The sequence below is a fragment of the Monodelphis domestica genome, chromosome 4 (genome assembly GCF_027887165.1).
Source record: "Monodelphis domestica isolate mMonDom1 chromosome 4, mMonDom1.pri, whole genome shotgun sequence".
Taxonomy (NCBI): Eukaryota; Metazoa; Chordata; class Mammalia; order Didelphimorphia; family Didelphidae; genus Monodelphis; species Monodelphis domestica.
In genome coordinates this window covers 13,657,770-13,729,858 of record NC_077230.1, presented here as the reverse complement: position 1 = coordinate 13,729,858, position 72,089 = coordinate 13,657,770, and the positions used below count along the sequence as shown (strand labels likewise).

General features: G+C 38.7%; 1 long non-coding RNA gene across 1 annotated transcript; it reads right to left on the bottom strand.

The window, feature by feature from the left end:
• Positions 1-35,621: 35,621 nt before the first annotated feature.
• On the bottom strand, positions 35,622-47,653 carry LOC103092971 (uncharacterized). The gene is made up of 3 exons (XR_008918291.1): positions 47,440-47,653; positions 47,309-47,333; positions 35,622-35,993 (listed from the first exon to the last, which is right to left on the bottom strand). It is a non-coding gene; the product is annotated as an uncharacterized LOC103092971 (long non-coding RNA).
• Between the last annotated feature and the right edge of the window lie 24,436 nt (positions 47,654-72,089).

Here is a 72,089-nt window from a genome sequence, read left to right as displayed (position 1 = left end):
GCAATGGGGAGCTAAGACCCCAGAGACACACAGCTAGGAAGTGTCTGAGAGTAGATCTAAAACTATGACCTCCCATCTCTAGACCTGTCTGAGGTCAGGTTTGAATTCAGGTCTTCCTGACTACAGGCTCAGAATCTCTTTGTTGTACTCCCTCCCTACCTCAATAGGTAGCTGGAAAATGTGGAGTAGCATCTGATGTATACACATCCTCCGTCTATGAATGTGGTGTGCAAATTTAAGCAAGACAATGAATGACAAATGAAAAACATTGGCAAAGTTGTACAGGCAGTTCCCTGAAGGAGAGCCCTGTGATACTGCCTATGGTGAGAGTGCAATGTCAGTGAGGTACAGACATGGGGAATATTACATAAACTTCACAAGTCTTAGTATCAGGGTCTAGCAGTCCTCTCTTTGTAGAATGCTCACTGAGAATCTCTTCAGGGCAGCATCCCCCCTGAGAAGGCTGCTAAGTCAGTTTCTCTCCACAACTTGATTCTCACTTGTTGATTTGGTCCTATCTTGAGTCTATGGCTAGCACTTTTTTCTAATGGATCCCCATTCTTAAAGCTAGTTGAGTTTCAGTATTCATGTGTCTGTCTGGAGTATGAGCCTTTGCTCCCACAATCATACCTCCAACCCTTCAAACTAACAAACCCTCAAATTAAAGGATAACTGCACAGACAAGTCACACTATGGCTAGTTGGAGGTATAGAGGAGACCGAAAAGAGGGAGGGAAAAACCAAGTGTAGTCTTAAGGGAAACTTGAATTTTAGGGAAGTCACCTTTAAAGGGTTCAAGAAAAGAGTGGGAAGGATTCAGCAGCCTAATCTTCTACAGGAGAAACAATTCAAGACAGGTGAGAAGCTATCAAGGATGACTATTACACAATTACACCAGCAGATATTGTTAGAATGAAAAGCAAAAGTGGAAGCTGCCTAAAAAAGTCAATACACCTGCACAGAGAACTTATGGACCAACTCAGATTTTTAAAAGATGTGTAAAGGATGGAAATAATAAAATATAAACTCCATAAAAATGCAAATTCATCAACAGCAGGGATTATTTCTCTTTTTTCTTCATAAGTGCTTTGCCCAAAGTAAAAGCTTAATAAATGCTTATTGATTTAAACTGAAATGAACAAAGTCAGAGCACTGAAGAAGAAATCGAGAGTATCATGGTCCAATAAGAACAGTCAGAAGTGTTAAAGCTCAAACTTCACTGAAGCTACTAATAAATACTAAAATATTTTTTTAAAGAAAGCTATTTTAGCTATGTTGGGACAAGGAAAGCATCAAAGTTAGACTGGGACCCCTGTGGATGGAATGATGATAATGCCAAATGGTAAGAAGGCTAAATTACTCAACTTTTACTTTATTTCTCTCTGTGTGTTTCTGTCTCTCTGTCTCTGTCTCTCTGTCCCTCTGTCTCTATCTCTCTGTCTTTTTCTGTCCTTCTGTCTCTCTCTGTCTATCTGTCTGTCTCTGTCTCTTTTACCAAAGAAAAATGGGACAGAACAAATATGTTTATTCAGAATTTGAAGTCAACTATATCCAGAAGGGAGTGATCTCAATGGTAAAAGACATGGGAGACTATGTTCTATAAAGGAACTGGGGGCTTGGGGGGAAGGGGAGTATTTGCTTAGACAAAGAAAGTCTTAGTGGAAGAATGATAGGTATTTCAAGCTTTCAAAAGACTTTCATATGGAAGAGGGATTAGACTTGATCTGTTTCTGCCCTAGACAGAACTGGGAGCAAGGGATAGAAGTCATTAGGGAGGCAGATTTTAGTTTAATGTAAGGGAAAACTTCCTAACAATTAAAGTGCCCCCCAATGGAATAGGCTACCTTAGGCGGTAGATCCTTCTCCTTGCTAGAGGTCTTTGAGGAAAGGGTAAATGACCCTGTCTCAGGGGTTGGTCTCTCATTCTTCTCACTCTTAGAATCAGTGATTTGGTGTGAGAGAAATTAATTTCTAAGATGAGCAATACTTTGTAGTTAATATTGATTAGTAATAGTAATAGTATTCTTCTCTTGATTATCAGCAGCTTCTTTTCTATTTACCAACTGCCCCCCACCCACCTTCCTCACCCTGTAATTTACTCTTCTAACCTGGAGGCAGAGGGGAACTCCCATTTGCTTTCAATTAAAATACCAGTCTATTGCATCCCTTCCCCAAAATGGCTGGGCCCAGGGAACAAAAGAGCTTGTCTGGATTGCCATACTTGTAAAGAGATGAAGAAATTTTTATTTCTAGTCCCACAGTTGAGGCAAAGAAGACACAGAAATAGAACCGTTCCTCCCGGTTGAGTATCTGTTGCCTTTGAGAAGCATCACCTGTCAAAACAAGGCACCAAAGCTGCGAGGCTGGGGGATGGGGCTCAGTTGAAGTCTTCGGCTCATCATCCATGTGATGTGAGATGTTACAAACATAACTGTGCACACCCAAGCACACGGGCCACAAAAGGGGTGGGGCTAGTGGTAGTAAGTCAGAAAGGGGGAAAACAGCCCATCGCCTATCACAACCTGAAACCATCTTCACCTCTCGCTACTGCTCCTCAGGGAGAATCGTCTTTCTTCGCTTACTCCATCACTCTTAGCAAAGTACAAGGAGAGCTGACAGTTCTAATGTCTCTGTCCAAGTCCTCTCACATAAAGAAGAGGAAGACCAATTGTGCCACACAAAAGCCTGAAGTGCTGGTGTGAAAAGGTCACTAAGTACCATCATCCAGGGCTTGGGGCGGGGGCACTGAAAGAGGCTCCTCCGAAGAAAGAATTACAGAATGCGGGGCAAGATCTTAACCTCCGCCTGTGGCCCCGGCTGCTGGGGGGAGAATGGAAAGAATCTCAAGTACGACGAGGAGGAGGAATTGGGGAAGTGGAGAAGCCAAGGAAACCAGAGAGAGCTTCACTGCATTCCTCGGGCAACCAAGAAATGAGTGGGAGACCGAAGCAAAGCCCCGAAGTGGGGAACCGTCAGGTCTTGCTTCCACGATAAAACAGGTGGAGGCGGAAGGAGACCGAGAAGAAAAGTTAGAACATCCCGGGAGAGCACGGAGAAAATAGTTCCCTACTTGTGGCAGGCTACCTCATTGTGAAGTGGCAAGACCAGTGAGGTAGGGGACGGAATCATCGATTGCTCTGTCACTGCGCAGTCCCCTTTCCTGGAAGACTGCTTTCTTTTCCGTAGAAGCTGAGTACCCATATACCCACGCTGTCCTTAGGAGTTGGATAAGACAACCAACTGAAAGTAGAGGCAGAAATTACATGGAATTGTTCTATACGAATGAGCTTCAAAGCCTCTCAGAGCTTATCGACTGATTGTATCTGGTTAGGAGAAGGCCAGAAATAGAGGTGGAAGAGTCGTCTGTGTTCATTCTCGTCTCTGTGTCTCTTCCTTACATGGGAAAATGAAAGAGGCTTAGAGTTGGAAAACTCAGGAATCAAGAGTCTTGGAGCTACTTGGCAGTAATTGGAATAATCGTTATTACATGGTTTCTAGTCTAGCTTTCACAGCTAAAATTGGGAGGTCCATGGAAAGCTCACTGACTGGCAGTGGAGCTGCCCATGGAAACCCTGAGCTCAGGCACCAGTCATTGTAGTCCAGTGAAAAGATTAAGCCTGTTAAGATTAGCTAGTTGGGAGAACCCTCCCCTTTGTTCGAAGAGCTTGGATCCTCAGAATATCCTGCCGGGGTCAAGAAAGGTTTCTAGCTAAAACTAAGGATGAGACAGAATTTAAGATGTTGCTTGCTTGTCCCAAGCAAGAGTTTCTACGTCTTTATTTAAAAAAAAAAAGCTGGGCTGGGGTGGAGGGAAGAATATGCTCTTCAAAAACAGCATGACAGTACCCACTCTTCCCTGTAGAAAAAGATTGCAGAGGATTTTAACTGAGGCAGAAGCTAGAAGCCACATCAAATGAAACAGCATCATTCTGGGCAGAATCCACCACATCAGTCAGCCAATCAGCTCACAAGCATTTGTAGTAGCTGGTACTGTGCTAAAGATTAGAGCCATAAAGAAGGGTAAAAAAATACCACCACCTTGCCTTCAAGGTACTTATAATCTAATGGAGGAGACCTATAAATAACTATGAACAGAGTAAATGGAAAATAATCTCTGAAAAAAGACATTTGAGGACTACTAAGGGGAGGGGAGAATGGGGAAATGCCTCTAAACCTCAGTTTATACTGTGTTTATCTGGTTTGTTCATAGTTGCTTGCATGTCCTCTCACCTATTAGACCATGGTCTCCTTGAAAGCAGGAACTGATTGGTTTTTGCCTCTCTTTGCATCCTGAGGATTTAACACAGTGCCTAGTACATAACAGGTAGTTAAATGGTAGTTGAATGATGGACTGAGGAAGGTAGGATTGAGCTGGGTCTTGAAGCAAGTTAAGGAAGCTAAAAGTCAGAGAGGTAAGATGGTAGACCATTTCAGGGGAATTGCCATGTCAAAGGCACAAAATGGGGGAAATGTGTGAAGAACAGCAAAAAAAAAAAAAGGCCATGTTACAGGTTTTTAGAGTATGTGGAGGGGACTAAAGGATAAGAAAACTGGAAAGAAAAGTAGAAACCAGATTATAAAGGGAATTACATGCTCCCCTTCTATGTGTGACTTGGTATGTGGTCTGTAATATATCTTATATTTTCTGTGGTTATTGTGGTTGGAATATTTTAAAATCACTTCTTTCTTAATATACAGAAAGACTGAGGATTTCTATCTTTTAAATCTTATTACTTTATTGAAGTTATTGTTTCACTAAATTTTAGTGGGGTCTAAGTTTATCTAAGTAAGCAATCATTATCTTCAAAAAGTTATCAGGTTGTTTGCTTTTCACCTATGTTTACCTCTTCAATTTCTTTTTTTCGCCTTGTTCCTAGTGCTAGCATTTCTATAATTGTACCAAATAATCATGGACATAATGAACATTCTTGCTTTATTACTCATTTTATTGAAAAGATCTTTAGCATTTCTCCATTACAGGTAATGGTATTTTGGGGTTTTAGATAGGTATTATTTGTTTTACTAAGACAAATACAACCTGGTCACATATATAATAATTTTAATATGTTGCTATTGATATTGCTGGTATTTTATTCAATATGTTTATATTTGCTAAAAATATTGGTTTATAATTTTATTTTTCTAATTTATCTCTCCCATGTTTTAGGGAAGTATCATAAAAAGAGTTTGGTAGGATGCTTTTTCCATATTTTTGCAAATTAATTTACATTATGCCAGACTTAATTAATTGTTCTTTGAATATTTCATAAAACTTATTTGTAAATATAGCTAATCCTTTTCTTCCTTTTGTAGCTTCTTTATGATTTGTTCAAATTCTTTTTTCAGAGACTAAATATAATATTCAATTTCTTTTTCTGATAATGAGTGTTTTATATTTTTGAAAATATCTATTTCATTTGAATTATCAGTTTTATTGATATATAATTGGGCACAGTGATAGCGAACCTTTTAGAGACAGAGTGCCAGGCCCCCACCAGAGATTAAGTGCCTCCTCTAGCACCCCCAGAAACCAAGTGCTGCATTCCACTCCCCCCCTTACTTCAGACAGGGGAGAGTGGAAGCACTCCCATTGGGCTGCTGGGCAGGGGTTGGGGGATGTGAAAAAAGGTACAGTGGAGAGGGGGAAGGAAAAGTCTCTGCCCGAGTCCCTCAGTCTTTCTAGTAATGAACTGGGGGGGGGGGGGGTAGAGGGGAGGATGGTCTGTGTTCACAGATAGGGCTCTGCATGCCACCTTTGTCACCCATGCCATAGGTCCACCACCACTGCCTTAGCACATGGTTAGTTTCTATAAAGCTGAGAAATATTTCAACTTTTTCAATTCTTACTTAGTAAATGCCAAAGATCTACAGTATCTCACTTTTCTAAAATTCTATTCAGGTCCCTAATTTCTATTGTTTGTCTTATCATTTTTTAACCCTTATCTTCTTCTTAGAATCAATTCTTATTGTCAGTTCCAAGGCAAAATAGTAATAAGGTTTAGGAAACTGGGTTTAAGTGACTGCCCAAGTAATATAGCTAGGACGCATTTAAGACAGATTTGAATCCAAGACCTCCCATCTCTAGGCCTGGCTCTCTATTCATTGAGGCACCTAACTGTCCCTCTTGCTTAACTTTTTATCAGATTTTTCTAGGTCCTAAATAGGCACATTGAGGTCTCTAACTATTATTATTTTGCTGTTAAAGCAGTCCAGGGGTAGGGAATTTGATATCTGAGCCTTTCTGCTCCATGTCTTTGTACATTGACCTCAGTTATTCACTTCTAGAGTCACTTGTTAGGCTCTGTTATATTATGTATCCTATATTATATGTCCCAATAGTGAAGACATTTAACAGAAGTTTGCTAGTAAATGTTTAACAACCAGCTCTATGAAGGGAAAAATATGCATGTCATATTTTAAAATTCAGTCTGCACCATGAATATCTCCATCACTTTAAATCCCAAAACAATAAATTGGTCATTGATTTGTAGTATTTGCCGGTTTTTAAAGTGTAAATGCTCACACTGAAATTTTAAATTAGTTCTCCTCATCTGATTGGATGTCCCTGAATAAAAATAATGCCCAAATACCATATGCACATCACAAAGTTCAGAATTCCAAAGTATACATTAGTAGTTGAAGGAAATCTGTGGCAAATTGACTGTTAAGCCAATCTATATTGCTTGGGGTTAGAGGTTAGGAGTATTATTATCTCCGTTTTATAGTAGAGATACTGAGATTCAAAGAAGTCATTAAGTATTGTATTTAATGACTAACAGTCAGTTCTTTTAACTCTAAGTCTGGTCCTCTTCTTACTTCTTACTGTTATTTAAAATGTACTCAGTTATTCATATGGACCTGTGATCTTATGGATATTTCCTCTTTACATAAATTGCAGTTCTTCCATATTTACCCATCTTGTGTGATTCTTGTTGGTGTCCTACCATAAGTTTGCAACTTAGAGTCCATTCAACTTGCTAAGGTCTTCCTCAATTTTTCTTGACATTAAGATGATAGCAATGGGCACACTGTTCATCACACCCTACTACCTCTCACATGCCTTACCTCTCTTCTTTGCTCATATATTTCTTGGATAACCATTGATTTGTTCAATAAGCATTTAGTGAGGTAGGTAGCAGAAACACAATAGGACTGTTTTACTCAAACACAACACATGAGAATTCAATTATTTAGGTTGGCCAATTTAAAAAAGGAAATAAAAATATGTAAAGTAATTTTCTAAAATTATGCACTAAGTCCAAGCCATTTTCCCAGACCAACTAAAGTCTCACAGAGTTTACCCAATCACACTCATTCTTATTATGAAAAAGCATTAGTATGAGTCATTACATTGTTTTTCTTTCTTTTTTCTAGATTATGTGTCTATATAATTTTTAATGTCCATTTTCTGACATTTTTTCCACCCATGTTCTCTCCCTCCCTTCCAGCCCTCCCCAAGAAGACCGATTGGGCTGCCCCCAACAACCTGTAGTAGATGAATCAGAATAGGCTTTCGATTGGAGATGATCCTTGAGCTCAGCTTTGAAGGAATATAATGATTTTATGAGAGGGAAATAAAGAGAGAATGCATTCTGGATAGAGAGAAGAGCTCCAACACATGGATATATATATATATATATATATATATATATATATATATATATATATATATATATATAGTATATAGAATTCATGTTCAGGGAACACAAAATGGGCCAATTTAGATCAAACAAAAAGTACATGTGGTTTTATGTGGTCTAATGGATAGAGCATAAGGCGTGGAATTAAGAAGACCTGAATTCAAATCTGGCCTCAGACACTTCCTAGATAGATTACCCTGGGAAAGTCACTTAACCTTATTTGCCTCAGTTTCCTCATCTATAAAATTAGCCAGAAAAGGAAATGGCAAACCACTCCAGTGACACTGACAAGAAAACCCAAAATGGGGTTATGAAGAATTAGACAGCAAAAAAATAGTGCCTAGGGGATATATTCTGCCATAAGGCAGCAAAGTAGGTGGGACTAAGACTGGGAAGGAGTTTAAATGCCAAATACAAGAAATTTTATTGTATCGAATAGGCAAGAAGGACCATGGTCAGATGTGTGCTTGAAGAATTTCAATATGACAGTTGATGAGAACAGGAGAGACCTGAAGCAAAGAGACCACCTGGGAGGTTATACCAATAATGCAGGTGAATTCTCCTTGCTTGTAAAGTTGGAGTGGGCTCCTACCCATTAATCCCCTCTCCATTACCCTCTGGGTCCTTTTCACCTCTTTGGAGACTTCAGTGGTAAGCAGTCATGCAGAATACTGGTAGAACACTGCAATCACTAATATGCCACTTTGTTTTAAAGTAAATTCTATTTCTCCATTTTTTGAGCAGTGCCTCAAAACTTAAATTTACACAATTGCCCCCAATAAAGCCTCTAAAAGAACCTCGCTCCAAATTAAGCCAGGATCAAAGCTCCTGTTTGCAGGGGCCGTACAGTGAAAGGATTTCAACGTCCTAGTTTGAGAAGTTAATGAGAAAAACAAGGAATGTATGAATGAGGAAAGTAAATTAGCAGATAAGAACAGGAAGTCAATAGGGAAATTGATTTGTTTGTGACCACCATTCTGTTCTCAGATGGCCTCAGAAGATGGGACACTGACTTTCTGAAATCCTGGGGACTTTCAAAATCACCAGTGGTGATATCTTAAGAACAATCACTTTTTAAATTCCCTGTTGCAACTATTAGTCATTCAGTCAATCAACTAACATTTATTAAGTACTTGCTTAATATCTTCCAGGCACTATGTTAAGCATGGGGAATACGAAGAAAGGCAAAAAAGGCCCTGCTCACATCCTTTTAGGGGAGACAACTTCCTTTGAGTGTGCCAGGTAATCTTATCCTTTCCTTTCCATCTTGAATAGATTCTTCCCTTAAATTCCTAGCCTTTGTTTTTACAAAGACCCCAATAATTTTAAAACTTCTCAACTTGAGGTTTCCTTCCAACATGGTGCCCTTGCATCATCCTTTATCTTTTACTTGCATTCAATTTCATATTGCCTTGCTTTTTATTGCATTGTGGTAAATAAAGAATACGAATACGTTTACTATTGCTGTTTGTTCATTTTGCATGTCCAAGGTCCTGACCAGCTCTCATTTTTTAAGTTTCTCATGAGGAAATATTTTAATTAATTTAAATTAAATTAATTGACTAATTAAATGTACTTAAATAAAAATTATTTAAATTTCTGACCTCATTGAAGCACAATTTCCCCCCATAATAGAATATGTTCAGTTTTTCAGGCTATATTTTCTCAGAAGTCTGAATTCCCCTGCTTTTCAAAGTATTTTACATTCTAGCCTCTTTTTAATTCTTATTATCAATAAACAGCTTTTTACGATCTGAATCAGTGCTTGTTGATGACATGCAGATTGCTTCTTGTAGATCCTTACAAAATTCTTTCCTTGCTTCTGAAACTTCAGAGCTCAGAAATTATGTTCCATCTTGTCATCCTGTGAATTTTATCAATTGGTATTCTTTCCTTTGTACTTTGGGCAGTTTTTTCAGATGATTCCCTATAATGTGATATTCAAAATCCATTTCCTTGCATTTTTATTTATTTTATTATTTTTAAAATCTTTACCTTCTGTCTTAGAATTGATATTAAGAAAGGCAGAACAGTGGAAAGGACTAGGTAATTGGGACCAAGTGACTTGCCTAGGGTCACACAGTTAAGAAGTTCCTGAGGTCAGATATGAACCCAGGACCTCCCATCACCCAGCTGTCCCCATTTGTGTGTGTGTGTGTGTTTTTAAACCCTTACCTTCCGGCTTGTAATCAATACTGAGTTTTGGTTCCAAGGCAGAAGGATGGTAAGGGCTAGGCAATGGGGGTCAAGTGACTTGCCCAGGGTCACACAGCTGGGAAGTGTCTGAGGCCAGATTTGAATGTAGGACCTTCCATCTCTAGGCCTGGCTCTCAATCCACTGAGCCACCCAGCTGCCTCTCCCATTTTTGTGTTTTTAAAAGATATCAGTATTTCTTAGATTGTCTCATCCAGTTATATCCTCAAATTGTCTTCCTTTGGTTTGTAGAAATTAGCAGCCTTCTTCTAGATTTGCAGTTTTTAAAATATTGTTTTGTTGTTTGTTCATACATCATTGCATTTTTTCATGCACATCCACTCTTTTTCCATTGCTTATTTCATTGACATTTTCCATCATCTTTCTACCTTGTTAATTCTTACTTTCTTTTCAAATTCTTTCTTCAGTGATCTTATTTCCAATAAAAGAAACGTCAGGCTTTCCAATTCATTTTAAGTACTTTGGAGATTCTGGCCAATTATCCTTTCTTTCTTCTAGACTCAGGTTTAGTTGTCATTACAAATTTTATTCTTTTCTCCTAAAACTTTCTCTTCATTTCTTTTTATCACATAGTATTTCTTTATTTTATTGGGGAAAGAGACTTTATTAGTAATTTCTTGGGTCTTTCTGTTAGTTTTCCTGCAAGATTTTTTCCTAAGTTGATTTTATTTTCTACTTGTTTACACATTTATTTACTTGGACATCTATAATTTTTTTGAGATGTTGAAAAGGAATTGGGTTTAGTCATTATTACTTACTCTGCCATCTTACTGGAAGTCTATCTGAAATTTCACTTATTATTCTTAATTATGTCCTCTATGGACATGGAGAACAAATCCGATCCCTCTTCTATATATCTCTTCAAATACTTGAAGACATTTATCACGGTCCACTTAAGTCTTTTCTTCCCCAAACTAAATAGCCTAGTCCTTTAACCAGTCCTCATATAGAATGATCTTGGAGCCCTCCGTTATTCGGGACCCCTTCTTCTGGATGCTTCCCAGCATTTGAATGTCTTTCCTACAATATGGTACCCAGAAGTAAATTCAGTATTCCAGATTATAGTCTGATTAGAGAAAATATGTTGATATGATTACCCTCCACTTCATGTATATGCTGTCTTAACACAGACTAAGATTACATTTGGGAAACTTCTATTAAGTTTATAGAAACCACTGTTTAGCAACTTCTCCCTCGTCTTACTTTTGTAAAATTCAGATCTGGAACTCAAGTGTATGACTTTACAATTACCTTGTAACAAATTTATTTTATTAGATTCAGCATAATATCCTAGCCTACTGAAAATACTTTGGATCTTGACTGTTGTCTAGTGTGTTTAGTATCCTTGATTGCTTTGTGTTTTCTATAAGTTGGATAAACATAAAATCTTTCCCATTATCTAAGTCTTTGGTATCAATATGAAACAACATAAGGCAAGGACAAATGACAAGGCAATCAACTAGAGACTCTATTCTAAGATGGCAATCAATCATTAATGACTATTTTTTGATCAACTATTTCAAATCCATCTAACCCATCTATCCTCTAGTCTATATCTAGCCATCTTGTCTACAAGAATAACATTTTTCCAATGCTTTACAGATAAAATGTATCTACAATTTTCCCTTTCCCTTTCCTTCCAGTGTACCTTCAATGCCTCCTTCTAAATCACTTATGAAAACGTTGACTAGAAATCTACCTCCCAAAGGAGTTATATTAATTGGAAAGGACCTAGATGGATTGGTGATGAAGAAAACCCACCCAGGGACCTTTCCAGGGCCAGCAAAGCACAAAAACCCTTAAAACGACTGAAAACAAATTTATTTAGCTTATGAAGGTTAGGGAAAACAGAAAGATGAACTCCACAGGGGCCCTGTCTCTAAAAAGCTCCATCTCCACCCACTTTTCTACACTCCCCTCACAGGGACACTCTTCTGGTCTTCTCAAGCCCTCCTTAATAGCTCCCTGATTTATCTAGACCCAAAAACCACCTGACTACTTTGCTAAACTAAATATCCCAGATTGTCTCTAAAAGGCTGAGGAGACAGGACTCACAGGTGGACTGAGTCCTTCCCTAAGCCTGGGGTTGGTTTCATAGGTAAAACCCAAAGTCTCAGATGTAAAACCCTTTACTTTACCTTAGACAAATTGCCACAGCCACACTTATTTAGAATATATGTTCATTTGCAAAATCTTACAGAGAATGATAGTCAAAGATGCTGAGGAGTATAACTACATAAAACAATAAAGAGCATTGGAGAGGAAGGGAGGGAAATAGTTTAAAAAAGCTTAGTAAACCTTAGTAAATCTTTCCCTTATCTTTTTAATTTTAGTACCTTCTTGCAGATGATAATCTCCTATTTATGCTTATAGGTACATATTTTCTTATTTATTGTCTCCCCTATTTGATTATGAGCTCCTCAAGTGCAAAGATTGTCTTTTGTCTCTTTTTGTATCCCCAGTGCTTATCGTAGTGCCTGGCACATGATAGATGCTTAATAAGTGCTTATGGACTGACCAAATAACATAATCCATCTAAGCAAAAACATCCTGGAGATATCTGTAAATGCTATTTTATGAGAACAAAAATCCATAAAAGATAGAAAAAATATGCAAATATATATAAAATGAGTTGTTTTTTAAGCTTTTATCCAGAAATATTTATTTCAGAAGGTAAAACATGTAGGAGGTATTATCCCTTTCCCACTTATACCCTGAATTGAAGAATGGAGGGGTATTAGATTCATACTCCGCTGAATTTCTATAAGGATTTATATATACCCCACATGCACACCTACAAATATAGATATATATGTGTATAAGTTATCTGCATATCTTAGACTTTGCAAATTTCTCATAGTCCTTTGCCAATCAGCTTGGATCGAACCCCGTTCTGCCATGTAAAATTATTATTTGTATCCTTTTCTTAAATGCTGTACATACTCCAATTAGATTTTAAAGATTAAAATATCTGATTGTATCTTGTCTATCTTTATAAATACTGAACCTACCATAGTATGAGAGTTCTTTCTTTTTTTTTTTAAACCTTTACCTTCTGACTTAGAATCAATACATTAACAGAAAAGTTTTAAGGCAGAAAAACTAGGAATTGGAGGTTAAATGACTTGCTCAGGGTCACACAGCTAGGAAATGGGTCCATAGGGAACCAGGCTACCAAATGGATCTATGACACAAAAAAAGGTTAAAATCCCTGATACAGCAGATCCTAACCAATATTGTTGACTTGAATTGAAAGCCTTTAATCCTGGTTCATGCTGCAACATTGGGCAAGTCCTTGCACCTCTCTCTGGGCCTCAGTTTCTTCATATAAAATGAAGGGATTGGGTTTGATTATAGCTATAATCATATTCTCTAAGTTCATTTCCATCTCCAGTGTTCCCTGATTCTATTGGTTTTCTAGAATATAGACGAGGTGGTCATCATCGTCTCAATGAAAAGTGGACACAAGTAGCAACTTTCTTTAACCAACCCAGAGAATGGGAAGATAGGCAAAGCCAATACAGATAATTATTCTACAAACTTGTTCAAAATGACAACAAAATTCATCCCTTGTAGCAGCAGAATTTTGAGTTCAAAAAAAATCCTCTTTTCTGAAGCAGTTGATTGTCAGCCTGAGTCTTCTCTAAACACAGAAGCCAATCACCATCAAAGTCCCGTGTCTGAGGGTATTTCTGATGTTTTGCCAAATAGCACTCAACTGGAACAATCTGGGTTCGGACAGGTTCTAAACTTCCCCAGGCTTGGATCAATATGTGTGGCACCACAGGCGTCCCTGCCCTCTCCAAGCCTGCTGTGAATCAGACTGATTGTTATTCAGGTGGGATGGCCCGGTCATGAACTGTACTAATCAAAAAACAAACTGCACCAAAAACACTGAGGCTCCCACACTGGGCTCAGGCCTCCCCCTGACCTCTGTTAATCAGACCCTTCCAATGGGATAGAGGATTGCAGGTTGTTCTTCTGGATTTTTGCACCTTCCACAGTTACCAGACATCTGGGTTTCGGCCCCCCCCCCCCTTCTCTCTCTCTCTCTCTCTCTCTCTCTCTCTCTCTCTCTCTCTCTCTCTCTCTCTCTCTCTCTCTCTCTCTCTCTCTCTCTCCCTCTCCCTCTCTCTCTCTCCCTCTCCCTCTCTCTCTCTCTCTCTCTCTCTCTCTCTCTCTCTCTCTCTCTCTCTCTCTCTCTCTCTCTCTCTCTCTCTCTCTCCCTCTCTCTCTCTCCCTCTCCCCCCCCACTTCTTCTCTCCCCTCCCCTTCTTCCCTCCCTTCCCCCACTCCTCCCCTTGTGTTGGGCATTAAGGTCAGAAATGTTCAACAATTCAACGTGGGAAGTCTCTCTGAGGAAGTACCAGGTCATAAATTTCATACAACAAGAGCCACCTATCAAGCTTAGTCTTGTTAAGAAGCACATACCCTCCCTCCAATCCTCCAAAAGGCTGATATCTCCCCCATTAGATAAAAGGACAAAACTTGAGACAGCACAAAAAGTTGTTCCGTATTACATTCTTTTCTAAAAATGTTTTTAAGTCCCTCTTTTCCTTCTTGTATGGTCTCGGTTGTCTACACTTTCAGATTCTAAAGGTCAGGCCAGTCCTTGTAAACAATAAAATTCATTCACAATGACAGGTTTCAGTGAGCATCAGAAAGCTATTTGTTTACACCAAGGGGAAATATTAAATCAACCTGGATAATTTCAGGAAAGGAAGTAGAGAAGCAGCCTTAAGTATCCCCAGAAGGAGGAAAAGAAAATGATCTATGTCTTTAACGAATAATGCTTGGAAATGATCAAATAAAATATATTTAAAAAAAAAAAGTATCCCCAGAAGGAAGGTTATTGGAAAGTAAAGACTAAATATTGTGAAAAAGGATTTGGTAGATTTAATTTTTACATCCTGACACACAAAGTGTGACAACTTTTCTGGGATACCAGGAAGGCTCCTGGACCAGAGTCCAGAGATGGGAATATTGGTGCTGGCCCTGTTGCTACTAAGTGAACTGATCTTGCACAAAGGATTTAATTAATTTGGGCTTCAACTTCCTCAGATTAAAGAGGAGAGGATTGGTTTAGGTGATCTCTTGTTCCTATGATAATCTAATAATCTATTTATTTATTCCTCTGACAGTTTTTTCATGAAAAAAAAAACAACATTCATCATCTAGGAGTTGAGGAAGGGGTCTAAAAGTGATTGGTTTAATGCCTGACTTGCTTAAGGGAAAATAGGTTTAAGAATGGAAGATACGCCTGAGTTCTATAGGCAATGGAAAGAAATAATTCAAAGAAATACTCTTTCCCCAAATATCTGTATAGCTTTTAGGTCTTGAAAAATACAATTACCTAGATTATTGCCTCAATAGTTATATAGAAATGATCCCCAAAAGAAATTCTATTACTCTACTTTTCTTCCTAAAACTTTGTCAGTATCCTCCCCATAAAACAAAAACAAAATATGAGCAATGAATTTGAGTCCAGGTCATTTTTCACATTTAAACATTGAATCATAGAAAACCACAGCTAAAAACCACCTTAGAAAAGATCTGGTCCAACCCAGCTGAGACCCTGAGAGGTTGTTCTGGTTTACACAGCTAGTCATAAAAAAAAAAAATAAAATCCAAGCACAGTCTTTTCCTAGAGATAATCATTTTCAACTAAAGAGTCATTAAATCCCACCTTAAATTTAATAAGTTTATTTCTTTCTTTATTAAGTTTAAGCATTAAGTTCATTCACCTAACGATCATAGCCAATCACCAGGACTCAGTCTTTTACATTTACTTTTTTGAAACCCCCTATGATTTATCTTCTTAAATAATCAGTCTGTTCTCCTATTTATTTTGAAATCTCACAGACTATCCCAGAATTTTTCCCAAATTTAACAGAAACAATAACCATTTTCTGCCTTAGGTGGCATTGCCAGTGCTCTTTTTTTTTCATTTTTTTAAAACCCTTACCTTCCATCTTAGAATCAATACTATGTATTGGTTCCAAGGCGGAAGAGTGATAAAGGCTAGGCAATGGGGGCTAAGTAGTTTTGAACCCAGGACTTCCCCTCTTCAGGCCTCCCTCCGACCCTCCCCCCCCCCCCAGTGCTCTTACTTTCTACTTAGCTATATGTATATTTTTCAAATGTTGTAGCTATGTTTTCATCTTTAAATAAGTACCTATAGGGGGCAGCTGAGTAGCTCAGTGGATTGACAGCCAAACCTAGAGCCGGGAGGTCCTGGGTTCAAATATGACCTCAGACACTTCCCAGCTGTGTGACCCTGGGCAAGTCACTTGACCCCCATTGCCTAGCCCTTACCACTCTTCTGCCTTGGAGCCAATACACAGTATTGATTCCAAGATGGAAGGGAACGGTTTAAAAAAAAAATAAGTACCTACACTCACAAGCATAACCCAGAATGTACTTTCAGTAGATACAAATTCAAATGTGGCTCCATTCAAGCAGACTCTAAACTACAGAGAGGCTCTGTGAGAACTGGGGCTCCTCTTCACTGGATGGCTGTTTGTTTTTCAGTTAATCTAGGATAAGAGAACCCTTTTGGATTTTTTTTTTTTGCTTGGGGAAAGAGAAGGCATAGAATTTTAATTGATGCTACTGGCATGTTGTTCCATGGCAAAAATTGGTCTGTTTCCTTTGTGCAAAATGTATGTGCTCTAAAGTTATTCATGTCACAGAATGTAAGAAAATATATTCCATTTAGGAGCCATCTGAAAACTCTAGCCTTTCCATCCATCTTTCTTGCTTGTCACAAAAGGTACTTGGAGATAAAAAAAAAAACACACACACACATCATAACTTCATGATCTCTTTAAGATGAACTGCTCCAAACCCAGCTCTTCCAAAAAATTAATCGTGTTTATTCACACTCAAAAACCAGCTTTGTACCTGCTTCTCCCATTGATCGCCAGAAGTGGGCAGAAGGTTGGGCAGAAGGTTGAGGAGTCACAGGCTGTTTTCACAAACAGAAGGGGGGGAGACGTGTTGGAACCATTTATTCTGGTCACAAACAGAATTCCTAAGGCCTGTGCTTCTCCATTCCCAAGGGAAGAATTGAAGTGAAAAGGAACATCCAGGTTGGACTGGGGGTAGAAATTGTGTTAATAGCAGAGGGCTACTTTCCATATGTTATGAGACTTCAGAGGGAGGTGGAAAGATAGAGGGAAAGCAAGGATTCAAAACAAAGACCCAAAGAAGCTCGCTGTTTAAATATAATTGAAAAAAAAAAATCTGTTTTGTTTCCCTGGCAGAGATAACAACAAATGGTATATGGATAGCAATGGAGTCACATGATGATTGGCCGAGTTTTCTTATTTCTTCTTCTTATTATTATTTTTAGCCGCAGTGCTCGGTGTTTCAGACTCCTGGGTTATTGCAGTTTTAATTGTGTTCAGTAGGATATCCCAACACTATGTCTTGATAAATCGGAATGGCAATCTAGTGTAAGATTCCTCCTGGCATGGCTCTAAAGCAAAAGCCTTGCTTTAGTCAACGCGCTCAGGAATGTGGGTTAAGGCAGCCAACCTTTATTACCCCCACAGCTCTGTTTTTGTGAGGTTGGCAGAAACTGACACTTTTTCTTTTGCTTAATTAAGTTGTTCAGAGAAAGGCTGGTCAAACAGTTGCATCTACGTGGGGAGTCTTGAAATGAACAGAAAGCAGTGGGCGTTGCCAACATAAAAAGGGGGATTCCGTTATTGTTTGGGTGTAGACGGGTCATTTTTTCAAAGTTACTGCTGCCTGAGTGGCCACAACCCTGCAAGAAGGAGTGAAAGGAAGTTAAAGCTGCTTAAATACAACTACCTTGGGTTCTAAATTTTATTTAAAAAGAGCGCGTGATAGAGAAAAAGAAAGAAAAAGAGAGAAAGAAAGAAACAATCATTTGAACATTTTCTTTCCTTTTCCTCTTGCTCACTCTCCTTAAAAAAAAAAAAAGGCAAACAGGAGACTTATTTAATAGATGCGATTGTGACTTACAGTTGGAATTGTGGAGCCCTCCTTCCAATAATAAAACCCCAAACCTGTTAGCAGGGTAACTCAGCTGTGGTTCTGGAGGGCCCAATACCACTGACTCTGAGCTGCAGGGCAAAGTGCAAGCACCTCCCTGCCCCATACTGGGGCTGGAAAAAAAATCATAACCTGGATCACAGTCATTGAAATTCCAGCTTTCGTTCTCGAGCGATGTTATGACAACCACACACAATATCAGTCTCATGGATATTCAAAGGAAAGGAGACTTGATTTGAGACAAGATTCTCCCCACACCCTTTTTATTTCCAAAGCCTCCGAGACTTCATTCATCCGGCTCTTCTCATTCACTGCCCCAGATCCCACACTCGATTCATTTCAGATATTCCAGTCTTCAAAGAGTTTGTGATGCAATTAGGAGGAGTCATGTGGATGGAGCCCAAGCCTGGGAATTGGGCTCCCGGGTTCTGCTGGCAGTTTGGCCACACTGAACGTTTTTTCGTTTTTATCTCTTTGTGCTCTTGGTGATCAATGCACAAAGTGGAGGTGATGATTACCGTGTGGAACTGGGCGCTCCGAAAGTATTTCATGAATGTGGGACCCGTCCTCTTTATCCTGCTTTTCCAGAAGTCGTCTGTGAATTGGTATTTGGAAAGCACGCTGAGTGCGTCTCCCTGAAGGTGCTGGGTTAGGCCTCCAGGTACTGTGGCTCTGTTGGTCAGCAACTGATGGCTATCCGACTCTTAGTAGCTAATCGATGAAATGGCCAGCCGTCTCCTTTCACTAGCACCAGCTATGTAGAAGCGTGTTTCTGCCTATCCAAGCCTTGTATGCAAGGCTTTATGTGCGTGAAGCCTCAGCGTAGGGTATCAGGAGGTATTGCATTTATTCAAAGCCGTCTACGCCGCCTTTCCATCCCATCCCATAGAAATGGCTTTTAGAAAATACAAAGACATCTGTGGAGCCGCAGTGGATGGGCAACATTTTCAAGGTTTTTTAACCCGACTCCTCAGCACACATGCCTCCCATTTCTCTATAGCTTTATGGCCCAAACTATGGTCAGGTCTGCGCAGTAGAGAACAACGGGCCATTTTAAAAGCCTCCCCTTATAATTTTTATAAAAAATGTGGGTGGGTCCAAATTCGGGAGATCATCACATTGAGAAATGCAAGCGACAAAGCCAGGTGTGTTGCATTCAGGCTACCAGAAGTCCCAGCTGTGAGTGTTGGCCTCCTTGGTTTGCCTTAAATACCTACAAGTAGACATGAAGCGACAGCTCGGTGTCCTGGACTGAGAGCTGGATTCCTAGGCAAGAAGACCTGAGCGGAGGCAGGACTCGTCCTCTCCCCAACACCTACCGTTATAGACGACCTCAAAAGGACAAAAAATCCGAATTCAGATAAACAAAGGGACTCCACAGCAGGGTGCAGCAGGATCTGGGTATTTCCACACCATAAGGGCGTAAAAAAGCTTCCAAGAAAATGTGAGATGAGCAACCCTACCCCAACCTACCTCAGAGCCAGCGCGCTAGACTCAGAGCCAGTGAGTGAGCCGGGGCAGCTGACTAAAACCACCAAAGCCTACCCCTGAGAGCAGCTAGACCTGAGACCCCAGCAGGCTGAAGAGCGCAGACCTCGCCCGGATACAGAGCAGAGAAGGGCTGCCAACAGGAGAAGCCGCAGATTCTTGACAGGTGGCCTCAGGCAAAAAGTCCTGAGTTCGGGTCTCATCTCTGACAAACACATACTTGCTGTGTGACTCTGGGCAAGTCACTTAAACTCTCAGAGCCCCAGGAAATGCTCTAAAATAGAAGTTTCAGAACAGCTTCTGATTTGCATTGGTAGAGGGTGTTTTCTCTCCTAGAATTGCTTGCTTAAATGAAACCAATCTGGACACACTTTTAAAAGTATTAATATTGGGGGCAGCTGGGTAGCTCAGTGGATTGAGAGTCAGGCCCAGAACAGGAGGTCCTGGGTTCAAATCTGGCCCCAGACACTTCCCAGCTGTGTGACCCTGGGCAAGTCACTTGACCCCCATTGTCTAGCCCTTACCACTCTTCTGCCTTGGAGCCAATACACAGTATTGACCCCAAGACGGAAGGTAAGGGTTTAAAAATAAAAAAGTACTAATATCACCAAGAACATAAAAAGCACTCTGGGCCAGCTAGGTGTTTCAATGGATAAAGAGCAAGGTCTAAAGATGGGAGATCCTGGGTTCAAATGTGGCCTCAGATATTTCCTAGCTCTCTGGTCAAGTCACTTAACCCCCAATAGCCTAGCCTTTACCTCTCTTTTGCCTTGGAACAGATATTGAGTATAGATTCTAAGAAAGAAAGGCTTAAAAAAAATACACAGACTCAGTCGGGCTTTATAGGACCATGCCATGGGTATAATGGCTTATGCCCAAGGCTTGAAGTCACAAAGGTCCTACCTCTGACCCTTCCTAGCATGAATCACTTACCCTTTCATTGAGCTTTCTCATCTGTAAAATGGGGATAGTAATGCTGGCAATGCTTGTTTTACAGGGCTGTTGTCAGAATCAAATGAAATAATGCGTGTATAATGTTTTGTGTAAAACACTACATAAAGCCCAGATTAAAAAACAAACAAACACCTATTGCAAATGTTTTTCTCCACCTACTAAGGTGAAATGTTTAATCATCACATGGAGACCTGGCATCTGTCTCCCCTCCCGTATCTCCTCCTCCAGACTGCCTACCTCATTAGGTGATCACTGAGGCTGGTCACTCGCCCAGAATGTTTTCCATCAGTCCTGAGGGAAGGGAATAATCCAATCCCTCCATCTATGTCTCTCTTAAGGAACCCCATTTTCCATCTTGAAAAGCTAAAACTCAGTAATCAACAAGACCCTGAATACCGACACACACAACTTTCTAACAACAATCCATCCCATAACTGGTGGCTAGTCGTACTCTCTCTTGAAAAGTGGCATGCTTCACAGCTGAGGACAGTACCGAGCAGATGGGAGTTACGATGGCCGGGATTGTAAAACGCTCCAAGTGCCTGCCATGCCACCTGGCAGCCATCCTGTGGTCCGGAGCCTCAATAGGTATGTATATGACTGTTGAGTCTCTTCCCACTTGGGATGACAGCCCTTCTCTCCCTTTTCCAATTTCCTGGCAGATTGGGAAGATTTTTAAAAAATTAACCCAGCAGCCCTCAAAGTTCCCAAATTCCAGCTGCTAGGCAGAGCAAACCACCCTAACAATAGTGTGTCTTTGCACCCCAGGAAACAGAAAGCCTTCCTCAACATGGGCAACCCCATAACAGTTCAGATGCTGCAACTGAGGTCCTAAAGACAGAGGAAAAGATTCACAAGGGCTGGCTGGGAGCCATCTTACTATTCCTGGCATTTGCAGTCCCACATGGAGCTTTGCAGCTTGTCAGGACAAAGAGTACAGTTTTTATCAGCCCAACATTCTGCTGACAAATGCATAATAAACTGACAGAAAGAGACCGAGCAGCATTTCAAAACCCCAGTTACATGGGAGGTAGACCCTGAGTGGGGATGGTCACTTTCTGCAGGTGTTCGTCCAGTGTCCCTGAATTTGCATTTATTTGCATATACTGTCAAACAGTTGGCTGACAGAAATTCTGAGAAGGTCTGGACAGAGCCCAAACCTGTCAGTGGCTTTCTCCTTGCCAGTCAAGGTTGGCTTTGGCTGCAATTAAAATGGGAAAGCAATACTTCTAACATTGTACTGTAAGAAGCCACAGCTGGGGTGAAGTTAAAAGGGGAAAGTGTGTTTCCTTAGAAGGAAAAGAAGAAGAAAAGTTCCTACCAAAATCTGAGCTTGTAGGAGTAAATAACCAAGGAAGTGCCCTACATTTAAACAGAAAATATTTTTCAAGGGACAAAACTGTTTTCCTTTCCATCTTACTGTATCGTCGTCGTCGTCATCATCATCGGCGATCGATACAACATTTCAGTTCAGTGTACAAATGGAGGAGCTAAATGCTTCCTAGAGAGTTTGAAGGAAGATGGCAGCAGTCTATTACAGACAAGAGGTAAATCTTGAAGCTATGTTTCAGTGGCTCTTCGTCTTTCTTATAAGACTGATGTTCTCTGTCTAGGGCGTAGGATGAGAAGACGGTTAGCTGATAGGAGTGAGAGAAGTCACAGGGGGAAGAATGCAAATCTAATTTATTTTTTCCTCCTTAGAACAAGGATTACACATCATATTAGCATATGGATTGCTGTGGGAAAGAAAAAAGAAAAGCAAACTCTTGTTTTTACTACTGTAAGACTGAATGGCCATAGTTAAATGGCTGGAGGGGGAAGGAAAGAAAGGAACAAGAGTGGAAAGAAAACAAATTTTAAGAGCACATGCGATTTCTCTTTGGAGGCCTACATCCTTTCGAGTTGTTATTTTACATATTCTTTTACTGAGCCATAACAATTTATTAAATACTTAATCTCTCAACAGTGGTGGGCACTAGAGTTTCATGAGCAACAGACAATAGATTCTGTTTTTTCATCAACAATAAAGACACTGTTTAGCTCGGGACTGCAAGTGTCTGAGCCATCTGGCCCATATCTCCACAGTAAAACATTGTCTGTGACACAAAAAATGACTACATCCACAGGACAAACTAATGTGACCTCTACATAAAGCCTTCTTCTGAAGCTATGATATCATACTGCCTAGGGGACACCAGCACAATTGAATCTGGTCACCAAGAGCACAAGTGAGATAGGACTATTTAAACCCAATTTTATAGGAGACTTTTGTCCTCTGTGGCAAACCATCCAGATTCGACTCCAGCACTGAAACATCTTTTTTATTCACTCTTAAGGCAACAGTGCGGTTCTGTTTTTGTATTGGCAGTCCTTCCTCTTGAGCTTGTGCAAGATCCAGGAAGTACACATCCATTTTCAGAGGCCAGCACCTGCAAGTTGGTCTTCCAACAACGTTTTACTGATAGATTCCCCCACCTGCATCAGTCTTTTTTCTGATACCCCTGAAACAAGTGGCTCTTTCTCTTCCTGCCAGTTAGTAGGTCCAAGTCTGCCAGCTTCACAAATAGCTGAACGAGTCACTCACAGCACTGCGTTACCTGAATGGCTGCTTCATGAAGCAAACAAAACACACACACACACACACACACACACACACACACACACACACACATACACACACTGCCAGCCACTCTTCCACCCCAACCAAGAAGAGGACTAATGGAAGGAGTGTCAGTTTCCTGAAAAGGCACAATTTCATTTTGGCTTCATTTGCATTTGTGTCCCTACACTGTAGGAAACTTTCACTAGAGAAATGTGAATCTGATGAAAGACAGATCATATCAGGAACATAAAAGACATATAAGAGCTTGACTTAAATGTTCCATTTGTTCTGATTTGTATTTATTTTTTTTAAAAAGCATTGTATTTATATAGAAAAAGCAAAGTGCTTGCTTCCTGGATGTCTCTGATATTCCCTAAAGTTTCAGCCATATTCGCATTGTACAGTGTTGTTAATCAGGAGACCTTTGCCTGATCGAGTGAGTTTTCCCAGCTCTATCAAACTGGAGAGTTTAAGGGTCAGGTACCTGAGACAGTGAGATATTGAAGTTTTCCTCCTTTCAGAATTTAAGAGGTTGTATTAACAACAATTAACAGCTTGTAAAGAGCACGTCTACTCAAAGTGATCTCTTCACAGATTATAAAGCATATGGAAAATGGGAGTGACGCATTTGCACCTTAGATAGGATTGAATAAGATTCCTATTTTTCAGACTTTCGCCCTTTGATGGGACAGGGTAAAGAAAGTATAAGGAAGTGTCTATGATTCTTTATTCCTTCATAAATGTGTATCTCTTTTCTCCTTTAGGAGTTTATACTATTCAGTCATCTTTTGACTGAATGACTTATATGGTTGCTAGCTTTTGGCTACTCTGTTCTTCCTTGGTACCTTTAGAAAGCATAAGCAAGCTCTGGGAAAATAATAATCTCTGGTGATTGAAAAGAAAGCCAGCTTTAAAAAAAAAAAAAGAACCCAGCCCTTGCTAGGAAAGGACGGTTCATTTACCCCCCCCCACCCTTGTGCCTCTATAATGTAAGAGAGGGAATGAAATCATCTCTCTTCCTTTCCCATCCATGATGGCATCTTGTAGCAGAGCATTTGCCCCTGTCCAGCAAAGAGCAGTCCCAGAAAGCCTAGCTACAGAATCAAATTGAGTTACAAAGATGAGCCAGTCCAGGGCATCCAACTGAGCAATATTCCCAGTAGAGATTCTAAGCCCTGAGGAGGAGCATGAAGATAGAAGAGAAACTATATTAGGACCCTACGGCACTAGTTGTTGCTCTGACCATGTGAGTGATCTCTGTGTGTGCCTCTTAACTCTTCTTCCCACTGATACTAAATGTACTCTTGAGTAAGATTACCCCCAGACTTATAGGAAGAAGACTTTATAGCTATTCTTACTGTTACTTATTTTCAGGAATTACCTTTGTTTTGAGTTGATTGTTTTTATTGGCATGTTATTGAAGATAATGGAAATGGAAATGGAAATCTTAAGAGTTGTGTTTTGGGGAATGCAGCCCCACAGAAAACCTGGGTGGCCACCTTTAAGGAAGACCCAACCTGTAAGTACAAGTTTATAGAGTGGCCTAGGGTGGGACTACACTAGAAATGGACTGTACCATTTTGAAGGCCCTTTTCTTCTCTAAGTAGCAATTATGCTCATTTTAAAATCTGGGAGAAACTGAGGCATAGATTAATTCAAGAACAAAGCCATTTCATAAAGTTAATACCAGAGACTGCAACTTTGAATGTTTTGTCCTCTCTTCTAATTGTGAGACCACATATTTCCATGACTTAAAGAGCCTGCAAAAAGAACATTAAGATTCTAATGACTCTTTAAATTATATACATCTCTTCCAATTGCTTGTTAAAAGATTACAGTGAGGGGCAGCTAGGTTGTTCAAGGTTTATTTTTAAAGCAATCTATAGGGGATTCTAGTAGAGATTTGAGGAGAAATGTAAAGGTTCATAATAGCTAAGAGAGAGATAGTAAAGGGATGGTTATTATAGCATTCACTATTTTGTTGTTGTTTTTATTTCATTTCAATTGAAAAATATTTATTTTCTCTCTCCTATCTCCCTCTCATATACAAATAATATAAATAAACAAATAAAGACAACCCCAAAAAAGCAATTTATTAAAAACTGCTACTTGGGGGCAGTGAGGTGGCTCAGTGGATAGACCAAGACAGGCCTGGATTTGGGAGGACCTGGGTTCAGATCTAGCCTCAGACACTACTTTAGCTTAACCTCAATGGCCTTACCACGACAACTCTTCTGCTTTGGAACTGATACTTAGTAGACAAAAGATAATGCTTTAAAAATAAAAAGATTACAGTGGCAGTTGCATTTTAGTTATGTGAAACCTTGTATACCATGTGGTATAAAAAGTATAGACAATAAGGAAGGAGATACACATTTATTAAGGACCTTCTCTGGACCAGGCACTGTGGCTAAGTGCCTTACAAATATTATCTCATTTCATCCGCACCCTGGGAGATAGGTATTATCTTTTCCCCATTTATTCTTTTTTTACATTTTACCTTGGGAAACTGAAGTAAGTAGAGGGTAAGTCATTTGCCCAGGGTCAAACGTTGCCAAGTATCAGGATTTGAATTAAAGTCTTTCTGATTCCAGATACAGTTCCGTATCCGCTGTTCTACCTGGCTGACTTTTGATAAGATATTTAGAACAAATTAAAATACTTTCTGCAAATCTCTTGTGATAGGAATATTTCTCCAGTGCTTTCTCAGACTGTGCAAGGGGGGGGGGGCTCACATTCCTGCTAAGAGCTTTTCTCTAGATGTTTTTAGATCAAGTAGATATAACTGGTACGTGTTCTCTCTCCTTCCTCTGTCTCTCTCTCTCTCTCTCATTTCCTTTCATAACTGGTACATTTTCTTTTCTGGTCATGTATATCTCTGTTGATTTCCTTGACATCACTTCTCCCATGCAGGTTGTTGTTAGGTGACCTTTGAACTTTAATTCCCCTGGCTAAGATAGGCAGATGATTCTGCTGGCTCAGATAGGAATATTTCTTTAGCTTCTACCAGGAAAGATGGAGATGTGCTTCATTGATAATGGGAAGAAAAGAAGGAAACAAGGAATTATTAAACACCTGTGAGGCTCTGGTCCATGTACACATGAGTCCACCCAATATCCTGGGTACCCTGACCGCATATGGACTGTCCATGAGTTATTCTTATCAACAAGCCCATTTTCTTTTTCTAAGCAAACATTTCCTTGTTGTCAGTTCCTTCTTCATTGTTCTTTAGTTGATGTTGCCCAATGAATAAAGCACTGGACCCAGAGTCAGAAAGACTTGAGTTCAAATCCCAGCTTAGAAATTTACTTAGCTGTGTATCCTGAAATAATTCACTAAAAATATTTTGGCCTCAGTTTCTTCATCTGTAACCTGGGGATTATAATAGCACCTATCTCAAAAGGTTGCTGAGAGGGTCAAATGAGGTCACATATGTAAAGTGCTTTGAAAACCTTAAAGTGCTATATTGATGTTTTAATAATAATAATACACTTTGTGAAACTTTAAAATACTATCTAAATGCTAACTATTATGAAATAATTAAATATTTTAGCCCTTACACTACAGATCTCTTCATTGCTCTCAAAGTTATATTTATTTTAATTCTTCATATACTACAATGTTCTATGACTTGGGACCCTACAACAACATTGGTTATATATACTTTATGAGGAAGATGAACTTTTGTCTCTGGGACAAGCTTTGGGTAATTAAAGGAGCTTTATAATTCCCTAAAGGCAATACTGATCCCTTTCCTTTTCCAGTTGTATTCTAGGTCGCTCATTATCTATTTGTCTCTGAAATAAAGGGAAACTCCATGATAGAGTTGAAAGAGTGACAAGACCTGCTACTTATCACCTGGCTACCCCCTAAGCTTCCTTACCTTTAAATGAAGGAGTTGAATTAAATTATCTCTACATTTTCATTTAGTTCCCAAACCATCATCCTATGTGTCCAGGAAAGAAATAGATAGATGGATGACTGGATGGAGACAGACAGACAGACAGACAGACAGACAGACAGAGACAGAGAGAGGGAGAGAGAAAGAAACTTTTTAGAGTGATCATAGATTTTCTTCCAGAAGTTTCTATGATGTCCCAGAACTTGGTACAACAAAGAACAGGATCATCTGGAGGGCTTCCTCATGCTTTGGGTTAGTCTTTGTGCTGAATATTTCCCATGACAGAGGCAAACACCTTTGGCGAACTTTTTTTTTTCTTATATGCCTTGCCTGATTTTAACAGAGCATTTTCAAAGTGATTTCTATTGCTAAATCTTTCAAAGAATCTCATATAATATCTATGGATGAATAAAAGCCCTTTTTTGTAAGAGAGCCTCTAAAACAGCATTCCACCCTACCAAATCAATGTTGTTTTTCTATAATCAACAAACAACAAATACAGTGAGATATTTCATTTTCTACATGTTTCTGCCAATTGTTTGATAGTAAATAAAGATGTCGTCTAATAAGGAGATGTCCTTGTGAAATCCTGTCTTTTCCCTGTGAATAGTCTCATTTGGGTTATTCTTTTGAAATTTCTACTCTTGTAGGTTGATTTTATTATTTGTTTACTTAGGTTAATTATTAGAAAAGTCATGCATCAAAAATGAAAGATATCCAGAAAGCATACAGGCAATAATTATTGACGTTCTCTCATTTTTTTGTGTATTGAAAAGTCTGAGTTTACCACATATTTTTACCATCTATTTACTACATTCTACCCTCCTTATAAATCAAACCCTCAGGACCCTCACAATTTTATAACCTCCATCATGGTCCATTTGGTCTAATCTCACTGCTTTTGCTATCTATATTTTCTTTAGTGCCACTTCTATCTCCTCCATAAGCATATCTAGGACTATTCCATTACAGACTAAGCATATATAAATGATATTCTGTGTCTCGGATTATTTTTTTAAAATCATTTTAAACATCCTTGTGAATCTGTCCTATTTTTCTTTTTATTCCTTCCATTCTCATGATAGGATATTGTGACATCACAATGTAATAATTATTACTATGACACTACAAAATGCTAATTTTATTTCTTACAATTCAAATATTTTGATATAACAAACAAAAGGGTGAAGAAACAGCTTTCTTGGTAATATAGAATTTATCTATTACTCCTATTAATAGAGTTTTGACCCATTTTTAAGAAGATTTGTGAGGAGACTTAGGGTTCCTATCAGGCCATGGTTTTTGAGAAATTCATAGAGCATAATTGGGTTTTCTGACCTCTCTTCTCTCATAAGCCCAGACATTAAGCTATTAATCTTTCTATTATATTCAGACTGAGAATCCATTTCCTGCAAATTGCATATATATGATCTTGGGCAAGTCATTTGGCATCATTGTGCCTCATATAAAATATCATATAAAAGGCTGAATTACATGGCTTCTATGTTCTTTTTCAGCTTTAAATCTATGGATACATGATCCATTTTTTGATCTTTCAAGTCTTTCAGTACCTTTGAGTAATGTTCAGAAAAACACTGACTTAATACCTCAAAATTGCCTTCTTTCTCTATTTTTTAAATTGGCTCACTTTATATGTAATGGAGACAAAAATCAAGAAAGAACATTGAGTTTATAAATAAAAAGAACCTTAGATATCCATATTACAATAAATAAACTTAAGTCTTACTAAAATACTAAAATTGTCCTGGATCTTTATATTGCTGATAGTTGCTAAATCTATTATATTTGCTCATTCCACAGTATTGCTCTTCCTGTGGACAATGTTTTCCTGGTTCTGCTTCTGTCACTCTGCATCAGTTCATGCCTCCCCTTTTTGAATATGAAACAGTATAGCACTTTAGATATCCATCTTTCATTTTTGATACATCTTGTTCGTCTCACTTTCCAATTAGATAGATAGAGAGAGAGAGATAAAGACCACCATGAAAATAATTGTAGTTTTTATGCCAAAATTGGTTGCTTGAGAATAAAGAAAAATTATATTAAAGAATTCAATAAGATTGTATAATAATTAGTTATTATTATATAATGATAAGCATACACTGTGCTACTTGATAACAAATATAATAATGGAAAGCCATGAGAATGGGAAGAAATACAAAGGAAAACAAAGTTCAGAAAAAAAGGAATTAGAGAGACCAAAGACTTCTAACTTGCACTTTTGTGTAATAAACATTTTCATGAAAAGAAATGGTAGACCCTGGATATGACCAATGCAGAATGATAGCACAAAAATAAATAAATTATACTTTAAAAGGCAAAAAAAAAGACTTGTTACTGATTTGAGAGTTACCCCTGAATCAACTGTTTGGGACTGTTACTTAATAAATCTAAGACCAAAAGAGATCACAATTAATTTTAAAAATAAGAAAGAATAATGAGAAGAAGATGTGGCAAAGAATTAAATAATTAATCCTGTCTTATTAAAACACACAATTAAACATCAAAGAAAGGTAGAGGAACAAGAGAAATGACAGTGACTGTCAATGTTATCTAAAAGTTTAACCAATGTAAATTAATTGCCATGAAAAAGAAACCAAAACAAGCAAAGAAAGTTCCTTAGTCAGCAAAGTCCTGACTAACTTGACAGAGAAAGATAAATGGCAAAGGTGGACATCAAATTAGAATATAAAATCTTATGAAGGATGATAGACATGTATGTGCAGTATTGTCTCATAAAGCTGAAAGCAGGTGATGATAAAAAAATAAAAAACAAAGAAAAATTGACAAAATACCCAACAAAGTTTGGGCATTTAAAGAAAAATGAAAGGAGAACAGCAAATAAAAAATAGGAAATGGTTGTAAAAAACATTTTAACAAATGGTTTTCTCTAGAAGACCTACACAGGTGGGGAAGCAATTCTGAGGGCACTGAATGCAAGGCATCTAAAGGAAGAAGAAACCAAGACATGGTTGGACCTTAAAAAAGCAAAAGCAGAAGTGATTGAGAAAACAACAATTATCACCTATATATAACCAATGAAAAACTTAAAAAAAAAAGAATAGACAACATCAACAAGGAATTCAATAATAGGAAAAGATGGAGTTCTTGTATGTGAAAGGTGAGGGCAGTAGGAAGATAGTATGCCCAGAATTAGAAAGGAATATCTGCCTTTTTTGTTAATAAGCAAGGAGGCAAGATGAAGGTGATAGAGACCGTTGACTTGGGAAGCCATTGCTAAATAAGCAGTACTGTCGAATAGATCTCTTGTACTGTGTTCCCAAAGATTAGTGGTGCATTTCTTCTACAGTCTGATATTTTCTCTCTGGCTATAATCTAATTTGGGATAGTGGGTCCTTTTGAGATAACATGGTGTAATGAATGGAAAATCAGACTTGGAGTCATGAAGATCTAGAAGCAAGCCCAACTTCTGACACTTAACTAGCTTTGACCAAGGACAAGTCAATTAACATCCGAGCCTGTTTTCTCATCAATAAGTCAAGTATTAGACTGCATAGCCCCTAAGATCCCTTAAAGATCAAAATCTTTGGTACCGTGAGCTCTCAAGATTATTGTATTTGACCTTGAGGTTTGGGTTAGAGCAAAGATCCAGGTTCAAGGATTTGCAGAAAATTGGTACTCGGGAAGCTAGTGCACGCCCAAGCTTTATCACTATGCAGGGCAGCAATCTGGCAAAAACAAAAGTATACACAAATTCCTATAGCAACACAGAGAATTGTCCACATCGATCCAATCACTCACATAAAGAAGACATGCACAGTGGCAAGAGGGCATGCCTAATCAGATTTGGATGTGGGAAAACATTCCCTCGGCTGCTTATCAGGACCAGAAATTGGGTGAAGATCCAAATCCATAAGGAGAGATTGTAGAAACGGATACTGGCACACAGCTGCTGCAGTAGGCCAAGAGCCTCAGCTAGTCAAGTACTCCAATCATTGACATGTTTGACATAGGGTCAGATTTCAAAAATCCCAATGATCCCAAGGACAATATTTGTAAGACTCACCCCACAGGGTTGCTGTAAGGCACAAATTATATATATATATATAAAGTCCTTTGCAAATCAGAAAGAATCAGATAATAATAAGAGCTAGCATTTCTATAGGTACACAAAGTACATTCCACACATTATCTCATTTGATCCTCACAATCCCATAAAGTTTAAAGTTATTATTATACCCATTTTACAAATGAGCAAGCTAAGGCAGAAAGGGCAAGTGTCTCCCCCAGGGTCATACAGCAAGATTCAAATCCAAACCATCTATCAGCTATAATTATATTGAAAGGAGACGATATTTTTAAATTATATTGTATATAATTATATTCTAAATCAACTTGTCTAAACATTTTATTCTTTACTACCAGTTTGGGGAGTTTTATTCATTTATTCATTATAGGTTTCAGAATCATTGCAACAGGTCCCCTAGACAGCTTAAAAAGCCTCACACTGCATTTGTTCAGTCCTGAGACAGCAGGCCCTTTGCACATTTTGTTTCTTTAGCATATATCTTCTAAGCTCCCTCCTCCCCTATTCCTGAGGCATCCCTTTTGTAAGTTCCCCCACCCCATCTGGAAATTACCCAGTCTTTATGGAGTCTGCCCTTTCTTTATATACAAAGAATGCAAGATTCAAAAAATTTCTTTTAAAAACTGAATAGAGCTCTTAGATGTTAACATATCAGGGGCCTCTGCACTGCACCCATTCTATAATTGCTCCTTGATAACTTCTAGTGCTTGGAACCTTTTTTCTCCACCAAACCAACTTAAGCTGATTATCGTAATCTAAAGCATCACTTGCTTCTAGATATGTCCATTTAATATAGCCAATACAAGCAGCCAACTGCTGTTTTCAAAAGACTATCTGACAGATTCTATTCACTTTCAAAGTAGCTCTCCATGGTTGGAATAATTATCTTTCATTTCCCTCCTTCTGACACCTTTCAATGACTTGTTGACATCTGAAGAGATATGTGCAGTCTTACAAGAGGCAGCTGGACTTTCTACCCCAAAGATACAAATACAAAAAGGATTCCCATACAGCATTTGAAATAACTACATTCTTTGCAAATGAAAGTCCAAATCTGCATTTTAATAGACACTTCTCCCCCCCCCCCCCAAAGATGCATGAATAACTATGTTCACTTTAACTTTTTCACTGCCAGCCTGAAAAGAGACACACTTCTCCATCTCCAAACTTGGGGGTTCCTGGGACAGAAATATCTTTCATTTTCAAGCATCTGAGTTTGCTGCAGTCTTCTGTTGGTGGAGAACAGCAGGAGGAATCCAAGGAAATGGTCAGGGGCCTCGATTGTTTTATCTGCTGCCAACAAGATTTTTAAATGAGCATTACTGGAATAACTGCTAATAATTTGCACTTCTATAGCCTTTTCATCTCTGTCTCAAAGAGCTGTCCCAATGAGAACAGCCCTCCTCGTGCAGGAAAGGGAGCCTTCTAGGGGAGATAAACCACCTTGTCTTGGGTCCCCAAAGCAGCCAGTTTCTGGGAGAATCCAGTACTTCTGCCCAATGGCCCAAGCCTGAGATGATACCATGATGGGGGGGCATTGTAACAGGAGATTGGATTAGGGGCTGGGGGGTGGAGGGGAGATAAAGCTATTCAGTACAATTTGACAAGTGTAAATTATGTTCCTACTAGTTGCCAGGCACAACACTAGCTTGGGAATACAAAAACAAAACAAAAATCTGAAACAGTTCCTGCCTTCAAACAACTTAGATTCTACTTGGGTCAAACCATTTTTGTACATAGATTAACAAATCCAAAATATAAACAAAGAAACAACGTAATTTTGGGATGAGGGAGATCATAATAAATAGGGGGAAATGATGACCTTATGTAGGCAGGGTATTGGTCCAAATTTCTTAAGGTACTTAGGAATTTCAAGAAAAAAGGGTAAGACTGGGTTCAAATCTGGCCTCAGACACTTCCTAGCTGTGTGACCCTGGGCAAGTCACTTAACCCCCATTGCCTACCCGTCATTGATTCTAAGACAAAAGGTAAGGGTTTAAAGAAAAAGAAAAGAAACAAGGGTAAGAGGGAAAGCTTTCTAGGCATGGGAGACAACTTGTGTAAAGATGTGGGTGGAAAGAGGAAATGGCAAGTCGGGATCAGGCAAAAGCAAGCAGCCTAATTTAGCTGAAATATTGAGTACATGAAGGGTAGTATGTGAAATTGCCCTAAAAGGACAGGTTAAATCAGATAATGTACCATTACAGTTGTCTTTTCACATATAACTTAGTTATCTTAAACTTCAAGAATATTATTCAGAAAGAAATCCTTTTATCTCCATGTTCTTGGCTCCAAGAAGTAGATACTATAAATGAAGGTATATAAATATCTTATTCACACTTTTTCTATTTAAAGAGCTAATTTTTCTTTTTCTTTTTTTTTAAACCCTTTCCTTCCGTCTTGGAGTCAATACTGTGAAGAGTTGTAAGGGCTAGGCAAAGGGGGTCAAGTGACTTGCCCAGGGACACACAGCTAGAAAGTATCTGGGGTCCGATTTGAACCCAGGACCTCCCATCTCTAGGCCTGACTCTCAATCCACTGAGCCACCCAGCTGCCCCCTTAATTTCTCTTTTTAGAGCTAATAGGAACAGTTGAAGCCACCTGCTTTTATCCATGAGAAAACTGAGGCACACTGAGGTGAAATTGCTTACTGAAAGTTACATAGTAAGTTAGAACCGATCAGGGTCTTCCTGACTCCCAGTTTAGGATTTTCCATGACATCACCGTAGCTTACTCTGGGTGTGGAGACCTCTTTACTGTTATTATTCTGTCATGGAAAATCTTGAGCTAATTAGAGAAAAGGTTGCTACTGTAAGAAAGAAAAGCCTGTCAGGAAAGCTCCTGGTGAGGTGTTTTCAGTCAGAATCTCCCCGGGGGATGGTGCTCGGTGATGACGTTACCACGTGGCGGGCTTCTTTAGATTCTGATCCATTCCGTACCGAACGCACGCGTCTTTCGAACGGGCCTCGGAACCGTCAACATGGCCAAGCCGAGCCAGAGAGCACTTCTTTTTGTCTCCTTCCTCCAGTGTCTCTCTCGATCAACAGCGTCACCTACTGGCTCTTTGACTACAGTCCCACAGGGGACTTTTTTTACTCGGATTCCCATTAGCAAAGTGGAACCAGTGTAGAGATTTCATCTTTCTTCGTTCTCTTTTGGATATACGGGGAGGGAGTACGAATTCCTGGAAGAGCAGCCTGAGGTTCTTGACGGCCTCATGATCTCCTAGTCTTACTTCAGCCGATCTGGAGAGCAAACTGCTCTCAAGGGAGCTAGGTGAGACTATTAGCCATAAATACAGGACATGTAAATTTAAGAAATCAGAAAAGTTCAATTTTCATTTAAAAACTCAGCAATAAGGGGGCAGCTGGGTAGCTCAGTGGATTGAGAACCAGGCCTAGAGTCGGAGGTCCTGGGTTCAAATGTGGCCTCAGACACTTCCCAGCTGTGTGACCCTGGGCAAGTCACTTGACCCCTATTGCCTAGCCCTTACCACTCTCCTGCCTTGGGGCCAATACACAGTATTGACTCCAAGACGGAAGGTAGGGGTTTAAAAAAATAAAATAAAAACCAGCAATATTAGAAATGAAGATCTATTTTAATTGAAGCTTTAAGTAGATTTCAATTAGGATGGATATTGGAGGACAGTTAAGAAAAAAGAATGTACATCGGCATTTTTCATTAGAGATCTTTGAAAGAAATATATGGGGAAGGAGGCAGCAGGGTGGCTCCGGAAATTGAGAGCCAGGCTAGAGCCAGGAAGATCTGGGTTCAAATTTGGATTACCTTGAGCAAGTTATTTAACCCTCATTGCTTAGCCCTCACCTCTCTTCTGCCTTGGAACCAATACACAGTATTAATTCTAAGATGGAAGGTATGAGTAAATATGTGTGTATACACACATATATACAAACATGTAGTTACTAAAGTACATTTTGTTGTTCGATCATTTTGCATTTTTGTCTGACTTTTCATGGCTTCTTTTGGGTTTTCCTGGCAAAGATACTAGAGTGGTTTGCCATTTCCTTCTCAAGTTCCTTTTTTAAGAAGAGGAAACTGAGGCAAATGGGGTGAAGTGACTTGCCCAAGATCATACAGCTAGTGTATGAGACCAGATTTGAATTCAGAAAGATGAGTCTTCCTTACTCCAGTCCCAGTACTCTATCCACTGCTCTACCTAACTGTCCACCACAGTGTATATGATTCATTAACTCAACATAATAAGCCACAGGATAAAAGAAATAGAACACACAGCTTTAAGTATCATGATCGGAGTTAGAAACTGGCCCTCTTCAGTTCTTGGAGGGAAGGAGGAATTTGAAGGATAAAGAGATGGTGAGATCAAAAGAACTTATTTGGTCTTTTCCATTGTTTTCGTGTTTCATAGGGGTTGTGTGATGATCCATTTCTTGGTTAACTTAAATATATGTAAAATACTTTCAGTACTCTGAAGTTCCACTTAAAATAAAAGGACAAGAATGTTGCCTCTAGTTGGTGTTCCACAAGCTTATGAATAAAAGTATTAATTAATGATAAAAGTAGATACTTTGAGAGGAAGGAGATATTTTTCCATCTTGGACAGAGTAGTATATAAAACAAATAATACTTTTGGAAAATTTTTTCTGGTTCTAAAACAAAGATGAAACCTTTTTTTTTTATTTCATCTTTGGAATCAGCATTTGTGAATGAAAGGCTTCAACAGAGAAGAGGAAAATATTAAACTTACACACTCCCAGGAACGAGTCAGTCCTTACTGTGGGGTAGAAATTGCCTTTTGGTTCTGTACTATTCTGGATCTTGTAAAAATTTTATGATGGGATTACGGAAAGTTAGTCACCAGGGAACAAAGGCATTTGAGAATGAATCATCAAAAACTACCTCGAGTGAGAGATTGAGCTAGCAACTTCAGTCAGCAAAACCATGAATATTTACTCAGTTAAGGACATGTTCACCAACAATCTTCTGCATGTGATGTGGAAGCCAGAGGCATTCTTCAGATGTGAAACTGGATCTTAGTAGGAGCTTTAATGAAATATCATTGCTTTGAAATGGGAAGAATATCAATTTGGGTTTGAATTAGACTGGTGATCATCTTTGAGGATCCTAGGAACAAGAAAAAGAGATCAGCCTTAAAAAAACTATCCAACTTGAATGCCAAACAGACCTGAAGTGAAAAAGATGAATGGACACAGAAGCTCCTTTGAGTTTTCAATACACCCTTCCATGCCTTCTTGATCAAATACTTGCTCGTCATGCTCAAAATGCCCTCTGATGTAATCCTATATTTATGTATACATATGTACATGTATGTGTGTCTGTGGGGCAGCATTCCCTGGATCTGGAAAATATGCCTAAAAATTTTTGGCCCTCCCTTCATATCAAAAAAAGTCTGAATTTTTTTCTTTTTCTTTTATGGAGTATTTGCAGTGTCATAATATAAAATCTGGATTTAGTATTTTGTCATAAGTTATATGTACGTATAAAAAGGAATTCTTTATTCTTTTTTTTTTTAATTTAACAGGGGACCTGGAGGTCCTCCTACCATAGAGGTGTGTAGGGATTAACCAACCCAAAGTGACAGGAAGTAGGAACCATAGAGCAGGAAGTGAGGTATAGAAAAAGGGGCCAGAATCTGTTGGTCAACTGGCAGTTGCTGACACTTAGGGCTGGCCATTGTGGGGAATTTGACTGCTGGGTATAAGTTGGTGGTTGGTGTTTGGTTGCTAGAATATAAAGGTGGGCCTGAGCTTACTGAGAGGGCTTTTTGGCTTTGGGGTTTGGGGCTTTTGGTTTGGGTTGGTAGAGGGTTTTTTCTTTTTTAACTTTTTGAAAGGTGGCTGGTCTTCGTTGACAGACCTAATTGAGTTGGATTAAACACTGATTGGGTTGGTTTTGATTGGGTTGGAACTTTGTGGGTTGGTTGTTAGTTATTAGGTATATTTGGCAGTTTTAGGTAGTAATTCCAGGTAGTGATAGGAAGTTAGTTATAGGATAACTAGTATAGACATTAGGAAATTTTCTTTCTCTACCTCTTTTCTATATTTCTCTCCTTTACTGAATTCATTTTGCTATATTCTTTTATGATCTCTATTTTAATTAAACTAAATTGTTAATTGTTAAAAGCTGTTAGAAGTTTTGTTTTCTTTGGTTTAAAGGATAATATTAATTTATATCTACTATATTCTCACTAAAACTTAAATTATTAAAAGCTGTTCTCTTATTTTGTCAAAACTCCTAACTTAACCCTTACATAGGTTAATGTTAAACAAAAATACTATATGGAAAAGAAATTTTTAAAATATGAAAAAAAATTTAATGAAACAAATTTGGAGAGAGTAATGTAGACCATATTAAAAATAAAATAAAATAAATTTAAGATAATATAACAGTACATACATTTTATGCATTTATGAGTTACTAAACTTTTAAAACTATATCTACATTTCTAACCTTTGTGTATCATCTACTGGCTTTCATATTCTTTTTGAAAATTTTTAAAAAGACATTGTTTATATTTGTGGTATTAAAAATAAATTATGTTGATATTATATACTACATATATATTATGCATTTCTGAGTTCCTAAACTTTTTCTGCTGGTCATCTGCTGGCCTTTCACATGTCATCTGCTGCTTCTGCAAAACTCCCCCCAAAATTCCCATTTAATTTCTTATGCCAACCCCATGATAAGTTGAAATCCCAATGGGGAAAGTTGTGATGTTAAAGGGTTGTCTGTATTATATATAATGTACATATACATATATTTATATGATGTGTATACATTTATATTATATATTTATATATTGTATATACATGTGTGTTACTTATATATTATGTGTAATATATACAATATGTATACATGTTATTTCTATTTTACTATTGACTTGGATAAATGGGTTTCTTCTCTATTTGCTAGGTGTGTATGTTGTGAAACTGGTATTTGATAGGAAGGGAGTTCAGCATTGGATATAAAGCTTGTGGTCCCTCCTTCCCCATTAAGAAAGTAGTGAGACTATAAGTAGTTCAGTGGATTAAGAGCTAGAGACTGGAGGTCCTGGATTCAAATTTGACCTCAGATACTTCCTAACTCTGTGCCTCGGGCAAGTCACTTGACCCCCATTGCCTAGCCCTTACCACCCTTTTGCCTTGGAACCAATACACAGTTTTGATTCTAAGATGGAAGGTAAGGGTTGGGGGTTTTTTAAAGTAGTTAAGCTTGAATATGAAAATTATTAACTCCGAGACTAATAATATATAATGGAGCAAATAGACATAGTTCCAGCCTGGTACCCTGTTTCTCTGAGGAGACTGAAATGATAGCTTCTGGCCCCAGCCTCCTGCTTCCCCTTTAGAAGGAATGAAAGTCTCCTCTTGGAGAGGGGTGAGAAAGGAAACACTAGACATGTGTCTATTCTGACATCCCTATGAGCCAAACCAAATGGACACGGATGGTATAAAAATTTTATTTTGTGTTGTTCTACATGAAACATTCAACTTAACGGAGCCTCTGGGTCCACTTTTCTTTATCACCTTAACCCTCTGGCATATACACACACAATTACATATACATATATGTATGTACATACCAGACAATACAGATTGAAGGAACTTTTCCATTAAAAGTGAAATAACAGTTCAACTGAGAGAGAAAGAGACAGAGAAAGTCCCTCGCCTTACCCAAAATTCCCTGAAATGTTTGGTGTAGCAAGCTTAGGCTAGAGACACGATGGAGACTGCCAACTCCTCTCAGGTCAACTCCTTCCCCCAGCCTCGCTCTCTCACTTTAGCAGCTTAAAGTGAAGTTGGCGTCATCCATCTTCTCTCTTGAAGCTGAAGCCAGAAAACAACCCAAAGAGACTGAAGAAACTCTTCTGTCCTGTTCTTACTAACCTTGTTTAGCTCCTCATTCAAACACAGAGCACTGGTTTCAACCAATAAGGAGAGAAAATTGACTACCAATTGGCCTTGGGCTCAAATTACATCCAAAAGGATGAGGATGTCTCAATATGCATCTACGTCTCTCACCTCTATTTCCAGTCAAACAGCCAGCCTATTTCACCATGACTCTCTGGATTTAGGGTCGGTCATTGCATTGATCAAATTTCTTGGTCTTTCATAGGTTTTTGTGTATACATTTTTGTGAGCTTTACAAATTGTAAATTTTACGATATTGTTCTTATTGTTTAAATGATTGTTCTAATTCTGCTCACTTCAGTCTGCGTCAGTCCGTGCAAGTCTTCCCAGGTTCCTCCAAAGCCATCACTTTCGTTTCTTATAATACAATAGTATTCCATCACATTACTGTATTTGTTCAGCTATTCTCCAATTTGTAAGTACCTCCCCAATTTCAAACTCTTTTCCATGATTAAAAAGCACTATAACTACGTCTACACATAGGAGTCTTTTTCCTGTTTCTTTTCCTTTTGGAGTAGAATCCTAGTAGTGATGTTCCTGGAATTAAGGGCATGCACAGTTTAATCTGACCGCAGACACTGTGTGACCCTGAGCAAATCAACTAACCCTATTTGCCTCTGTTTCCTCATCTGCCAAATGAACAGGAGAAAGAAATGCAAAACACTCCGGTGTCTTTGCCAAGAAAACCCCAAAGGGAGATCATGAAGAGTCAGGCACAACTGAAATGACTAAAAAATAACCACAAATAATGTATTAGCTTTGGGGGCATAGTTCCAATTTTCTTTGCAGAAGGCTGGACCCATTCACAGTTCCACCAATGTAGCACTAATGTACCGGATTCTCCACAGCTCCTCAAATATTTGGACTTTTCCTTTTTTGTTGATCTAAGGAATGTAATTTGGAACCTCGAATTTGTTTTCATCTTCATTTCTCTAATAATTAGTGATTTTGATCATCTTTTCCCACTGAGAAATTGAGCAGCACATTCAAATCTGAAGACAACTTCTCTTGTAGGTAACAATGAGGTCAGGTCATGTGGCAAAGGATACCACAGACACAAATTTAGCATCTTCTCAAGATGGGAACCGTCTTCCTGAGCTGCAACAATTAGGCAGCTTGGAAAAATCAGTCATCCAACATACTAAAGTCCTGAAAGGTATTAGAGCCAGAAAAGATGCGTAGATTTATGGTGAATTTTATTTTTTTTTTAAACCCTTACCTTCCATCTTGTATTGACTCCAAGGCAGAAGAGTGGTAAGGGCTAGGCAATGGGGATTAAGTGACTTGTCCAGGGTCACACAGCTGGGAAGTGTCTGAGGCCATATGATGACATATTAGTCAACCAGGGATTCTTAAATGAGTCACAAACAGATCCTATTGGCCCAGGATGGCAACAAATGTCTTGTAGAAATAGGAAAGAATTCTTTGGGCAAAGAAAAGTGTTGCATCTTTATGCTGCATGATTAGAAAACATATGAGCCAGCAAACCTTTGGAGCTTATATGAATTGACTTTTTATGACTAGAGATAGTAGAAAGAAAATATATCTTCGGGTATTCCCCACAATCCCTTGGAATATTCCAAGGGAGAACTGAGCATTTTACTAGGACCTGCACAAATTCCAAGTAGGAATTGACAAGCATTTTGAGTTGCTTAAGTATTATGAGAGAAGTCTTTTTCAGTGCACAGATTCCCGAGAGGGACCAATTCTAACCAAGACAAAAACTTTGGGGGAAAGTTACTCAAGGAAACAGCGTTGACTTTGGTTGGTCTGAGCAAGTACCATGCCCCCCATCAGGGAAACTTACAACCTGAGCTTTGCAACTGAACATTGTTGAATGAGTTAGGAATTCTGAGAACAAGACAAAAATTGCATTTCTAAGCATGTGAAGCCATAATGGGCTTTGCGCCATATCTTCTTATCATTGGGTAACAGCCACACCTAACCATTGACCACAAGCCAACTCCTTCATTCTATCAGATTAGGGAGGTGATACAAATACTTATAACCAGTCTACCTTTTAGCTGAGAACCTGAAGGAAGCCTTTCAGGCAGCCGCAATTTCAACTTTAAAAAGTGAGTGAGATAAAAATACTTTGCAATGTAGTGCCAGAGTTAAGACTTTTTTTTAAAACTCTTACCTTCCATCTTAGAATCAACCACTATGCAAGGCAGAAGAGGGGTAAGGGCTAAGCAAAGGGGGTCAAGTGACTTGTCCAGGGTCATATCTGAGGCCAGATTTGAACCCAGGACCTCCCATCTCTTGGCCTGGCTCTTAATCCACTGAGCCACCCAGAGTCAAGACTATCAAAGAAAAAGTTATATTGAGAAACTGGTGTTCAGGGGACACACAAGCTAATAAACCAATGGAAAGCTAGCTCATACTAGGCAACTTGCCTATTTGTGACTTGCTCAAATTGTGGAGGAGGGCTCTATCAAGACAATTTATCATAATCATTTATTGGAGAGTTAGTTATACTTGGTGATTGGTTATAAGTAGGTAAAGAGAAGTAATAGATGCTTCCCCTAAGCAGACAGTAAGGGGGAAAGGCTCTCTTCTGTTCATAAAAAGACGATAAACCAAATACAAACTCTGACGGGGATATTTCTAATAAGGGAGATAGAACCCAACAACAGCAATTCAAGGGGAACCCAGTTCAGAGGGCAAAAAGACTGAATGGATCCAGAAGCAACTCTTTTCTTGTCTAGAACCTCAACTATAAAGTATACAGAACTATCGCATAAATCACAGAAAATGCTGATAGCCAGCCTGGCCTTTTGACAAGCTCTAGAGAATCAGGATGATGAGACGATGGGCAACGTTATCTATCGAGTCCGATATAGGAGCAGGGAGGTCGGCTAGTATTAAAAAACGAGGTCTTTCTGACGAGGCACTGGACTAACTTAGGCTATCACAGAAGAAGCTAAGGAAGTGCTCACATATCTATTTACATGGCAACATAGAAACTGACCATCTAAAATGTGCCTTGAATGCAATTACATTTTTTTTTGCTCTCTATGACATTACTACATATTTGAGCGATGCCTATTTTATTATTTTGCATGTGTTTATTTGTATGTATTTGGGCTATGTTGTGTACTATGTTTGTTCATGATTTTATCTCTGGTTTTTCTGATTATGTACTCGTGGTCATGTTTGCCTTTTTCCTTATAGTGCTATTGCAATTGATTGCTCAGCTAGTTTTGCTTTGTTCTGTATTTGTTGTTTGGCGTTTGTGATTATTTGCTGTTAACTGATTTTCTATTTGTGATCATTTTGCACAGATGTGCATGTACTCTTGGGATATGTATATTCTATATGTTTCATGTAATGTGAATATTTAGTCACTGAAGCACCTTGTGAAGTGATCTGCTGTGCAGTGTCATGTCTTTTAATGTATTATTAATCCACATTTGTTTTAAATGGTACCAAAAGATCACTACATAGGATGATGGGAAAATCATGCTTCCTAAATTTTTTAAACCCTCACCTTCCATCTTGGAATCAATATGTATTGATTCCAAGGTAGAAGAGTGATAAGGGCTAGGCAATGGGGGTTAAGTGACTTGCCCAGGGTCACACAGCTGGGAAGTATCTAAGGTCAGATTTGAACCATCTCTGGGGCTGGCTCTCAATACACTGAACCACCTAGTTGCTCCCATAGCCTATGTAATGTTAACAGTGTCAATAAAGATGTAGTTGAATGGCCAGTAGCAGAACTGAATTGCTGGGACTTGAATTGGGGGGGGGGGTGATTTTGGATTTGGAACAGGGATTGTGCTCTATAGGACCAAGGTAAGCTATAAACCTAATCTTCTCTACTCCAAAGACCAAGGTGGTGCAAGAGAAGTTTAGGGAGAAGAAGATTATATCCCCAGGTGCTGGGAAAGTAAGTTTATATATCTGTGATTATGCTTTTTTAAATCCTTACTTTCTGTCTTCATATTCATTCTAAGACAAAAGCAAAGGCCAGGAAATTGAAGATAAATGCCTTGCCCAGAGTCAGACAGCTAGCAAGTGTCTGAGATAAGATTTGAACCCAGGTCCTTCCAACTCTAGGTCTGGTGCTTTATCTACTGTGCTACCTAGCTACCCCATCCCATGATCATTCTTTTTGAAGCAAATATTTCCGTGTAAAAGCTCATCTGATTGGTAGTGGCTGGCTGGCTTTACCATCTGACCTGCAAACCCAGCTCCAAGGTGATCATGGTTCAAACCGCCAGGTCCTGTGGGGATCATCTGTGGCAACTGAAGCTGAGGTAGACAAACAACCCAGAAAGAAACCAACCTCCCCAGACCCATTTCTTGGAAGCAGGGGAAGAGAGAGGGAGCAGGGGTCCCCCCTACCAGTTCAGTTCTTGGCATCCTCCCTGTGATTGAACTGGAACCTTTACCCTCTGCGTCCAGGCAAAAAGAGCAGCAGAAAGAATGAAGAAAAAGAGGGAGGCTGATTTGATCTGACTTTAAAACTGACAGTTTTCAAGGCACAGGCAACCATCAAAAGAGACTCATCAATGGCATCTCCATGTCCAGAGAAGCCCAGGTTACACTATATATGAACAGGTTGTCTTCCCCTGGTTAAAGCACATTTTCCCCCTAATATATATAAGCTGCTCTTTATTGAATAGTCAGTCTTTCATAATGACGGAGTAACCTGCCCCGCTATTGCCTGCCTTGTGTTACTTTCCAGTAGTTATAGCTTCTACACTTGGAAAAAAGAAAAACTTGAAAAATTAGCTTTATTCTAGAATACTACTTAGGATTGAGCCATAATAATCCCCAGACAATTCATATTCTATAGTAATTTCTCATTTATCCTAGAATAGGTTATGATAAGTACTCTAATTCCTCACCCCATTCTGCAGGCTAAGGAAACTGAGGCTCTGATGAAAGCTCTGAAGTCAAAGATCTGAGACATTTCTAGTTCTCAGTCTATTGTCTCAACCATTTACCCTGTTTATCCTGCAGAGAGAATTTGTACTTGTATTCCTGTGCTTTTTGTGTAGCCCCAAAACGGTAAGCAAGAAACTGCTTTTTTTTTTTTTAAACCCTTCCCTTCTGCCTTGGAGTCATTGACTCCAAGGCAGAAGAGTGGTAAGGGCTAGCCAATGGGAGTTAAGTGATTTGCCCAGGGTCACACAGCTGGGAAGCTGAGGCCAGATTTGAACCTAGGACCTCCCATCTCTAGGCCTGGCTCTCAATCCACTGAGCTACCCAGCTGTCCCCAAGAAAGTGTTTTTTGTTGCTCTCCCCTCAGTATGCTCACTCAGAAATCAGTGCAATCTCTTCATAGAGAGGAGGAAGGACAAGACAGGAGAACTAAGTGTCATCAACTGTGCTGCCACTCTCCAAACTGATTTAAGGAAGATGGTCAAATAATTTTATCCTTGTCATCTTTCACAATTAAATCAAACTCTTCGATGGCAGAGATATTTGTAAAGGACTCTCTACTTTCTAAAAGTCTTTCCCCTTATCCGCTCTCCCTCAAAAAGTCCTTCTCAATATTTACAAAGGATATAGAGAGACTTTGAACTTCCCTGGATGATTGCTCACTGAGGGCTTTACTGACAAGAGGAACTGTAGGTAGGAGGGCAACAGACAAAACAAGAAAAGCAAGAAAAATGTCGAAGTCTCCATATGCTTAGAAACTGGTAAAAAAAAAATTAAAGCCAATTATACTTTTAAAAAAATACCCTTGCTCCTCACTGATCCAGTGTGTCTCGCGTGGTCCACAAGAATCTTATTACACGCCATCCACCCATGGATACTATGACCTGATGTGTGACCCAAGCAGAGATCTGCTTTTGGCAATGTTTTCGAAGGGAATTAGAATAGCAAGACATGGCAGCAGAATTGACAGCCTTTGCTTTAATAAGGAATGATGGCTTCTGGCGGGAATGGAAAGCAGGTGGTGGGAATATCCGTGAACTTTGTCACAATGCAGAACTTCTACAAAATTCACAGTAGCTTATTAGATTAGATCTGAAGGGACTTAAGAGCAAAATGTGCTTCAAAGGCTGCAAATAATGTTGAGCAAAAAGTTCTGGTCTAAAACTAAGAAATGGGAAGGCGAACTTTATAACTGTAAAAGATGGATTCATTTGTGTTTTTATCCTCATTCTTTTTTGGTCCAGACCTGTTACTTTTTCTGTATAGGGTGGAAACTCTATAGTTTCCAGCTGTGGAAACTCTCCCCTCACATGACCTGTAATGTATAAGGCTTAACGGTTGTATAGGACAATTAAGAGATTAAGTGATTTGCTCCTGGTCACATAGCTAACTAGTATGTGTCATCCATCTCTCCATTCATTCAAGGGTGGCTCATTTAAGCTTGGAGGCATCTTTATCCCAATCCCCACTCCTGCTGACTAGTCTGTTCCCCAAAACTTGTCTACATTTCCCCTTCATGGCTCTGTCAGTATTTCTAAGGGGATTAGGGTGATTCTCTAAAGCCATCACCCTAAGCCCCACATGAATATTATCAGTTGAGAATCAGTTTAATCATCCAAGATCAAGTAGCTCTTAGAAGACGTGTTTACTAAGGTAATAGAGTAAGAATAGTTAGTAGAAGACGCTCTCCCAAAACTTTGTGACATATTCTCTCACAAGTATTTACAGAGTCTAGGGCATTGATGGTGAATCTTTTAGAGACCAAGACCTCAAACTGAAACCCTCATGCCACATGTGAGCCCACCCCCCATCCCCCACCCCTGCCTTACCCCAGACAGGGGAGGGAGGAAGTGCTCCCATTGGACTGCTGAGCAGAGGGGTCCGTGATGAGAGAAACGTCCTCAGGCTCACGTGGAGAGGAGGAGGGGAGCAGCCCCCTCTGGCATATGTGCCATAGGTTCACCAGCATGGGTCTACAGGGGAAATGGTCTCAAGCTTAGCTTTGATTAGTGGAATTCCTTTTCCTCCTATTCATATGGCATTCAGGAAGCGCCCCTTAAGCATGTGTCTTTGGCTTCTGATGCAGACACCACCACCAACTAATCCAGGGATATGGATGGGACACCAGGAAGCTAGGAGGTCCAATACCATCTAGACCCTTTAAAGTATACACAGTCCTCTTCTAGCCAAGAGGAGAGGGAGTAGGAAACTTTGTGAAAGCTAAAATCAAGGTCTCTCATTCTCCAGTCAGTTCCTTCTCGGGAAATTCAGCTAGAATGCCATGATTACTTAAGTTTCTGGAATTCAATACCTTCCCAACTTACCTGATCATTTATAGATGATAGACAAGTTTCCTAGTTTCCTTGGCCTGTCCAAATGGAATTTTTGGATTCTTAGTGGTTGTTTGGGTTATGCTCTCACCTAGTATGGTTTCAAGGCTAAAATAGGTGGGATAGTTTTTACCACATCCTTACACAAGCATGTATTAAGTGCCTTCCCTGTGCTAGCCACCATGCTAAGCTCTGGAGATACAAAGATAAACATGAAACCATCCCTGCCCTCAAGGCATTTAAAATCTATTGGCATCATAGGAAATACTTGAACCTAGGTCTTCCTGGCTCCAAGAACTGCCACTGTTGACCAGTCTGCTTTACTCTATATTACTGGTCTTAGAAACTCAGATAACCTAATAAAAACTACTGATACTATGTGCTTTATTGGTCACTCCAATAACTGATTAGTGATTCAGATATATCTTATACATTTTGTCTGGACTTTCTCTATATATGAAACTGCCAACTTTCTAATAACGGGCTTTAATACTTTTCTACATCTTTCTTGATGATTATATTTGCTCAAATGCTTCGACCTGCCATTGTTCCTCTATGCACAAGCACATTTCATCGGTTGGCCAGGATTTGTTGGTCGATGGTATACTGGTTACTTTGTAAAATACCTTTAATTTCACACATACACACACACACAACCTATATATGTGATATGCCTTTAATTTTACCTAATATACATATATGATCTACTTTTATATATACAAAACCTTTAATTTCATGTCTACACACATGATATACTATAATGTATTATGACATATTTCATATATACACATATATGTTATATACTTTTACATATGATATACCTTTAATTTCATATATACATATGACATACCTTTATATGTAATATGCCTTTAATTTCATATATAAATATATGGTATACCTTTATATATGAACATTTTTTAATTTTATATGTTGATATCTAGATATTTCTTTGTCAATGTTTTCATTAATCTTCATTGAGGTCTAATAAACAAAGCAACATTATTATTATTATTATTGCTTTCTACCCCATGGGTAGAAAAGACTTGGCTTTAGAGGCTGAGGACCTGGGTTCAGATTCTACCTCTAATGCTTGATGGATACACTTGATAATTCTCCCTTCCTAGGTCTCAGCTTCTTCATATGTACAATAAGTACATTTGATTAAAAGGCTTCTGACATCCCTTCTAGCTCCAGATCTGTCATCTTTATCATCTAATGGGGAGCATAATGGGAAAGAGTGGTGAAACCAGCAGTTGAGGTCTGTGACTAAGGGTAAATCACTTACCTTCTCCAATCCTCAGTTTCCTCATCTGTAAAATAAGGAAAATAATGTTTATGCTCCCTACTTAATAGTGTTTGTGATTACTCAAAGCACTAAATAAATGCTAGATATCATTATCAATAAATCCAACATACTTTAAGGCTAGATCATTTGGCAAGAACATGCTTCAGTCTTTGGCATCTTTTCCTAAAAGCAAAAGAAGATTAAAAAAACAAAAGGACATTGGTGGCCATGTTCTAATTCATAAAAATAGTGTTAAAGGAATTTTCTTAATCTCTCCCTCTGTCTAGCTCAAGAGGGTTCAGAGCAGGGTTTCTCAGTGGATCAGAGAACTGACAGGTTCAGTGAGCAGGGAGCCAGAGCTGAAGATTCCATTACCAAGGAGACCAGGACACTGAGGAGAGGAAGTAGGAATGGCTTTCTGGCAGGAAGGTGGTAAAATGGGTATTGGTCAGTGAGGAGTAGATAAAGGAAGCAACCACTATGGGAAGGGATCTTTTTGCCTCTAGGATCTCTAGAGAGCAGGAGGTCTGGCTCTCAGGCAAGGGGCTTCTGGCAGTTGTCTGATGAAGTAGGCTGTCTATTGTTTTAGGGAATTAGTTAGTTAATATTATACATATAGAGTAGAGTAGATTAGGCCTGGTGTGCCAGGCAGAAGAACCTATCCTGGGAAGACAGTTAGAGAGAGGTAGTATTGGGAAATTTTAGGTGGTTATTAGGAATTGTTTATTAGTGAGACTTAGATTTATAGGGTACAAGATTAATAGTCTTTCTTTTTCTCTTTTCTATCTTTCTACCTGTACTTCTTTCCAAATTAAACTGCACTCCTTACTTTTTCATTACATTTAACCCTTACAATAGGCACCTGTCAAATGAAGCAACAACAATGGTTGATAAAATGTTTGAATAGAAAAATATTGATATCATCTAAAAAATGCTCCAAATAACTACAGATTAGAAAAATGAAAATTAAAACAACTCTGAGATACCTCCTCATATCTCACGCATCATTGGCTAATACGACCAAAAAGGAAAAGAATAAATGTTAGAAGGGATATGGGAAAATGGAGAAACTAATAAATACACTTGGTGGAAACAATGAAATTATATAACCATTCTGGAGAGCAATATGGAACCATGCTCAAAAGGCACAAAACTATGCATTCTCTTTAACCCCAATAATACCACTGCTGGGTCTATATCCCAAAGAAATCAGAGATAAGGAGAAAGGATCTATCTGCACAAAAAAAATATTTTAGCAGCTTTTGTTGTTGTGGCAAAGAATTGGAAACTGAAGGAGCAACCATCAACTGGGGAATGGCTGACCAAGTTGTGGTATGTGGTGGAAATGGAATGCTATCGCACCACTAGAAATGACAAACAGGATGAGCTCTGAAAAAACCTGGAAAGACTTCCTTGAACTTACGCAAAGTGAAGTCAACAAAACCAGGAAAATAGTGTATATAGTAACAGAAATTTTGTATGGTCATCAACTGTGAAATTCTAAGTTATTATCAGCAAAGCAAGTTTCCAAAATATCCACAAAGGACTCATAAAGAAAAATGCTGTCCGCAGCCAACAGGAACTGTTGGAATCTGAGAGAAGATCAAAGTATGCCATCTTCCACTTTATTTCCTACGTGAGTTTTTTATTGTATTGTGATATGTGTCTTCTGTCATAGCATGAGCAATATGGAAAAAATGTATTGCGTGGGGAAAAAAAGAACTTTGATTTGTTGGTTTGAGCAAATTATCCAGATTATGACAGGTTAGTATCTTAGTTTAAAAGAGTGGTTCCTCTTTGCAGTCATGATATATTATATTGTTCTTTTTTTGCATATGGGATGCATTATTATTGATATTTAATATTACATAAGACGTATTAATTTCACAAATTCAAGTGGATTAAAATTCATTTGAATTTGAGAATGTTTTACAAATTTCTCAATATGCGTTGAGATAATTGGAGAATTCAGGGTGTCACAAAACCAGGGAAGGGAATGGTTGCTCTCAATAGATTGTTCATTTTTTAAACCTGTCCATCCAACTTCATTCCAATATAGAAAGGGAAGGGCAAAAATAAAGGTTCTGGTTTTGTTTAGTTGGTTCATTCTATTTCAAAATGGGCAAATGTCATTCCCTTTAAAGTAATCCCCTTGAAGAACCAGATACTTATTCCAAATGATGCTGTCATTGATCAGATCCTTTCTTAGAATCTTCTTTTTGAATTGTCATCAGAGCTGATGCCACATGGTGGCATCTATTCTTAGGATATCTTAGGAGGTGAATCTATTCTTAGAGTGGATTTCATTTCATGAAACAATGCTCAATCATAATTGAGATAAGCAGACTAGAAAACACCATTTGGAGTAAGAAAAAGAACGTGGTGTTACTACAAAGATTCACATTTTCTTATGTAACTGATAAATTGACTCTGAAGACAATTAATTCCCAAAGAAGAATTTTGAAAGGTCTTAAGCATGGGAATCATCAGTGGAATAGAATGGAGCCTCCCAAGGAGACGACATTCATCTGGCTGTCAAAGTTGTGGTTCCTTTGTTAAAAACCCAAGATCAAGTCTCAGACTTGGACATAGGCTAGTTGAAAAGATAATGTTTCTTTCAAGTAAATCTGTATGCAGATTTGATGGGAAATGCTAATGCTGAAGCATTCAACATTTTTCAGTTATTAGCATTCTCTGCTTCTTTCATTTCCTTTGCATTTGCTTCACTGTGTACAGATTGTAACCTCCCAGTAGAATATAGGCTCCTTGAGAACTGTTTTTGTTTGTGTTTTTTTGTCTGGTATCCCCAGTGCCTGACACAATGCCTTTCCCTCTTTTTTTTAATCGGGGCCTATGATTTCATCAGCATCGCAGGCTTCTGCTGAGTAAATGCTCTTTTCCATGGCAGATCAACAACTGGGCATCTGCCCATCTGCAGCACGTAGCTTTAGAGTTTTCTGGGGGCACTTGGAGATTAAGTCATTGGCCCAGAATCACAACGTGTTCGAGAAAAGAACTTGAATCTGAAACCTTCCAAATCCAAGGTTCAACCTTTACACAGGATGTCTCATTGCTTTTGTCACATTAGTTCTTCCTCGGGATTGGACTCTGCTCCCCACTTGCCACCAGGCTTCTTCAAGCCAGTCCTCTTCTGCCTCCTAAACCTACTCCCTAGGGCCTGACTTCAGCTGTTCCCACCTGTGAAGTGGTGTTCTTGATGGCCCACAAGACACAGTACCCACTGTCACAATATAGACAGAGGACTGAAAACAGTTGAATGACCTGTCTCATTTAACGATCCTCTCTCCATCCCTATTATTCTTCCTGGATACATTCCTCAATGGTTAGCAAACACTCACATCCTCATACTCTTCCCATTTCAGGGATTCTGGACTTCCCATTTGCTGATGTGCAAACCTTTTCTCCCATACCCAACCCAGTCCATTGTTGAGGTAGCTCAATATTTCAATGAGTAGAATGCTGGACTTGGAGTCAGAAAGACCTGAATTCAAATCGTGCCTCTTACACTCACTTGCTGTGTGACCCTGAGCAGGCCATTAACCTCTATAAGCCTCAGTTTCCTCATCTGTAATCTCTAGCACATATATCCCGAGGTTATTGTGAGATTCAAAAGTGATATTTGGAAAATGCTTTGCAAACCTTAAAATGCTAAGTACATGCTAAGGGTGGTGATTATTCTACCTTTACAAAACCTTATTCCTATCCCAGACCTGCCCACTCCTTCCATTGTGCGCTTTGTAATGGTTTCTCCACAGTTGATGAATTTGCTTTCATCATAAATCTTTTCCTTTCTTACTTTTTCTATCTTCTAGCATTCTCTTCAGTCAGGCTCTCTTGTGCATCCTCGACCACCTTTCCTCGAATGAGTTGTGTTTTAGCTTATCTCCCATTCTCGGATTATAGTAGAGGAATTGGCATACTCCTAACCATCTATTGCCACTTCCAGATTCTTGCTCTAACACTATCATTCACCAACCTCTTCATCTCTGGCGTCATGCTATCCAAATTCATTGAATTTTAGTAGATATTGTCTGTCTGTCACCAGCATATTCTCTTTTTCTTAATGAATTCAAGAGCTAAATTCACAGTCTTTCAACACCAACACCAGCTCATGTCCTTATCCTAGGAACTTCAGCATATGTACTGATGTTCCTGCATATACCTAATTTCCCAGCTCTTCACTCTACTTGATTCCCATGACCTCTTCCCTTATTCTAATTAAGGTGCAAAGAGATGTTCATACCCCTATTCTATGTCCATGTTTGTGAATTCTGAAATTCCTGTATCTGATCATAATGATCTTTTATCATCCCATCTTTCTCTCTGTCTTACAGCCCCAACCCTATTCTTTATCTTCATCTTCATTTTCATTGCTCATTATTTTCCCTAACATTAACCCTACCCTACCTATATTCATATACATATACATATAAAACCTAGCTTGGTGATCTCATCAGCTTCCATGGGTTCTGTTATCACTTCCATTCATATAATTCCCAGATCGGTGTATTCAACTATAATCTCTATCCTGAGCTTTAGGCCCACATTACCAATTTCCTTTGGAAAGTTTGAAATGGCTGTCCTATATCAGTGATGGCAAACCTTTTAAAGACCAAATGCCCAAACTGCAACCCTCACGGCACATGTGAGCCCTGCACCTTAGCCCAGACAGGAGAGGGAGGAAATGCTCCCATTGGGCTTCTGGGCAGAGGGACAGGTGATGTAAAAATTGTCCTTATGCATGCCTGGAGAGGGGGAGGTGAGCAGCCCCCTCCAGTTCTTATGCCATAGGTTTGCCAACACAGTCCTATAGGTATCAAAATATCCAAAAGGAGGACTCAGCTTTTCCCCCAATCCTCCTTTTCTCCATTATCTTCCAGGACACCACTATACTCCCAGTCACTCAGGCTCTCATCCTCAGTGTCAGTCTTGACTTTTTATTGTGATAACAATATCTAATCCACTATTAAATCTTGTTGTTTCTAAAACCTTTACAGTACCTCTCACATATATACCCTTCTCTCCACTCACATAGTACAGGCCCTCATCATTTTTTATCTGAACCATTGCAAAATTCTTTTAATTCATCTCATTGACTCAAATCCCTCCCCACCCAAATCCATCCTTCCCTCTTGCTGCCAAAGTCATTTTTCTAAAAGCACAGATCAGGAGGAGGACGAGTCAAGATGGCAGCATAGAAGCAGCAAAAGTTCAGACCTTTGAATACCCTTCCTTACCAATTACAAACTAAATACTCCTAGGGGACTGAAAATCAAACCTAACAAGACAGAGACAAGGAACCCTCCTGCTGGACTCAATTCAAAAGATACGCCCTCCCCCCAAAGCCGGAATTCAAGAGCACTTGGGTTTAAGGGGAAGGCAGAAGGAAGGTCCCAGGACCCCTCCCCCCACCTAGAGCTCTAAGCCTCCAATGGCAGTGGGAACCTATGGGTGGGCAAAGACACTGGTCTAGAGGGTGTACCTTGCAGGCAGGGCTGTGCCAGGCTCAGAGCGTCAAACACAGGCAGTGGGGAAGGAGCTGGAGAGGAAGTGCAGAGCAGTCAGCCTGGTCACAGTGGCAGAGACCTTGCATATTGCTCCAGCCTTCCAGGAGGTTTTGGCCTCAGTGCACATACAGCCCACCCCAGCTGAACTTAATCCCATCAAAAGTCTTCAGAAGTCAGGGAAGCCCAAGCTCCAACACCCCTCCCTCACAGACTTCTGGACTTTAATCCAATCAAAAGCCTCCAGAGGACTGGGAAGCTCAAACTCCAACACCCCTCCCCCACAGACTGTACCAAGAGATCTCCTGGCAAAGCTCCAAGAGGGGAGACTGTCAGAAAACCCCAAAACCAAAAAAATGAAAGAAGCAAGAGCACAGACAAATATGGGGAGTAAAGAAGGGGTAAATATGAGCAAACAACAGAAAAAGAAAAACTAAATTACAATCGACAGCTTCTATATAGACAATGAACAAAGAGCAAATGGAACAGAGGAGTAGAGATCATCAAACAATAAATCAGAAATCCCAGAGAAGTGGATACAGGCTTTAGAAGAACTCAAAATGTAATTCAAAACACAATTAAGAGAGACTGAAGACAATTGGGAAAAGAACTTAAAAACTAAGATAAGTCATCTGGAAACAGAAAATACTGTCTTGAAAGCCAAAATAAACCAGCTTGAAAATGAAGCAAAGGAGATGAAAGATGAGACAAAGGAGATGAGAGATAAGGTAAAGAGAATGAAAGATGACCTCCAAAGAAAATCAGACCAGAAGGAGAAGGATGACCAAAAATCCAGGGATGAAATCCAGTCTTTAAGAACCAGAATACGTATAACAACTAGAATTAAGTGGCCTCACAAAGCAGCAGGACACTAGAAAACAAAACAAAAAGAATGAAAAAAATGAGAAAAATATGAAACATCTCATTCACAAAACAGAAGATTTAGAAAATTGTTCGAGGAGAGACAATTTAGGATCATTGGTCTATCAGAAGACCATGACAAAAGAAAAAGCCTGGACATCATATTACAGGAAATTATCCAAGAAAACTGCCCCAATATTCTAGAACAAGAGGAAAAAGTGGAGATTGAAAGAATACACAGAACACCTCCTGTACTTAATCCCCAACTGACAACACCCAGGAATGTTATAGCCAAATTCAAGAACTATCAGACCAAGGAAAAAATATTACAAGCTGCCAAGAAGAAGTCATGCAGATACCATGGAAGCACAGTGAGGATAACACAGGATCTGGCTACATCTACACTGAAGGACCAAAAGGCATGGAATATGATATTCCAAAAAGTAAGGGAATTAGGTATACAACCAAGAATCAACTATCCAACAAAACTGACTATACTCTTACAGGGGAAAGTATGGTCATTTAACACAACAGAAGAGTTCCAAGCATTCATAAATAAAAGACCAGACTGAACAGAAAATTTGATGTCTAAGCACAGAACTCAAGAGAATCATCAAAAGGTAATTTAAAAACAGGGAAAAAAGAAAAACAAAACAAAAGAAAAAACCTTTGTTTAAGAGATTAAACAAGTTAAAGTGATATGTATCCCTATAAGAAAAGAGGTCATTGGTAACTCTTAAAAATTGTTATTATCACCTGGAGAGCTAGAATAATTACACTTAGAGGGAACAGTGACAAACTGTATAGGATGAAATAATAAGACATAAATAGGTATATAGATATATGTATGCATAAATACATATACATGTGTATATATAAACATATATATGTACAACTAGAGCTAAAAAAGAGGTTAATACTAAAAGAAATAAGAGAAACAAAAGGGGGTAAATTTATATGTCACAAAGAAGCTCATGGCAGGAGGGGAGAAAACATCAACACACTGGAAGGGTAAGGAAGTTGGAGATAGAAAATACTCAATTCTTTCATGCATTGAATTGCGAATAGCAGAGTGGATTAGAATCCAAAACTCTACCATATGCTGTCTGCAAGAAACACACATAAGGAAGGTAGATACACATAGGGTGAAAGTAAAAGGATGGAGCCAAATCTATTGGGCATCAACTGGTAAAAAGAAGGCAGGAGTTGCAATCATGATATCTGACAAAGCCAAAGTAAAAATAAATCTAGTTAAAAGAGATAGGGAAGGTAATTATATCCTGATAAAAGACAGTATAGACAATAAGGAAATATCAGCACTCAACATGTATGCACAAATTGGCATAGCATCCAAATTTCTTTTTTTTTTTAAACCCTTACTTTCCATCTTGGAGTCAATACTGTGTTTTGACTCCAAGGCAGAAGAGTGGTAAGGGCTAGGCAATGGGGGTCAAGTGACTTGCCCAGGGTCACAAAGCTGGGAAGTGTCTAAGGCCAGATTTGAACCTAGGACCTCCCATCTCTAGGCCTGGCTCTCAATCCACTGAGCTACCCAGATGCCCCCAGCATCCAAATTTCTAAAGCAGAAACTAGTGGAGCTCAAGGAAAAAATAGATAGAAAAACTATACTAGTGGGAGACCTGAACCTTCCTCTATCTGAACTAGATAAATCAAACCAAAAAGAGAAGTGAATGAAATTTTGGAAAAATTAGAGTTAGTAGATATGTGGAGAAAAATAAATAGAGACAAAAAGGAATACAGCTTCTTTTCAGCAGCACATGGTACATTCACAAAAATTGACCATGTATTAGGGCATAAAAACATTGCAAACAATTGCAAAAGAGCAGATATAATAAATGCAACCTTCTCAGATCACAATGCCATGAAAATAATAATTAGTAAGGGTACATGGAGAGGTAAATCAAAAATTAATAGGAAATTAAACAATACAATTCTCCAAAACCGGTTAGTTAAAGAACAAATCATAGAAACAATAATTTCATTGAAGAAAATGACAATGATGAGACATATTTTCAAAACCTATGGGATACAACCAAAGCAGTACTCAGGGAGAAATTTATATTCTTGATTTCATATATTAACAAATTACGGAGGGCAGAGGTCAATGAATTGGGCATGCAAATTAAAAAACTAGAAAGTGAACAAATTAAAAATCCTCAGATGAAGACTAAGTTAGAGATTCTAAAAATCAAGGGAGAAATTAATAAAATTGAAAGTCAAAGAACTATTGATTTAATAAATAAGACTAGAAGCTGGTACTTTGAAAAAAACAAATAAAATAGACAAAGTACTGCTCAGTCTAATTTTAAAAAGGAAAGAAGAAAACCAAATTGACAGTATTCAAGATGAAAAAGGATACCTCACCTCTAATGAAGACGAAATTAAGGCAATCATTAAAAACTTTTATGCCCAATTATATTGCAACAAATATGGCAATCTAGGTAATATGGATGAATACTTACAAAAATACAAATTGCCTAGACTAACAGAGGAAGAAAAAGACTACTCAAACAACCCCATATCAGAAAAAGAAATTGAACAAACCGTCAAAGAACTCCCTAAGAAAAAATCCCCAGGTCCAGATAGATTCACAAATTAATTCTATCAAACATTCAAATAACAACTAATCCCAATATTATACAAACTATTTGACAGAATAAGCAAAGAAGAAGTTCTACCAAATTCATTTTACAACACAAATATGGTACTGATCCCAAAGCCAGGCAGGTCAAAAACCGAGAAAGAAAATGATAGACCAATCTCCTTAATGAATATAGATGCAAAAATCTTAAATAGAATACTGGCAAAAAGACTCCAGCAAGTCATCACAAGGGTTATTCAATATGACCAGGTAGGATTCATACCAGGAATGCAGGGATGGTTCAATATTAGGAAAACCATCCACATAATTGACCATATTAACAAGCAAACTGACAATAGATGCAGAAAAAGCCTTTGATAAAATACAACACCTTTTCCTATTGAAAACACTACAAAGCATAGGAATAGATGGACCTTTCCTAAAAATAGTAAACAGTAAATATCTAAAACCATCAGCCAACATCATCTGCAATGGGGATAAACTAGAAGCCTTCCCAATAAGATCAGGAGTGAAACAAGGAAGTCCATTATCACCTTTATTATTTAACATTGTACTAGAAACACTAGCAGTAGCAATTAGAGAAGAAAAAGAAATTGAAGGTATTAAAATTGGCAATGAGGAGACCAAGCTATCACTCTTTGCAGATGATAGGATGGTCTAATCAACTAAAAAGCTAGTCGAAATAATCAACAACTTTAGCAAAGTTGCAGGATATAAAATAAACCCACATAAGTCATCAGCATTTCTATATATCTTCAACCCATTTCAGCAGCAAGAATTAGAAAGAGAAATTACATTTAAAATCACCCTAGACAATATAAAATACTTAGGAATCTATCTGCCGAGACAAACACAGGAACTAGATGAACACAACTACAAAACACTCTCCACACAATTAAAACTAGATCTAAACAATTGGAAAAACATTGATTGCTCATGGGTAGGACAAGCTAACATAATAAAAATGACAATCCTGCCCAAATTAATTTACTTATTTAAATAGTGCCATACCCATTGAACTTCCAAAAAAAATTTTTACTGAATTAGGAAAAAAAAAACATAACAAAGTTCATTTGGAAGAACAAAAGATCAAGGATATACAGGGAAGTCATGAAAAAAAAATTCAAAGGAAGGAGGACTTGCGGTTCCAGGTCTCAAACTATACTATAAAGCAGTGGTCATCAAAACAATTTGGCACTGGCTAAGAGATAGAAAGGAGAATCAGTGGAATAGACTTGGGGTAAATGTCCTCAGCAGTCTATGATAAGTCCAAAGGTCCCAGCTTTTGGGACCAAAACCCACTATTTGATAAAAAAAAAAAACTGCTGGGAAAATTGGAAGACAGTATAGGAGAGATTAGGTTTGGATCAACATCTCACACCCTACACCAAGAAAAACTCAGAATGTGTGGAAGACCTGAATATAAAGAAGGAAACTATAAGCAAATTAGGTGAGCACAGAAGAGTATTCTTGTCAGATCTTTGGGAAAGGAAAGACTTTAAAACCAAGCAAGAGCTAGAAAAAATCACAAACTGTAACGTCAATAATTTTGATTACATGAAATTAAAAAGTTTCTCTACAAATAAAACTAATGCATCCAAAATTAGAAGGGAAGCAACAAATTGGGAAACAATCTTCATCACAAAAAACCTCTGACAAAGGTTTAATTACTCAAATTTATAAAGAGCTAAACCAATTTTACAAAAAATCAAGCCATTCTCCAATTGATAAATGGGCAAGGGATATGAATAGGCAATTTTCAGTTAAAGAAATCAAAACTATTAATAAGCACATGAAAAAGTGTTCTAAATCTCTTATAACAAGATAAATGCAAATCAAAACAACTCTGAGGTATCACCTCACACCTAGCAGATTGGCTAACATGATAGCAAAGGAAAGTAATGAATGCTGGAGAGGATGTGGCAAAGTAGGGACATTAATGCATTGCTGGTGGAGTTGTGAACTGATCCAACCATTCTGGAGGGCAATTTGGGACTATGCCCAAAGGGTGCTAAAAGATTGTCTGCCCTTTGATCCAGCCATAGCACTGCTGAGTCTGTACCCCAAAGAGATAATAAGGAAAAAGACTTGTACAGGAAGATTCATAGCTGTGCTCTTTGTGGTGGCCAAAAAATTGGAAAACAAGGGGATGCCCTTTGATTGGGGAATGGATGAACAAATTGTGGTATCTGTTGGTGATGGAATACTATTGTGCTCAAAGGAATAATAAAGTGGAGGAATTCCATGTGAACTGGAACAACCTCCAGGAATTGATGTAGAGTGAAAGAAGCAGAACCAGGAAAACATTTTACACAGAGACTGATACACTGTCGTACAATTAAATGTAATGGACTTCTCCATTAATGGCAGTGCAGTGATCCTGAACAACTTGAAGGGATCTACGAAAAAAAACTACTACCACATTCAGAGGAAACACTGTGGGAGTAAAAACACCGAAGAAAAACAACTGCTTGAATACATGGGTGGAAGGAATATGGTTGGGGATGTAGACTCTAAATGAACATCCTAGTGCAAACAACAATATGGAAATAGGTTCTGATCAAGAACACAAGGACTCAATGAAATTGTGCATTGGCTGCGGGAAGGCTGGGTGGAGGGGAGGGAGGGAAATAATGTGATTATTGTAACCAAGGAATAATGTTCTAAATTGACTAAATAAACTAATTCAAATGGAAAAAATAATAATAAAATAAAAGCAAGGATCAGATCACATCATCTTTCTTTTCAGTAAGAGCCTCTTGCCCTATGACCTCCAAATATAAAATCCTCTTATGTCTAAAGCCTTTCACAATGGTACATTCCTACCTTTTCAGTCTTCTGACTACACTCTATGATTCAGCTATACTGGCCTATTTGCTTTTCCTGGTTCCACCTTCCCATGTTCTTCCTCCTTAGAGATCAGCAGCCTTCTGCATAAATGTAAAGTGAATTCCTTAGTACCCTCCCTGCTGCTCCTGTTGCTGAGAGAATCATAGACTTAAAGCTGGAAAAAACCTTGGAAGCCATCCAGTCCAATCTCTCCATTGTATAGATGAACAAACTGATGTCTATGTTCATAATCAAAATGATGGTCAGTATCTAAGACAGAATTTGAATTCAGATCTTTGAAAATCCAATTTCAGTGTCTTGTCACCAGGTTGCTTCACTTGAAGTATATACATGGACTACCAATCAAATCTGAATCTTCCCATGGGAGGCAAAAATTCTGCCAGGTCATGCATGCCCTGGCCAGAAGTCTCACCTGCCTGCTACCAGATATCCAATGCCTTACTCAGATCTGATCATTTCCACCCCAAACTGTACATTATTCTTAAGCCTTTCTTTCCCATCAAAATTTATTTGATCGTCTATATAAACTGTTTTGGGTAATGGTTAAGTAATATGATTAACTCATTCTAATATGGTCTGTGTGATCTATGTGCCTTCAACCTCTGATGCATTGATTAGGGGACCCTGGCCACTTAACTTCTCATTTCCTTCAAGTGACTCTCTAAGGTGATGATTTGAAAAGTAATTGTTTATCTGCATTGGTAAGGAGGATTTCCTATTCAGGGATTTCACTTTATCTATGAAATCACAGGTCTAGTCCAATGTGCCCCATATATATCAATTGTGTTTTTGTGTTATTCTTTCATATAACATAGTTGTATAATTGAATCTCTGTTATCCTAAAAAAAGAACTACATATCCCAAGAGCCCACTGACTTCCTGTCATTATGTACTTCCTGTAGACAGAGGATAAAGGGCGTGGGTATTGAGGCTCCTCCTCTCTGCAGTGATGATGGTGAGTGGGGATTTTGAAAATGTCTAACCAGTCATGGGCACGTGGATTTTTAATTTTGTATCCTCTTTATTCCTTGATTTCTAATAATCTTTAATAAACCTCTGTAAAATATAATATTTCTATTATTAGAGATATAAATTCAGATTTTACATAGTTAAAGTTAATAATTTTATTTATTTAAGAGATAATGTCTTAATCTAAAAGATTAAATTAATTAATTAACTTGCTTGTTTATTGGAACTTCAAAAATCAAAGTGGTTTGGGGGAAAGAGATGTTTGGCACATAGACAATACTGCCTGTTGTTGGCCCTGTTATATGTTAAACCCTATTGGTTGGGAGACATGTAAGAATAAGTAAGGGGATATCATAGAATAAAAATCTTGAGAAACACAAACTTTCAGTAAGTCTGTATTGAGATATTTTGCAAAGACCTCATACTGAAAAGTTTATTGATAGGGAAAACTTCAGAGGCAAGAAATAGAAAATTATGATCATGTGGATACTATGATTGATACTGCACGGATCTGCAGTTTCCTAAGTCTTCCAAAGGAGATTGCAATCCTTTTTTAGAACCTAGATAGTCTTTAGAGTTTTGCAATGGCTGAAAAATTCATCATTAGCCTGGTAATGAGCCTCTACAAACTCATCTGGTCTGATGCTTAGACAATAGATATGCCAACCCCATACTTGAAGCCTCACCAGTTGTTAGTAATCTTATCACTTTCCTCATAGCTCCTCCCTCAGTTTATCATCACCCATATCTGGATCCCCACCAACCCCTAGTCCACATCCTGTCCTGGAGCATTGACCCATCCAGCCCTGGCCTAGCTCATTGTAGATGACTGAAGAGTTGTTCCTGACTCAGTCACTAACTCCCTTAATTAATTAGCCAGCTGGACAGAAAACTTATCTGTCACATAGGAAGTCATTCAGTTGGTTGGTATAGCTTAGGCTTTACTAGGATCACTTTCAAGACCCCAAGGCTATCTCCAGACCATGATGAAGTATCAGTCACAGAAGGACTTGGGTGGATAGATAGCTCCCTCACCACTGAACATAAATAACACGGTGGGTAAAACTCTATAAAGTGGGAATATCTTGAGCAGATTTATTGGTCTTTTATTTAATTTGTGTGTCTTTTTAATTTTTTAGTTGTTGTTTTTTTAGTTTTTTAGTTTTAGTTTTTTAATTTTTAAAATTTTCTTCTTGATTACCCCCCAGTTAAGAAATGTTGGTGTGTTGAGACATTTAGTAGACTGATTTGCAAGTAGAAATTCCTAACTGGTTTTTTGACACCCTGACAAATCTCCAATTACTCAAAGCATGTTGAGAAATTCTCAAAATATTGTCAAGTCCCAATGACTTATGATTCCCTTAAATTTTTCAAATAAATATCTATTTTATGCCATTTATAGTTAAAATGTTCACATAAATAGCCATAGTGTCAATGATTCCAAAAAGGACGGGCACCGACCCTCTAAAATAAGGTACCAGTTCATCATGATCTGGATAATTTGGTCAAACCAACAGATCAATGTAAACCATAGGTCATTCCCAATGCTGACTCTAGTCCTGCCTGGATAGATGGTGATTCCTATGTGTTGTACTAAAGTTATTATAAGTCAGAGGTTATATATGTCCATTATATTTAGAATAAAACCCAAAGCAAACCAAATGAGTTATCGTGACCTGATGCTTTTCCATTTCTACAATGAAATGGAACAGGGAAAGCCTAGAAAGAAAGTTCTTAAAAATAAACCAGAGCTGATACCCAAGTGATTTGCTCTAGCTCCGGGGTATTTCAAGGCTTCCCTATGTTATCATGAGGATTAATTAGTTAATGTTTATACAGTATTTTGGAGTCACTGGGAATTATGCATGTGCAGGGCTATGCATGTTTAGCTCAGGTGACTAAACCATTTTTTAAAATGGAAACTGTATTTGTTATCTATCAGTGGGCATGCACATGGCGAATGCCCTCCCTTCTATACTACAACACCAATGGTCCAACATTCAACCGAGAACTCAAAAGCTGGTGCCTCCTGTTTGCCCCTTTGGGCTATAACTACAATCGTCAACTCTTGTCTCAATAGGATACCCCAGAAATATAGGCAGAATATGGGTCACTGGGGTCTCACATAGCTTTTTACTGCTGCCTCTGCTAAAGGAAATACCACCTAAAACACACGAGTACTCGAGAAGGCTTGAGTAAGAAAAGAATTTGAGAAGTGGGTAATGAACTGTAACTAGATTGCTAGTAGGCAATAGATGGTGGTACTTAAGAGAACAAGAGTTCATCTAGTTCAACTCTTTTCATTTAAAAATGTGCAGAAATCCCAGGTAGTATAGTACTTAAAGTACCTAGAGAGTCTTAAACAGAAACCATACCGACACAAAATGTTTTTAATGCCTCAAATAAAGTTGTCACGCAATCAATCAGTCAATCAACTTCAGGTCAAGCTCTGTGCTAAGCCTTGTGCATTCAAAGAAAAAAAATTCAATATGCATTACTCAAAGGTTTTATAGTCTAATGGGGAAGATGGCGTGTACATAAATAGAGATATGCAGACAGCTCTTGCTCTGCTTAAATTCAACTTTACTATGTAAAGAATTCTGAACGAAATCTTCATTCCAAAACAATACCCACATTGACTGTACTGTTTTCACTCTCTACTCTTGATCCTTGGCTTGGCTCTGCATTCGATTTGCAAGTCTTACAATGTTTCACAAACTTCCCATAGTTATCCCTTCTTGTGGATCCATTGCATGCATGTAGCAGAATGTCTTGTTATTCCAAACTTGATGACTACGTTGTTTCCTTTTTTTAATTCTAGCATAAAGATCGCACTTCTGAATGTTTTAACAATGGGACCCTCCTTTTAAAAATGTCCTCTTGATCATCATGAACATTTTGCCCAAACTGAGAACAAGAAAAGGTGACTACATACGTAACTGTGAACTTCTATGACATATAAACTCATATTTGGGGTATATTTCAAATTTAACATTGTAGTTCAACGTTGCCCTGGTTCTCTGAACTTTCTCCTCCTTCACTTATTTTTTTAAAAGATTCACTAGCACTATCCATCAAGTTGTAGTGAACCCTCTTGCAGCCAGATCTCTTCCAATCCCGTTCATTCTATCACCTAGCGGTAATAATAATAACAACAACATTAATATAGTACTTTTAAGATTTACAAGGACTTTATGTATATTTTCTCGGTGATTCTCAGAACCTTATGAAGCAGTGTTTTTATCATTCCCATTTTATAGATGAGGCTAAAACGAATTAAGTGACTTGCCCAGGGCCAAAGTTAGTAAGTGTCTGAGATGAGATTTGAACTCAGGACAACCATTCTATCCACTATGCTTCATTAAAACCTGAGTCTCCAAGACCCTGGTTCTTCCTAAACTCACATCCTCTGAAATGCAGGGTCAGAAGAAGGCGGTGACGCATTTCTAGCTCCTCATTGCAAATTTCAGAACCTCTGTCTGTCACCATCATTCAGGAAGCATTTCTCCTTCCTAAGTCACTCCACCCTGCCCAGAGTCTTGTTACTATCATTTATAAACTTCCATGATGCCTCTATGGGCAGTTAGGTGACACAATGGATAGAGTGCTGGACCTGGAGTCAGGAAGACTCAGTTTCTTGAATTCAAATCTGGCCTTAAACACCAGCTATGATCTTGGGTTAGTCACTTAACCTTGTTTGTCTCCATTTTCTCATGGGTAAAATGAGCTGGAGAAGGAAATGGCAAATCACTCCAGTTATCTTTGCCACCCCAAATGGGACCACAAAGAGTCTAATATGACTTCGACCAAACAGTAACAACTGAATCTGATCCAAGTGCCACAATTTCTAGTTATGGCTCTTTTATGTTTTTGTTTAAAATTTCAAAGGATTTCTAATAAAATTTTATATATTTTTTTTAAAAAGCTTTGTTAGTGTTCATTTTTACACCATAGCTATCTCCACTTATTCACATTTGTCTTCATGAATTCACTAGAAAAACACTTAAACAAAGCCAACCCAACACAGTGACTGAGATTGTGGGCATACATTATATTCAATATCTGTAGTCTTCACTTCTCTACAGAGAGGAGGAAGCTGGATTTCTAGACCTGAGATTATTCAATACAATTCCTGGTGCTGGGGACAGCTAGGTAGCTTAGCGGATTGAGAACCAGGCCTAGAGATGGGAGGTCCTGGGTTCAAATGTGGTCTCAAATATTTGCTAGCTGTGTGACCCTGGGCAAGTCACTTAGCCTCCATTGCCAATTTTTAAAAATTCCTGGCGGATACTTTTATTTTTGAGTTACCATTTATTTACATATTTTCTATATAACAAAGTATAATATGTAACACAACAGTATGAGGCATATGATTTGTTATAAATATGTAATAAACTATAAAAATATGTTATTCAAGAGAAATAAATTCTCATATTAGCTATGTCCAAAAATCTATCTGTACTGTTATGGAAACTTTTTTATACCTATTATGATAGTTATTTGTGCATGTGACTTCTTTTCCTATTGCATTGCAAAACTTTTTGGGAGACATTTGGAGAATGTGTCTTTTAGGGGGACTGGAGTGCTGCATCATATATAGCAATTTCCCACAGAAGCAAATACAGTGTCTTGCACATAATAGATTCTTAATAAAAAATAGGTTCAATTTATGAGCAACACAGTGAATTTTTTTTTGGTGTAAATGTAGTATGAGTCTGAATAACCCCACATGCCTCCCTTTTCTCTTATTCCCTCCAGGCTCATTTTCTTTCAACCTGCTCCCCACTCTGCTAAATTGGGATTCCCCAAAAGGAGGCCTACTAAAGGTATTCTTCTCAGTATTTGAAAGATCATTTTTTGTCAGGGACTCTTCCTATTACCATTGGAGCTCCTGAGCTCCCACTGGTATAATTCCCATTAAAAATATCATCCAGGGGGCAGCTGGGTAGCTCAGTGGATTGAGAGCCAGCCCTAGAGACGGGAGGTCCTAGGTTCAAATGTGGCCTCAGCCACTTCCTAGCTGTGTGACCCTGGGCAAGTCACTTGACCCCCATTGCCTAGCCCTTACCACTCTTCTGCCTTGGAGCCAATACACAGTATTGACTCCAAGACGGAAGGTAAGGGTTTTAAAAAAAAAATATCATCCAGTTATCTCAATGAATTCTTAAACAAAAACATTTACTAAAAGACAAAACAAGAATAATAATTACAAAGCATTCCACGCAAGACTTTTGAGTCATTTGACCCACAAAATGGGCAGGGATGGAAAGATGAAATGAGAATTTTTTTCAGGATGAGAGCAATGGGTATGTTTGTAGGCAGTAAGGAATAAGCCAATAGATCAGGAGAAATTAAAAATAAGTGATAAATTGGTTCAGTGAAATAAGAGTCAGACCTGGAGATGGGAAGGTCCTGGGTTCAAATTTGGCCTCAGATATTTAGCTCTGTGACCCCTGGGCAAGTCACTTGACCCCCATTACCTAGCTCTTACCATTCTTCTGCCGTAGAACCAATACACAGTATAGTTTCTAAGATGGAAGGTCAGGGTTTTAAAAAAAAAGTAATAGACCAGGGATAACAGAGGAGATAATATGTTGTAGGAAACAGAAAGGAATGGAATGATTTGTTCAGGTACACCTTAGGAAGGAGTAACAACACTTCATAATGCAAGAGAGAGATGAAGAAGTGCATAGTAGCAGGAGGAATCTAAGTGATAGACAATGGGGAAGAGGGGAGAAGAGGAAGATCACAATAAATGGCCTCAATTTCTTCTATAACATGTGAGACGAGGTTTTTAACTGAGGTGGGGAATGGGAAGTCAGGGGAGGTTTAAGTAGGGATAAAATGGTTTGGAAGAGCCATTACGGAGAGTGGAGTAGTGAATTGCTAAGAGAGGTACAGGATTGCCCAATAGCATTGAGGCTACAATTAAGGTTTTAAAACTTCAATTTGTAGTGGACCCAATCAGAACAGATGCATGATTTTCTCCACTTTCATTCAGCAGCATGTTTGTAAGAATGAAAGTAGCAAATTATAAAAGCGATCTGGCATACTATAATTAGCGAAACGATAATGGAGATAGGAATTTGAGAGAGGATGACAGTGCAGAGTTGAATTGGTTCGCCAAGAAGGCAAGATGGGGAAGAGGAGAGAGTGGCTGGTGCAGGGGAGATGATCTTGAACAGAACTGAAGAATCAAGGAGTCTAAGGTCACAATATAGATGGAGAGTAGTTTTGTAAGGAAAGGGAGAGGGAGAGAGGAAAAGCCAAAAGATGATGGTTAGATGAGGGGATTTCAGAATTCTTGAACATGAAAGTGGGATATTTGGTAAGAGCATATGTATGACTATCTTTGTGTGCGTTCAAGGTGGGGGAAAAGAGTAGCTCATGGAGGCTAAGGAACTGAAAATAGGTACGGTGTTTGAGGAAGAGTCAATACGTATGTTGAAGACCCCAATATAAGGTAGGATTTTAGAAGAAGAAAGAAATAATGGGTTATGTACTGAATTCAATGAAGAAAGAAGAGAAATTACCTGAATTTCTATAGAAAACAGCTACCAGGATTTTGATTGTATAATAGATAGGAATTGCATGAACCTCAGAGGGGAAATGGTTACTGGGTTATCGAGGTATGAGGACAACCTAGAAGTGGCAATGAGGAACAAAGAGTATTTCAATTCCCCTGCCTCGACTAAGGGCAAGGAGTGAAGGTGTAGCCAATGCTGGGAAAGGTGGCCAAGGAGGCTTTGTTGTCTGGAGAAGCCAGATTTCAGTAATACCTAGTAGATGGAAAGAGTATGAAAGGAAAAAAGTTAAAACACGGGAAATTTACTGCCTAGTCCAGAGAGCACAGTGGAAGAGGAAGTGGTATTTGTTGGGACTCTGGGGTGGGAAGATTGGAAAGTGTAAAACTGGAGATTTGAACCCCGGACTCCAATCCCCAGAAGTCCTTGGCCACTTCCCAGAATGCTTTGTAATCTCACTGAGATCCTCACTTTGGCGAGATCAAAAATTTCTGTTTAAACTGGTTGTAAAGCCTACCGGCTCTCTTCCTGTTTCCACTTCCAAGCAGACATGTCTCTCATGATGTAAGTGAAATTGAATGGGCCTCTTGGCCCACCTTGGAACATGCTTTATCATTTGTATTTTTTAGTTCTTAATCTTTAATAAACCTCTAAAAATATAATACTGAGGAAAGCTCAAATCCCCAACAACCATCCCCCAGAGATTACACCAAGAGATCTTCGGTTAAAGCTCCAAGAGGGGAGACTGATAGAAGTCCCCAAAAAAACAAAAAAAGAGAGGAAAAAGAGCACAGACAAATACAGGGAGTAAAGAAGGGGTGAATTTGAACAAACAACAGAAAAAGTAGAAAGAAACTACAATAGACAGCTACTACTCAGCAAATGGGACAGAGGGGGAGAGATCAGCAAACGATAAACCAGAAATCCCAGCGAATTGGATACAGGCTGTGGAAGAACTCAAAACACAACTAAGAGAGGCTGAAGACAATTGGGAAAAGAACTTAAAAATTAAGATAAGTCATCTGGAAACAGAGGCACTTGAACTAAAACAAGAATATAGTGTCCTGAAAGCCAAAATCATCCAGCTGGAAAATGAGGCAAAGGAGATGAAAGATGAGGCAAAGGAGATGAAAGACAAGGTAAAGAGGATGAAAGACGATCTTCAAAGAAAATCAGACCAGAAGGAAAAAGACGACCAAAAAGCCAGAGATGAAATCCAATCTTTAAGAACCAGAATAAAACAACTAGAATCAAGTGACCTCACAAGGCAGCAGGATACTATAAAACAAAACAAAAAGAATGAAAAAATTGAGGAAAATGTGAAGCATCTCATTCACAAAACAGACGATTTAGAAAATCGTTCAAGAAGAGACAATTTAAGAATAATTGGACTACCAGAAGACCACGACAAAAGAAAAAGGCTGGACATAATACTAGAAGAAATTATCCAGGAAAATTGTCCGAAGATCCTAGAACAAGTGGGGTAAGTGGAGATTGAAAGAATCCACAGATCACCCCCTGTATTTAATCCCCAACTGACAACACCAAGAAATGTTATAGCCAAATTCAAAAACAATCAGATGAAAGAACAGATATTACAAGCTGCCAAGAAGAAGCCATTCAGATACCATGGAAACACAGTGAGGATAACACAGGATCTGTCTGCATCCACACTGAAAGACCGAAAGGCATGGAATACGATATTCTGGAAAGCAAGGGAACTAGGTCTACAGCCAAGAATAAAATACCCATCAAAACTGACTATACTCTTACAGGGGAAAGTATGGTCATTTAACACAACAGAAGAGTTCCAAGCATTCATAAATAAAAGACCAGACCTGAACAGAAAATTTGAAGTCCAACCACAGAACTCAATAGAATCATCAAAAGGTAATTAAAAAAGAGGGGAAAAAACAACAACAACAACAACAACAAAAATTTTTTAAGACTCAATAAGTTAAAATGATATGTATCCCTATAAGAAAAGAGGTCATTGGCAACTCTTAAAAACTGTTGCTATCACCTGAGCAGCTAGAAGAATTACACTCAGAGGGAACAGTGACAAACCATATAGGATGAAAGGACAAGACATAAAATAGGTATACAGATATATGCATGCATAAATACATATACATGTGTATGTATATATATATATATATATATACATGACTAAAGCTAAAAAAGAAAAGAGGTTATGACTAAAAGAAATGGGAAAAGAAACAAATGGGCGTAAATTTATATGTCACAAAGAAGCTCATGGCGGGAGGGGGGAGAACATCGATACACTGGAAGGGTAAAGAGGTTGGAGATAGGAAATACTCAACTCTTACGTACTTTGAAACTGACCCAAAGAGGGAAGAGCAATCCAATCCATTGGGGAAGAGAATAGATTTGTGCCCTATAGGGGAGTAGAAGGGTAAAAAACAGACTGGTGGGGAGGGAAGCAGTACAAGGGAGGGAAAGGGGGGGTGGAATTTTAAAAAGACTACAGGGGAAAATAAGGGAGGGAATAAGAAGGGAGGGGGTAGAAAGGGAAGTAAAATAAGGGGAGAATGGGGGGGGGGGACTGACTATAAACAAACATTGGTATAGAAGGAAATAGTGAAAGAAGAAAAGGCAGGACCAGGAGTAGAAATCAAAATGCTGGGAAATACACAGCTAGTAATCATAACTCTGAATGTGAATGGAATGAACTCACCCATAAAACGCAAGCGAATAGCAGAGTGGATTAGAATCCAAAACCCTACCATATGCTGTCTGCAAGAAACACACATGAGGAAGGTAGATAAGCATAGGGTGAAAGTAAGAGGATGGAGCCAAACCTATTGGGCATCAAATGATAAAAAGAAGGCAGGAGTAGCAATCATGATATTGGACAAAGCCAAAGTAAAAATAAATCTAGTTAAAAGAGATAGGGAAGGTAATTACATCCTGATAAAAGGCAGTATAGACAACGAGGAAATATCTGTACTCAATATGTATGCACCAAATGGCATAGCATCCAAATTTCTTTTTTTTTTTAAACCCTTACTTTCTGTCTTGGAGTCAATACTGTGTTTTGACTCCAAGGCAGAAGAGTGGTAAGGGCTAGGCAATGGGGGTCAAGTGACTTGCCCAGGGTCACAAAGCTGGGAAGTGTCTGAGGCCAGATTTGAACCTAGGACCTCCCATCTCTAGGCCTGGCTCTCAATCCACTGAGCTACCCAGATGCCCCCAGCATCCAAATTTCTAAAGGAGAAACTAGTGGAGCTCAAGGAAAAAATAGATAGAAAAACTATACTAGTGGGAGACCTGAACCTTCCTCTATCTGAACTAGATAAATCCAAAAAATAAATAAGAAAGAGGTAAGAGAAGTGAATGAAATCTTAGAAAAACTAGAGTTAGTAGACATATGGAGAAAAATAAATAGGGACAAAAAGGAATACACCTTCTTTTCAGCAGTACATCGTACATTCACAAAAATTGACCATGTACTAGGGCACAAAATCATTGCAAACAAGTGCAAAAGGGCAGAAATAATAAATGCAACCTTCTCAGACCGCAATGCAATAAAAAATAATAATTAGTAAGGGCACATGGATAGATAAATCAAAAATTAAAAATATAATACTTCTAGCAGAGAAACTAATTTAACTGTTACAGAAGGATGGGTGGTAAGAGTAGGAAATACATTTTGGTCGATGAGCTACAAGAGTTCAGAATCACTGGGATTCGAAGAGTAAGACCATTTAGGAGAATGTATATCATTGAATAGAGGGTGCCACTCCTCTTCCCAAAGGAAGTTGATGATCAGGCTGGAGGCAAGTACTCTATAAGATGGGAGGCACAGGATCAGATGGTCAGATGGGAGTCATTTACTAGTTCTCTTCCTTCCAAAGAGTTGAAAGGAAGGAAAGAACTCCACATTAGGTGGAAGTTGAACCAGAACAGCTGGACAAAGAAGGCTGGTTCCCCATCAACTTTCCAAATCCTCTTCTTCCTCTTTCTTTTGCAGTAGGATAAAAGAGCTAGAAGGCTTGAGGCCAAAGGGAAGACTGGTCCTCTTTGAACCAGATCACAAAGTATAAATTACCTTGGACTGGCATAGACAGCTTTGTAGCAGATGGAAGACACCAACTTCCCTCAAGGGAAACATTGTGAAACTGGGATTTTTATTTCTAAACTTTAGCTTAATATAATACTGATAAGTTGGGGGTAGGAAAATAAGGCCATTCTGGGATGCCATTGCACTTTTGACTTAACCCTTTTTATCAACCACTACTATAAAACTAGGTCCCCTTTGATGAATTCACTTTAATTCCAGGAAACTAGTATATTTACCATATCTTCAACTCTGAAGGTTAAGTGATGATCATATTTGCCTAATAATCACAAAACAGCTCTGGATTTCAAGATTACCCAGTTTTTTTTTTTTCTTGCTTTTTGTTTCTCCTTTTATACTATGTAAATGAGCGAGTAAGGGAAAGGTGCTCTGTCCCTGGCCTTTTCATATGCAAATGAACTATCCCAAACCTTTCTTCTTTTACTAGTTGCAAGTGAGCTTCCTTGTTTTACATCCTTTACAAGGTGAAAAAACAATGCACTCAGACCTGAAAGGAGCTTACCTTCACCTTTGTATCTGTTACTTATCCCTTGCATTCTTAAAAAAAAAAAAAGATTGCCAGTTTTGAAAGAGGCTCGTAGACACACTCCCAATTACCAGTCTTATGTTAAGGTCCAGACCCCACACTGCAAGTTGGGCAGGTAGGATAAGTTCAACCTAATTCAAAATTATAGTTTCTCTAGGCCAGTGATGGCCAACCTTTTAGAGACCATGTGCCATGCCCCACTCCCCCAGAGACCACATGCCATGCTATTCCACCCCAACAGTGTCACATGCATCCCTCCCTCCTTGCCCCACATTGGGCTGCTGGGCAGAAGGGTGGGTGATGTGAAAAAAATATCATCAGGTACAGTGGAGAGGTTGAAGGGAACAGCTTCACCTGAGTCCCTCTGCCTTTCTACTAACAAACTCATGTAGGGAACTACAGTATGCATGCCCACAGAGACTAGTCTTCATGCCCTCTTTGGCACCTATGCTATAGGTTCACCATCACTGCTCTAGGCTAATACCTTCTTTGGTATCTGTTCTTCCCTCATGTTATACCTGTATAATTTTTCTAAAATGAAAAGTTTAAATTCTTTTTGAGAGTAATTTTAGTTTAAGAAACATGCTACCTCTCTGAATCCAGAAAATGAACTGTTTGGAGAGGATACCATGAAAATGCCTACACAGATAACACACTGCACCAGAAAATCCAGATTGAACTTTGGGATGTGGTGATTTGAACTGTGTGGGGTTGAATGCACTTATTTTTTGTATGTATACTCTTATGCCAAAGGGGACTGCCCCCCTAACTGGCTTTTTGCCAATGCACCTAGCAATCATG